General features: G+C 31.6%; 6 protein-coding genes, 1 long non-coding RNA gene and 1 pseudogene across 12 annotated transcripts; 2 read left to right on the plus strand and 6 right to left on the minus strand.

The window, feature by feature from the left end:
• Positions 1 to 2,266: 2,266 nt before the first annotated feature.
• Positions 2,267 to 7,188, minus strand: LOC107637338 (uncharacterized). Of its 6 annotated transcripts, none has more exons than XR_015902545.1 (5): positions 6,929 to 7,188; positions 6,770 to 6,852; positions 6,192 to 6,290; positions 2,946 to 4,349; positions 2,267 to 2,586 (listed from the first exon to the last, which is right to left on the minus strand). It is a non-coding gene; the product is annotated as an uncharacterized LOC107637338 (long non-coding RNA). The 6 variants fall into 6 exon arrangements; XR_015902546.1 differs by having other exon boundaries at positions 2,946 to 5,937; XR_015902547.1 differs by having other exon boundaries at positions 4,788 to 6,290.
• Positions 7,189 to 13,421: 6,233 nt separating this feature from the next.
• CYP77B1 (cytochrome P450, family 77, subfamily B, polypeptide 1) lies at positions 13,422 to 15,021 on the minus strand. Its single transcript, XM_016340761.3, has one exon. The coding sequence runs from the start codon at positions 14,982 to 14,984 to the stop codon at positions 13,452 to 13,454; it is 1,533 nt and encodes a 510-aa protein (XP_016196247.1). The 5' UTR covers positions 14,985 to 15,021; the 3' UTR covers positions 13,422 to 13,451.
• A 9,391-nt stretch (positions 15,022 to 24,412) lies between these two features.
• LOC107637347 (beta-glucosidase 46) lies at positions 24,413 to 29,699 on the minus strand. The gene is made up of 12 exons (XM_016340775.3): positions 29,367 to 29,699; positions 28,979 to 29,045; positions 28,844 to 28,908; positions 27,991 to 28,066; positions 27,831 to 27,905; positions 26,718 to 26,805; positions 26,363 to 26,621; positions 26,110 to 26,225; positions 25,760 to 26,015; positions 25,318 to 25,420; positions 25,116 to 25,224; positions 24,413 to 24,914 (listed from the first exon to the last, which is right to left on the minus strand). The coding sequence occupies exons 1-12, from the start codon at positions 29,502 to 29,504 to the stop codon at positions 24,698 to 24,700; spliced, it is 1,569 nt and encodes a 522-aa protein (XP_016196261.1). The 5' UTR covers positions 29,505 to 29,699; the 3' UTR covers positions 24,413 to 24,697.
• Positions 29,700 to 34,876: 5,177 nt separating this feature from the next.
• LOC107613548 (uncharacterized) lies at positions 34,877 to 36,074 on the minus strand. The gene is made up of 2 exons (XM_016315601.2): positions 35,475 to 36,074; positions 34,877 to 35,380 (listed from the first exon to the last, which is right to left on the minus strand). The coding sequence occupies exons 1-2, from the start codon at positions 36,072 to 36,074 to the stop codon at positions 34,877 to 34,879; spliced, it is 1,104 nt and encodes a 367-aa protein (XP_016171087.2).
• Positions 36,075 to 37,210: 1,136 nt separating this feature from the next.
• LOC107637358 (beta-glucosidase 46) lies at positions 37,211 to 41,518 on the minus strand. Its single transcript, XM_016340785.3, has 12 exons — positions 41,041 to 41,518; positions 40,885 to 40,951; positions 40,741 to 40,799; positions 39,305 to 39,380; positions 39,110 to 39,184; positions 38,904 to 38,991; positions 38,560 to 38,812; positions 38,358 to 38,473; positions 38,031 to 38,286; positions 37,828 to 37,930; positions 37,630 to 37,738; positions 37,211 to 37,538 (listed from the first exon to the last, which is right to left on the minus strand). Exons 1-12 carry the CDS (start codon positions 41,221 to 41,223, stop codon positions 37,262 to 37,264), a joined length of 1,662 nt encoding a protein of 553 aa, XP_016196271.1. The 5' UTR covers positions 41,224 to 41,518; the 3' UTR covers positions 37,211 to 37,261.
• A 720-nt stretch (positions 41,519 to 42,238) lies between these two features.
• LOC107637366 (glucose-6-phosphate/phosphate translocator 1, chloroplastic-like) lies at positions 42,239 to 44,547 on the minus strand. The gene is made up of 5 exons (XM_016340791.3): positions 43,879 to 44,547; positions 43,575 to 43,800; positions 43,249 to 43,471; positions 42,931 to 43,144; positions 42,239 to 42,656 (listed from the first exon to the last, which is right to left on the minus strand). The coding sequence occupies exons 1-5, from the start codon at positions 44,371 to 44,373 to the stop codon at positions 42,645 to 42,647; spliced, it is 1,170 nt and encodes a 389-aa protein (XP_016196277.2). The 5' UTR covers positions 44,374 to 44,547; the 3' UTR covers positions 42,239 to 42,644.
• Positions 44,548 to 44,912: 365 nt separating this feature from the next.
• Positions 44,913 to 48,439, plus strand: LOC107613554 (uncharacterized). The gene is made up of 3 exons (XM_016315614.3): positions 44,913 to 45,828; positions 45,916 to 47,904; positions 48,020 to 48,439. The coding sequence occupies exons 1-3, from the start codon at positions 44,913 to 44,915 to the stop codon at positions 48,355 to 48,357; spliced, it is 3,243 nt and encodes a 1,080-aa protein (XP_016171100.2). The 3' UTR covers positions 48,358 to 48,439.
• A 489-nt stretch (positions 48,440 to 48,928) lies between these two features.
• LOC107613560 (protein-tyrosine-phosphatase MKP1 pseudogene) lies at positions 48,929 to 50,537 on the plus strand (annotated as a pseudogene).
• Positions 50,538 to 59,461: the final 8,924 nt, after the last annotated feature.

Here is a 59,461-nt window from a genome sequence, read left to right on the forward strand (position 1 = left end):
CCGCATATCCGCAGATCCGCACTATAATAATTAATAAATAAATAAATATATATGTTTGGTATTATATTTACTTGTTTGTATGTTTTAGTTAGTAATTATTATTCATATATTGTATTATTTTATTTTTGTTATTTAGAGAGAGTTTGATTAAAAATATTTTAGGAATAAATAAATTTAAAAGTATGAAAAAATATTTTTATCGAATCCTTTTACATAGAAATATGATTAAAAAGAGAAGGTTTAATTATGCGGATATATCCGATATCCGATCTGATCCGATCCGCAAATGTGCGGATCGGATCGGATCCGGCACTAAAAAGTGCGGATATCATATCCAATCCGATCCGATGAAAATTGTGCGGATCGGATCGAATTTCCGGCCATATCCGATCCAATCCGATCCGCGGACACCCCTAATTAGCTAGGATAATTTTATACATGTAATATTTATAATTATATATTTATTATATTTAATATTATTTGATTATTATAATAATAATTAAAAAGTTTAATTATTCTGTTTTTTATAATTTTATTAAATTTACAATTAGGTTTTTATTTTTTTTCTTTTCAATTGGATTTCTATATTGTTTTTAATTTTGTAATTAGGTTCTTTCATCTTAAAAACATTAAAATTAACGGAATATTACTTCTAAAAAATATATGATCAAATATCTAATTAGATTTTTAATTGTGGGTACTTTTAATTTATAGAAAAATATTCTGTTAACTCTAATATTTTTTACATTGACAATAACCTAATTACAAAACTAAAAGCAGTTTAAGGACTTAGTTAATAAAAAAAATAAAAACCTAATTACAAATTTAATAAAATTATAAGAATTAACAGAATAATTAAACCATTAAAAAATATCAAATAAAATAACTTTAAAATTATTTTGTATTGTATTTCAGACAAATTGTTTTTTATGTTTTATCTTGTGACGTTTTATGAAAAATCACATGCAATCATGCCTTTGCAACTCCTTTCCAAGTTTGATTTAATTTCTTTTTTCCTTTATTAGTTATTGCAGCATACAAATACTACTACTCTAGTCTTTACAATTATTTGGTCTCCAAGGTAACAAGTTGGAGAATGATTAACAGTCTCCTGTCTCCTAGCTATGCTCGTGTCCTTTATTTTTCGTGACATAAGCTTGAGACCATTTTGAATAACATTTGCTTATATGATATAATATATTATTGCTTCATAATATTATACGTGACCAAGTGGATAAAAAATAATAATAAAAAAACTAATACGAAAATTAATTAGTTAATATTTTAATCTAATTATTAATTATATTAATAACTTAAATTGTTTAAATTTAACTAGAATTAATATTTTAACTTTAATAGAATTAGTGTAATTAACTTATTATAATGGATCATATAACTTTTAAAAGTATTAATAAACAAATCTCTCTCTTCTAAATCTTTTTTTCATTGAACACATGAAAAAGAGTAGCCATGATGATAGATATTCAATTAATTACAATGGCTAATATAAAAAGATTGAATCCAAAATTAGGGTTGAAACATAAATCTCAGTAATAAAAAAGAAATAAAAAATAATTAATTTTTTCATGACTTACATTATAATATTTTGTGTAGACCTTGCTCTTTTAAGAATGAAATAGATTGTCTGTGAAAATAAATAAACAAAAAATGCAAAGAAATAAAAAACTGACGATGGAATACCTTTTAATTTTTATATTAAGAAAGTATCGAACATATAGAAACATTAGAAGGTTTAGCGTGTAAAAGTCAGATGTATATTAGGGTGAGCAATAATAGTCCATAACAATAATAAAAATGAAAAATTCAATCTAAGCAAAATGATAATCATTCACTACAAAAAATTATTGGAATAGCGACTGGTTTTGGTAATCGCTAAAACTTTGATCGCTAATTAAAAAATAGCGACCAACTTTAGTTGTTAACCATTAGCGACCGATTTTTGAATCTTCACCAAAGAGTATCGGTCCCTAAATGGTGACCAAATTTTCTGTCGCTAAATCGGTCGCTGAGTAAGTTGGTCGCTAAATGGCGACTAACTTTTCGGTCGCTAAAACGGTCGCCATGAAATCGGTCGCCAATGCCTCATTTGAAAATCTAAAATCGGTCGCTAATTCCTAAACTAAACATCTAAATCAGTCACTAAATCGGTCGTTGTTCCTAATTTTATAATTATAGATTTTTACTAATTTCACATTTACCACTATTAAAACTTAATTTTCATAAACAATTATATTTCCACAAAATATAAAAAGAATCGACCATAGATTAATTTTTCAAATAAATACTAAAGCATTCACAATGTCTACATAGAAATATAGAATTTAAAATATTAAATTTTTCAAAATACATCAGATTTATGATCCACAATCTAGACTAAAATATGGTAAAAATAATTCATGAACAACATAATCATGCTCTATTCAATATCTACTTAGACCAAGCAATTGTCTCTATCTCAACTTGTACACTCTGGTATAACTAACTCGAGCCTCTTTCAAGAGCACCACGACAAAAATTGGTATATTTTTTTACTTTCCTCCCTCATTCTGTCTAATGAATCAACAGCTGCAAGAATGAATGAAATATTCAGAATAAAGTTGATATAGTTCGGCTGTAAATTAACAACAAATTCAGCACACATGAAAAATTTTAGCTAGCATGAAAATCTCTCAGCAAAGGAAATAATTTCTTCTACCCCTTTTATAAATTCACTAGTTAAACCCAGGAGAAGAAGAATAAATACTTTTCAGTTCTATGGATACCAATCTACGCTCTCTGTATATCATCTTTCTATATCATCTTTCTAAAACTCACTTAACCAAGCATAAGACAATATTCAAATGCAAATGGATTCATAAGTATACAAAGAACTATTATTAATAAACAATAAGAAAAAAAATGCAATAGGGAAAATAAGATTTTACCTCTTGAGTCCAAGTTATAATGTGACCCTTCTTAGATAATTTTCTTGCAAATCTTTTATCTTACCATGGCCACTGCAATACTTTGCCAATTATTGCACTCTTTATCTTCTTCTTTATGTCATGTATCTTCTGTATGTGGTAGAGTTTTATGCAGAGCACCTCAGTCTCGGTTCATCTTTCAGTTTCAGCATCTTCACTTGACAAAAAAATATTCTAGATTGAGAATTCTGGTGTCATAGCTTGCCTCAGAGTTAATAGGTTTTTCTTTTTCTGCTGCTCTTCTTTTTTATTTGATTTTTCTTAACAGGACACTTTGCCAAGACTACTTTATTTTTTAAAATAATATATTTGTGGCTTTTCATATTTCATTCATGCTTCTTGTTTGCTTCCATTGGTGGTTGATGTTAATTCTCTCTTGTTTTTTATAATATTGATAAGCATATTGAATGCGAGAGTTTTACAATTTAGTGAATTCATACTTTCCATACTAATATATAGTGATTGGACTTAAATCAAAAGTGTGCTAAGAAACACTAATCCTATGACTAAATGTATTCAATTATATTTACCTTTGACCTTAATTTTTCTTTTTTAATTTCATACAATACATAAGTGGCCTATGAGGTTGCCAATGCTGCACCTCAATTGGGCTGAAGCCTGGGTGAAGCCCATTTCACTAGGAACTGCTCCAATAAAAAATAGGTAAAATAATAAAAGACAAAAGGAGAAAATAAAATTAAGTGCAAGCCACTCTCTTGATGAACATTTACCTATTAGGTTAAACAATATAACAATATATATTAACATAATAGTAAAACTAATATTCTAAAATATTATTAAAATAATGAAAAGTATATTAAATATTTGAAAACAATATAAAAATAAATTGAAAGTCAATAGACAGCCAATGGTTTAACCAATAAATAGATAATAAAAGGTTAAAAAATTTTCCCAAAAAGTGGTACAGCTTGGTAATATTTTTAAGTGACTAAGTTTCATAGAGATGCTAGACAAAAAAAATTAGGCTATTAATTCCAGTGAAATGACTAACAAACATTAGCATGTTACATACTTTCTGTGGAGAAAATTTGTTCATCTTGTCATGCATCAACAAGAAATTACACAAGGTGATATATTGACATAGAAAAATTTGTCATATACGACAGGGTGAGTTTTGGATAACGACCATAGCGTAGTTCATGTTCTCTAACTATAATTACATAAATGCAAACCTGAAAAATGAAGGCGGATCCTATGATGCGCATTCCCCATTTCAATATTACAAACTTAGCGACCCGAGCATGCTTAGTACCATCTTGTTTCGGAAAAATAAAATTTTCTAACAATTCTATCACCTAAAGTAGCTCCAACCAAGATGATGCTCAGTATTACAACAATAGGAACCTGTAAAACCATTATGAGAAATATGTTATGACAAAGAATGTAACATATCACAGATTGACTGTTATTACTGGAATCAAAATGCATTGTTTTATTGATTAGTTAGAATTATAGTAAGGATATTCAAGAGACTTCTCAACTCTCCCAACATTCCCAATTACTCAAATGACTAGATACTCTTCCCTCTACCCTATCTTATCTATTTATACTAATCAAGTAATGAGTAACACTTACTAATGAAAACTAATTCGTATGCTAATGGATCCCTAAAATAGACAAGTCATGCCAAGTCATATAGGATGAGGGAAGAATTCATAATAGTTGTGATAACCAGTAAAGATGGTCCAACATTCAGCAGGCATTATGCAGCATGGAGGATCGACCTTTATTAACCCACATTGCTGCTGATCCATAATGTGAATGCAGTGCCATTAGGCTTACCTTGTGATTCAACTGAGGAAAGAAGGCGGCAATAGTAGAATGAAAAAGTTGGTTGAAGAGTATAGCTAAGATCAAGGAGGAGGAAAGAGTTGGAGATCTGGGAAAAAGGAAGAGGAGGTCAAAGAAGGAAAGTGATGTTGTGGCTTCCATGTAGTATGTACAAGAAAAATACCATTGGTGACTCAATAATTTGACATAGTTTTACTAACTGTAGGAATCAAAATGGTGACATTTAAATAATAAGAGATTAGCAGCTAAACAAAATAGAGAGGAACCAAAATTATACCATAGTTGATACTTCTAGAAGGGCACTAGACCCCTGACGAAGCAAAGAAACATCTAAGATTCTGAAATTAAAGCTTTCCAAAAGGACAGAATTAAAAATCAGAAGAGTTCTGATAAAAAGTTGCACTAGAACCATAAAATTATAAGCATGCCTTCAAGGTTTCTCCTAGCAAAACCACAAACAAGAGAGAGCAGAGCAAAGAAGCAACAGGCCCAAGGAGCAAGAGAGTAGAATAATATTACAACTATTACAACTAGGATTTATCTCTAATTGTTCAATTTGTTCCCAAGGAGTTTAAATTCAAGTCACAATGCTTCAACTCATCTATTACAGGTAGCAATCTCTGTTATTAAAAAATGGGATGCAAGACACAAAATCACTAAATACCAAATACATAAATTACTAAATTAAAACAGAGCTGATGTGTGAGGAGAGAATAGAAAACAGAGAAAAACCTTTAAGATTCTGCTATGTGCAGAGAGATCTCAATCTTCTATTCTTGCCACTAACTAAACTAACTTCTAGATAAATATAGAGCTAACTAACAAAGAGATATATTACAAATGTAAGCTTCATAATAACTCGGTTTTGCAGAAGAAAAAAGAACTAGAAAAACTATCGTAAGCCATTTTTGCAGGCTCGTGTGTTCTTCTAGTGAGAAAATCTAATTAGCAGATTTCTGTGGTTGGAGAAGATTTTAAAATAGATATGGTGAAAAAGCCCTAATAGAATGGATCAGAATTTCGATTAGGGAATAGAGTCGACAAGCCAAATCTTCTTGCAGGTTTCTTCCATTGAAGCTTTTGTCTATCCAATAAGATAGTGTTCAGAAATATATCCATATGTTTAAATAACAGTTCCAGCCTTCATCAACAAAAAGATTAAAGTAAGAAATGATCATTGATATAATTTCATTTTATTTCATAGACATTGTATATTCATGCATTCTCATAAAATTATATATTTCTAAGGTAAAATGAATAGAGCCTCAAGGGAAGGTATAAAAGATTTTGTCACTGTTAATAATACATACTAAATCTTTTTTTTTTCCTTTTGAAATAGTAACATGACTTTGTGAAAGATAGAAATAATGAAACAAATTTTTCCAAGACACTAACCTCTCCAGCACCCAAAAGTAAGAAGGTATGGTCAGCTAAGGTTCCCTTAACTAATTTTGAGGAAGCAAGCAATCTTGCTAATACTACAAATGCTGTACCCTGAAAATAAATCAAAGAAGATTAGTCATTAGTAACCTCAACTTAGAATAAGCAATTGCATTAACATTTACTACTTGAATATCATCATTGAAAACAAGACGAGATAAACTGTATTTTGCAAGCAGATCGAATGCATTATGATTTGCAAAGTCTTCAAACTGAAGAAGAACGAGGAAAATTAGGAAAACATTTGAAAAGAATAAAGAGATTGGAGTGTTGAATCTGATATACTAACGGTCATTGAACTTTTCGACCGAAGATTCACGAATTGGAATGCAAACCATACAATGCTTGATTTAATTCTAAGATCTAAAACGTTTTTCAGAGCCCAATGTCTTAAATAATAGATTTAAACCCTAAATTACGAATTCAGTGAGAAAAAATTTATCCAATCGTAAAAACATAGGGTTGATGTTTAGACATTAGAGTAGCGAAATTGAAACCCCAAAACACTGATGACAAGAATAAAAATCAAATACCTTGTTAGAAGCACTTTTTGTCCATCTTTGCCTTTTCCTTCTCAGCTTGCTACTTCTGTTTCTCCGACCTCTCTCTCTCGTTTCTGCACACACAAAAAATCATTGGAATCGGACTTCGAAGAAGGAGAAGGAGAAAATGAAAGGGAAGGGGATAGATACCTTGACATAGACGTTCTCTTTGGCCTGATCCTCTTCGCTGAGAACCCTATCTTTGTCGCTGTAGAAGCGAGAGAAAGCACCGTGAGATGTTGAGTCCAGAAGACAACGACGACGGCGCTGAAGCTGAAGAAGACGACGATGACGGCTGCGAGTCTACAAGACAATGGCGACGGCATCGAGATTGGAAAAGACGACGACTGTTTGAGGGGGAGAAGTGTAGCTCAGTAACTGTTTGAGAAGGTGATAATGGTGATTGTGAGGGTGAGATAGGGTTAGTGAGGGTAGAGTAATTCAGTAAATATTTTAAATTAGCGACCGATTTAGCAACTGATTAGTTATAACGTTATTATACCGCGGTCACTAAATCGGTCACTATCTTAATTATTAGCAACCAATTTAGCGATCACCAACTTAGCGACCGAGTTAGCGACTAATCTTTTTCAGCTTATTTTTTATTAGTTGCAAAATCGGTTGCTAAATTAAAAAATAGCGACCGATTTTGTGACCAACAATCCTAATCGTTACTTCCTCATTTCAAACTTTCAGTTGCTAATTCGGTCGCTAAGTTAAAAAATAGCGACCGCTTTTAGCGACTAACTTTATGTTACTTCTATAAAAATCTTATCGGTCATTAAATTGGTCACTATTAGTGACCAATTTCTTTGGTCACTAAAATTGGTTATTGATTGTAATTTAGCGACTAATTTGGTGACTAACATTTTTCTGGTTCTTCAAATTCTATATCAATCGCTATTAACAACCAATTTTTCGGTCACTAAAATTGGTCGCTACTCTAAAACAATCTTCTTGTGATTATATTAAAAGAGAGAAAAAAACACTATGAATTTTCTTCTTTTTTTTTTTGGTTGAACTAAAAAAAAATTGGAGAAAAAGATCGTTTGTTAAATATTAATAAAAAATTAATAAATCATAAAAAATAAATCACATATTATTTTAGAGAAAATTTTAGTAAAATTCATTATATATATATATTTAAAAATAGTTAAAATTTATCTTATTTAATATTTATTAATTATTATAATAATTAATAAATATTAAATAAAATAAATTTTTTCTGTTTTATTTTTTTGTTTTTCTATATATATATATAGGTGGCTAAGTATGGCCAAAAGATTGATTAACCTTTCAATAGATGACACATGACAAAGAATTTACTCACCATACATTTAAAGAAAATGTTGAGTGTAGTAAGTGCCATAAATTACTGATGGCAAAAAGAAAAATGCAATGCGAAAAATTATTTTTGTCTCTTGAGCCTTATAATAATTAAACCAAAAAAACTCTTGCTACTTTTAATTTAAAAAAGAAATAATGATAATAAAAGAGAGAGATAGTTAAAAAAAAAAAACATATAAGATGATGAATTACTTTTTTTAAAATATATTATATTTGTGAAATATACTAATTTAATTACACATTTTCATTCATTTGAAAATAGTTTTATCTATCCATAATAAATTTAAATGTTACTAAGATTTATTTTTTATATTATTATATTATAATTATTTGAAAATAAAAAATTAGAATATATTAAAAAATTATACCTTCGTAGCTTTTTGTTATCAATTATTTTAATTTTTTTCTTTTTGTTTTGTTTTATAATTTCGTCCACTTTCAATTTTTTTTTCCATTGCTCTTGAAAAATTATTTTAAAAACAAAAACATTAATATCTTAAATGTATAATATATATTCGATTTGTTACTTTATCTAGTCAGTTTAATATTTTTTTTAAAGTATTACCTAAAACTAAAAAAGTAAATACTTACATGTAGTTATTTTCTTATAAAATTAATAGTTGAAAGCCATTACATAATAATTTATTCAAAATTTTAAATATATCAAATTTGGAAAAATTAATACTTACATGTAATTAATAGTTATTTTAGATGATTTGATATATTTAAAATTTTGAATAAATTATTATGTAATGACTTTCAACTATTAATTTTATAGGAAAATAACTACATGTAAGTATTTATTTTTTTAGTTTTAGGTAATACTTTAAAAAAAAATTAAACTGATTAGATAAAAGAAACAAATCGAATATATATTACATATTTAAGATATTAATGTTTTTGTTTTTAAAATAATTTTTCAAGAGCAATAACTACATTGGAAAAAAAATTGAAAATGGACGAAATTATAAAACAAAACAAAAAGAAAAAAATTAAAATAATTGATAACAAAAAGCTACGAAGGTATAATTTTTTAATATATTCTAATCTTTTTATTTTCAAATAATTATAATATAATAATATAAAAAAATCTTAGTGACATTTAAATTTATTATGGATAGATAAAACTATTTTTAAATGAATGAAAATGTGTAATTAAATTAGTATATTTTACAAATATAATATATTTAAAAAAAAGTAATTCATCATCTTATATGTTTTTTTTTTTTTGTGAACTATCTCTCTCTTTTATTATCATCATTTCTTTTTTAAATTAAAAGTAGCAAGAGTTTTTTTTTTTTTGGTTTAATTATTATAAGGCCCAAAAGACAAAAACAGTTTTTTGTATTGTATTTCCTTTTTTACCATCAATAATTTATGGCATTTATTACATTCAACATTCCCTTTAAATGTATGATGAGTAAACTCTTTGCTATATGTCATTTATTGAAAGGCTAGTCAACCTTTTGACCATGCTTAGCCACCTATTGTTAGGCCACCAGAGACTTCACCATATATATATATATATATATATATTGGTTGTGGCATTGTCCCTTTTATATGTTCTATACTTAAAAGTTTGTGGACTTTACACCACCACCGTACACGGGATAGCTAGGGCAGTGGCCAGTGAGGCATACAGCACGTTGAATAGTCTTGTTTTCTTCTTTTGTTTTATCTCTTCTTTTTTATATATTTAATAGTGAAAACTGGTAAGGACTAAACACTAAGGGCGTAGTAACAATAAATTCACAACTTAATTCACACAACTACTTCCTGTCACTTGCTTTATCATCTTTAACCCCACAGCAGGGTATCTATATGTGATTATATGTATACGTATACCATTATTGGATCTATGGTCGCTTTCTTTATTATTTAATTTTTACTAGCTAGGGGGATAATATACATGAGAGGATAATCACTCGGTTAGTTAGTGTTAATTAATTAGGTACAAGTAAGTCTAAATTCTTTGTTTAGAGTTTAGACTTATTTTGTGAGTTTTTTCATATAATGGTATTTTGTGTAAAAATAAGTATATAACTATAACGCCGTTCATTTATGATGTACCTAGATAATTATTACTAGAGGCATCGATTGATGGGAAAATGTATAACATATAGCTCAGAAAGATATCCATATCTTTGCACATAAGTGCAGTGTACATGAACGAGATCAAGTTGCAGTTCATGAGGTGAATGTGATAATATAAAAAAAAATGGCCAAAATTATTGTTTATCTATATACTATATATACAGATTTTTGTGTGACAGATATATGCTAGCTATTAAAGTATAATATTTTTAAACATTGTTTTCTAAGGAAATTGAACACATCCCCTAGATATTGATTGATAATTTTAAAGCTAGCTAGCAGTAGTCGTTAAAGCTAGCTAGCAGCAGGCAAGTCTTCATAATTTCTCACATGCAACTATCCAACTACCTTTCTGACTATTTTAAATAACTAATACGTATTTTGATAATGTACTGTCTGCTATCTAAAACTCATTATATTTTGCAAGTTCTTAGTATTTTTTCTCATCTTTAATTTCCTTACCTACATACACTGGATTTGTTCGAGTACTCTAACGTACATGTGTACTAATATTTTGTAATATGTATACTCGTCACTTTAAAAGTAAATGGTTTCAAACTATTTATAATTATATTGGCCAAATATAATATTGGTTATGCATTTAATTAATTTAATTGTAAACACCTATTTACGTATGCTTATTTTAATTTAGACGAGATGTTAAAACATCTTTTTTATTTAGATACAATTTTGCCATAAAGCACATTATGTATAAACATCATGCGTTACATATACACAGCTTGAAGAAGGGTCACTTCAAGAGGTGCCTGTAAATAATTATATCATAATGCTTGTTATATTTTTCATTCCAAATACGAACAAGTTTTTATTCGCAATCAATTTTATTCAAATATATATTTATATGTACACCTAAAAATGTCAAATATGTGAAACCCTAAACAACTTGAAAAAAATGCCCTAGCCCCTTAGCTTGTGTACCAAATTCCGCGTAAGGACGATGCTATACAAATTTAATATTTTCTAGAAGGGAACACCAAATTGGGGTTTATATGTCTAGTTAAGAGAGTCTAATAATGCTAATTCTAAAACTTTTTGTGAGTATTAATTTTGAAATTCTCAGTAAAAATTCAGCATCTTTCCATAGATGGTAAAGTTATATTATAACAAAATTCATAGCAAATTCTTGCAAAAAAATCGCAGATAATAAGTTGTTTTTAGTAGTATAAGATAGTGTTTCAAGAGCTTAATATATTTTCAAACAAAAGACATGAGAGACCAATGTTATTCTGCTCAAGCTCATCTAAAAATCGAATTATTTGTAAACTAAAGACTTGCCTACAAACAAGTTCTCTCATAAAGAATGACCCACCCCTATATAATATAAGGTGGAATTAAAATTAAGGGTTTTTATTTTTAACGTATTATTATTATTATTAATGCATTCGATTTATTAAAGATGTTATTTTTAAAAAAATTTATGTTTTTGATGAGTATTTTGATGTCTTATTTATAGTATTATTACAAAGTGTAACAAGATCTTAAAATAATTAACCTATATATGCATGTAGATTCTAATGAATGTTGTCCAACAATAAAATTGATTCGATTACCCATTATATATGGTTATGTGTCATTATTTCAATATTAAGTAATCATATATTATTATGTGTTATCTAGTAGGTCCACAAATGCATTTGGAAATTTTATGGTCCTTGTATGGTTTGATTAAATGCCCACAACAATAGAATGGCATGACATGCTCAAGTATGGAGGTTGCACCATGCACAAATAGAAATATATATATTAAAGAGTCATTAAGTTTATTTATTAATTTAATAATATATTTTTATGGATCCCGCTAGGGAAACAATGAACTATTTGTACAATGTGTACAATGGCTTATTGAGTTGCAAAATAAACATCCCCATATTATCTAGAATAACCATCCGAGTACTAGGGATAATAAACATCTTTCCAAAAGATTAAACTAATTTTGGGTTCACCAAGGATCAAACTCTTGACCTTTCGAATCTACCATTCTAACACCATATCATGATACCACTCATCCCAAAAACTTCAGCTGATGGGAAAAAGTAACATTAATGGCTATATCTCTAATACTCCATAAACCTCCATTGTACACATTGTACAAGTATTCCATTGGCTCCTCGTACTTTTTTTATTTGTATTTACACATTAAACATTAATAATTAATTAATAATAAAAAATAAATTTTAATAATTTTCTAATATTTCTCCATAAAAGAAACACACTTGTAAAGGGTAAAATGAGTCGCATCTAGCATGGCTACTGTGAGTTAAATGTCATTCTCACCTTTATCTTGTCCCAAATTAATCTGTATGTAAAGATAGATATGAAATGCATTTTAAAATCATATTGATTAGCATTACAAAAGTTCATATTGCTATATATATATATATAAAATGTCACAAGAGTTAAAAACGTGTATGGATTTGACTCTTTTTTTTTTAAGAAAATAAATAGTATTTTCTCTGATCTTCCGAGAAAGACAGAGTAATTTTGTGGTTAAACATCATTGACTCATTGCTTACAAGAATCCATTTTTTGCTTACAAGAATTCATTTTTTTCAAGAATTGAACGACTAAGAACTTAATGTACTCTATAATATTTTCATGAACGTAGCACCGAATGAATTATATATATATATTTATATATAATAATTCTACATTGTATTGTAATATAGATATCTCTATGAATAATGGAATTGATTTAAACTTTTAAAATATCACAAAAAATGAATCTATATACTATTAGATGATGCTTTCTTTTTAATTTGCTCAATTTTATTCTTAATTAGCTACATATCTAATTTTATACATGTAAAATTTCAATCAAAATCATACAGATACACAAAAAATAATAGATAATACATACAAAAATATGTATTTGACAATATTTCATAAATTTTTTATCATATTATTATAAACAAATTTAATTATTTTAATAGTTGAATATTTAGTTTAAAAAATATATAAATAAATACATATAAATATAGATAAATATATAGCAAATAGTTAATTTGGTTATTGACTTTTAACATAATATTTTTTTATCATTTTTATATATTTTTGTGAATATAAAAAATAAACTTTTATTTTATTTAACTTTGTATGAATTATTATTAATATCGAATATAAAAAACATACAAAAAAGGTAAACATAATATAGTAATATAATATTTTTCTATAGATAAATGACTTAATAAAATTATTTAAAAGTTTAATTTAGTTAAATAGCTCTAGGGAGAATCATAGGCCTCAGAGGATTTTTCATGACAATAGTAAAAGCAAAGGTCTCAGTCGGGTCGGGTGGTATATTCGGGGCGGGCACCCACTTAAAAGCATGAACCATTCGAGCAAGCAGCATGTAAATGTGAAGTACTCCAAGAGTCCAAGCGGGGCATATCCTCCTCCCAACTCCAAACGGCATCATCTTCACCCCTTTGGTTCCCGTTATGTCCACATCAACCCCATCCCCGCTCAAGAACCTCTCGGGTCGGAACTCACCCGGATCCGACCACATATTCGGATCCTCCGTCAACCACGCCGTGTAAAATTCTACGCTTGCATCCTTCGGCACCGTGTACCCTCCCAGTTTAGTCTCCTCCGTCGCAGCGTGGGACAACACGAAGTGGCTTGGAGGGTGACGCCGGAAGGTCTCCTTTACCAATGCGCAGAGGTACGGCATCTTCTCTACGTCGCTCTCCATAACGATGCCGTTTTTTCCCACGCAGTCCACAATCTCGCCGTACAGCCTCTCCTGAATCCTCTGGTCTGTCACCAAGTGGAACATGGCCCATTCCACAGCCGTGGCGCTTGTGTCTGTACCCGCGCTGATGATCTCCGAGACTAGCGTGACGAGCTCTTCATCCCCCAGCCTCCCCCGTCCTGGAACCTCCAAAGTGAACAGCGAGTCCACGTAGGCAGCACCAACAGGACTCGCCATCTCAGAACCACCATCCTTCCCACCGCTATTCACGTAATTTCTCCTACTCCTTATCAACGGAACCAACAGCTCCACCTGCTTCTCCCGAAGCTTTTTCGCCTCTCTCACTTGACGGCGGAACAAGGGAGTGAGAAGGGGTAAGAAGTCTGGAAGCTTGGGAAGGGTAATAAGCATAACGTCCTTCAAGATGCTCTCGATGCTTCTGATTCTGTCCTCTGTGATCTTGGCGCCGAAACAGAGGCATATGAGGATGCTGCAAATGGTGAGCCTGCAGTTGCTCATCATTTCAATGAAGCCCTTTTCACGTGCCTCTCGTTGGATCCTGCTCATGTGGGCCTCCATGGCCCATTTCCGGATCCAGCTGCACTGCTTTATCCTCAACGGGGTGATCATCTCCGTCACGAAATTGCGCCGGAGAGAACGCCACACAGGACCGTACTCCGCCGAGTTGATGGCGCATTTCCCCATGCTAAAGATGAGTCGAATTGGGGAGTCCTTCGGCCTGCTGGCGAATAAGGGGCCCCTCTGGACGAGTGCCTCGTGGATGAGTTCGGAGCTGGTGACAATAATCATGGTGCGCTGTCCCATCTGCATGGTGAAGATTGGACCATATTTTTCACGTAAATCGCGGACCACATAGATAAAGTGTCGCCGCTGGAGGATCACTTGAAAGAGGTTTCCCACTATTGGCCACCCTGGTGGTCCGGGAGGCAGATTCTTTACTCCGCCGCCTGTGGTGGAGCAGTAGCACCACCACCAACGGAGGAAAAACAATGTGAGGAAGAGAAGAATAACATCTATTAATGTGAGCTCCATATGTATGTGTGAAGAATGAAGAATTAAAGGAATGGATATATAACATGAGAGATTGGTGATGAGAGTGAATGAGTTAGGTCTAGCAATTAATTACACTAAGTACGGAGTGCAACTTCATCAGAGATGAGCCATTACAAATATTCAAACCATCATGAATGAATCAACTCCCTTCCTTCTTTTTACATTTGTTATTTTTTTTATTATTATTTTTTTTAAGTTAAAGAAACTCAACACAATAAAGTATAACAAAAGAAAAAAACAACTACTAACAATTTAAAGTAATGGAAAATGTCACATAGTCATCCTTGACCATTACTGATTTTTTACCGTGCAAAATTATTTACTGATCATATTTCAATGAATCTTATTAATTAATACTATCAAATCACAATTGATATAATATTCCACATGAATTTTTAACTATAGTTCAGATAAATATAAAAATATTATATCAATCATATTTTTATATTTCTATACTTAATTATAGATACAGTACTTTTCGAGTACTTTTTATATATTTATTATTAGAATATAATATTATGTATTTTAATTTAAAAAATATATTTATTTTTAATTAAAATTATAAATTATGTTTTATAGTATAAAAAAATTTAATATAATTTTATATTTTATATATATATGACAAAAAAATAAACAAGTTAAAGCAACTTATTTTCTATCATTTTAGGTTGCATTGTTATTATTATTTTGTGCATTGTATAAATAAGAGTATGTTTGAATTAAAGAAAATGACATATATGTAACTAATTAGATATAGAGGTGAATTTTTATTTTCCAGTTGTCTATTTTTTCTTTGTAAAATAGCAAATAACAGCATATCTCATCTATAATATTTTAATTTTTACAAGTGGAGAATTTTTTTAAGTGTACATCAAGACACAAGACACAAATTTCTATAAAAAAAATAATATAAAATAAATACAGCTATTCAAAACTAATAATATCTATATATATATTACAGTCAAATTTTTATTTAAATAAAATATTTATTACACATTTAAACAAGGACAAAAAAAATATTAATTTGTGCTTTTAATAGTCTCATTTTTGGCACTTGGAAAAACAAGATTTATAGAATGAATAATTGTTTGTGTCTTATCTTTTATAATCTCAAACATCTAAAAATTATATAATTTCTTTTATTTTATCCAGAAATATAATAAACTATTGTCAATAATTATGATGGTGAAAATATATACACCTAAATGTACATGCTATTAAATTTTTTAATCCTAATTTAAATCTATAAATAATACTTTTTTATTTAAATAAAATAAAGCTTATCATAGTCACACCTATCTATGTATAATGTTATACGTTAGTAAAATTAGATGAGTACCTTTTAGTATTAGTATTATAAATATAAACATAAACATACATATATACTTGGAAAGAAAGTAAAAATCATATATATCAAATTCAATCTAACATCAACACAAATAATTATTGAAAATAAGATATCGACAAAATACAACAAATAATATTTTGAATATTTTCACTCTATAAAGAGAAATATAAAGTATATTGATATGAATTACGAAGAATTCAACTTCAATTATTTATTCATGCTTTTACAGAAAGAGAACCTCCCAATTTAGGCTGAGAACTATTTTTTTTAAAACAAAAAACAAATCTTAAGTGTATATTCAATTTAGAGTAAAGTATAGTTTTTGTCTCAACGTTTGGAAATGCTATTTGTGTCTTTACTGTTTAAATTGTCTTATTTATATTCTAATGTTTATAAAAATGATTCAATGTCATTTTGTCTCAATTATACTAACGGATTAGATTGTATTTTTTAATTATTCTCACTTGAATGTATTATTAAGTCTCATTTGGATGTGTTCCATTTCAATATTGTACCCACTATTTGTATTCAGGTTCAATTATATCCCTACAAAAAAGTGAATTATGTAAATGTTGCAGGAAAGAGATTTTCAGAATTCCAATTAAAGCTCATAATATGTAATTGACGGAAGGATAACATTGAATCACTTTTACAAACGTTAGGATACAAATAAAACGATTTAAATGTTAGAGACACAAATATAACTTATCCAAACGTTGATGACAACAACTATACTTTACTCTTCAATTTATAAATAAATTTCATGTATAAAAATATACATAAAATTCATCAATAAATATTTTTACCCTATTTTAATTTACTAAACTTATTGTAAGTAATTTTTTTTCTTTGAGGAAGGGCCAAAGTTAAAAAAATAAAGGGGGCAACATAGAAAATTAAAAAGAAAAAGTTTAGGGACCAGAAATTTTATTAAATTTTAGCCAGCATATAACCACCAAAGAAAAATGAGCTATTGAATGAAATCTCACACTAATCTAACACTATTAAAATCATCATTAATAGCTATTTAATGATTATAAATCACAAAAATTGTTGTCCGCTAGCACTCCTCAGTTAAAAATACTATGAACTTATGGTGAAAAGTGCATTTTTTTGGGAGATCATCGCCCTCCTTTTCTTTATCGTATCCAAGTCCACTTGTCAGTCAATTCAGTTAATTTATCTTAATTTCTAGTGATATTAGAATTTCATCGAATTACATAATTTATATTGCATGGTTTATCCTAGCTAATAGCAATAAATAAAAAACTCTGTTCCATAACACTGATATGTCTGTCCCTGCATTTCCTTGAACCAACGGGTGTCCAAGTAAATTTATAGTAGCAACAATCATTAACAAATTAAATTCGATGATTTGTCGTTGGATTAGTGGTAGTCACACTTACGAACAATGATGTTACTGCAGCACCACATTTCTCTAGCTGTTGCTCTTGATTCTTTTGCAGTTTTTAATAATCATTATTTTTCTTAGTCATAATAATATCTCGCTTAACAAAATTTTGATAAGAATTGAACCCTGGAAACACGAAAGAAATGATAATAGCTAAGCAGCAATTATCAATAGAACAGATTAGTTGATGGAAGTTAATTGAACTTTTTTTATGTGAAAAGGAGTCACTGGGAGAGTGCGTCCTTAACGAAATCTACATTGATTTGTGGTTGGATTAATGGTTTTCAATATTTCCATTTTATTTATGATTTCTTTTCTGTTTGATCAATGGATTGATATTGCTCACACTATATTTCCATCAAAGCACAGATTAGATAAAAAGTTCTTCAATAAATGAGCACGAAACTGAAGTTACGCTACTTACTGGTACTTTTAAATATTAAAATGTAAATCAATTTGAATTTGTCAAAGGAAATAACTCATTCGTCCGCTTATCTAAATTTTAGATATTGAGTTTGGACTTATGTATCTACTATCTAGTAGTTCATTAGTCTTTGACTTACTAAATTAGAGATATCATTAAAAAAATCAGGACTGCTATACATACAAGTTTTTTTGGCTTACAAATTATAGAAGTTGCTTCAAGTCCAAGAAAAAAACATGCACACTACTCTTTTAAAATCAAGCGTCTAACGCACGCGCCTTAATCACCCTTCTACGACACGTTCACTCTTTCCCTTCTTTCTCAATCAAAATGCAAACCGTCAAGATTCAAGGGACATTCGAAACAAACTACGATTCTGCAGAAACGTTTCAACTTCTCGCGAAGAGTAGAAGAAATCAAGAAGAAAAGATACAAATTTCCATAAAAAATCACCAGAAAAAATGAAAAAACATTATTCAAGGTACTGTTTTACTGTTCTTCTAAGTTTTTCTTTTAGATTGTCTCTGCTATGTGCCTCATCTATAACCAGCAAAACATTAAAAGATTTCAAGAAGAAATATTTGGGTGTATTTCTTAAATCTTTTGGGTGTATTTCTGTAGCCGTTTGGGTATATTTCTGTAATTCTTTCTGTAACCGGGTATATTTTTGTAATCTTTTGGGTGTATTTCTGTAATCGTTTGGGTGTATTTATGTAATTGTTTGGGTGTATTTCTGAAGTTCCATTATCTTCAAAACGATTTCAAAGCTTGATTTCAGAAATCATGAAAATCGAAAAAAAAATAAAGCAAAGAGAGAACGCACGAAGGATATCCAACAAATTTGGCAAGAAACTCGAAAAAAGAAACGAAATCTTTTAAAAAATAGAAGTTATATATTTGCGCATTAATTGATTTAATTGATTTAAAAGTCTGTTAATGAGGTTTCGTTCTCTTCAAACTTGTAAAACTTGTAAACGTAAAACACTTGTATATAGAGATTTTCTCTAAAAAAATATAACACTTTAGTTTTTTATTCTTTAATATTTGATTTTGATCGATTTTCTTTTATCAAAAATGTTTGAAAGTTTAATTTAGAAATCATAAGTAGTCATAATTTGTTTCTTTTCGTTTTTGTTTATTCATTAGTTATTACTAGAATAAATATATATTAAACATAATAAATATATAATTATAGATATTACATATATAAAGTCACCAAAAAGGATATTACATATATAAAATTATAAATATTAAATTAAATAAAATAATTTTAAATTATTATTTCCTAAACGTTATTATTTTTTATCGTTAATTGATTCTTATATTGAGTTTAAACACTTGTCTCTAAAAAATAGTATATAAGAGAGAACGATAATAACGAGTTTTGGATAATCCTATATACATAATATATGTTTCTGAACATGCTATTACTAGTTAGAAACCATTTAGATAAAGATGCTTAAAACATCTTTTTTTAAAGATGTTTTTAATAATTAAAATTTAACATATATAATCAATTGAATCATGTTATTTTTGCAAAATTAGGCTAAACAAATTGATTTAACCAAAAAAAAGGTTAATCAAATTTTGAATTGGTCTAAATTAATATTATTTTTTTATAAAAAATGACTACAATACCCTTATTATAGAAAATGATTAAAATACTCTTATTTTATATATATATATATATATATATATATATATATATATATATATATATATTAATTTTAAAAATTCTAAATCCTAACCCTACGATAGAAAAATAAAGGACTAAAATTTAGGATTCTCAAAATTAATATATATAATAGAAGTATTTTAGTCATTTTCTATAATAGGGTATTATAGTCATTTTTTATAAAAATAATATTAATTTAGACCAGTTCAAAATTTGATTCACCATTTTTTTGTCAGATCAATTTGTCTAGCCTAATTTTGACAAAAATAACACGATTTAATCGATTATATATGTTAAATTTTGATTATTAAAAAACATCTTTTATAAAAAGACGTTTTCAGCGTCTTTATCTAAGTAGCTCCCTTACTAATTAGTACGTTACTAATAAACAGAGAGATTTATCAATTAGCTCAGTTGGTGTTTAATCAAGTTTAAAGTTTTTTCTAAGTTTTTTTTACCATCTATATGCATGCGAACAAGATTTAGGTTTAATTATTCTGCTACTCTCTATAATTTTATCAAATTTACAATATATATATATATATTAAATCTCTATACTAGGTCTTTTTTCATAAAAAATATTAAAATTAATAAAAATTTTTTTTTAAAAAATATATAATCAAAGATTTAATTAAAATCTTGTACCTTAGTACACTGAACACCAACCCAATCTCAATGAAGACGGAAAGCGCATGTGAACATAGAAATTGTCTGTCTTCTAATTATCACTTCGAAGCAATATCACATAAACAAAGACGATATCATCAGAAAAAGGACCTCTGAAGGAGGCGGAGGAAATGAAAGCCTCACAGCCGGCCACGACCTAGCTAACTCTGGCGATGCGAATTCAGAGATTGTGAGCTATCAAATCGTCTTCAATCTATCTGGAATCACTCACTCACTGATGCCACCTCAAAACCTATATTCTCAGAAGGGTTTTAATTATGGATATTTTTAATTTGTAAAAAAATATCCTGTTAATTCTAATATTTTTTACATTAACAAGAACTAAATTACAAAATAAAAAATAATGTAAAAACTCAACAAAATAAAAGTATAGAACTCTAATTATAAATTTGATGAAATTCCAGAAACTAACAAATAATTAAACCAAAAATTTAATACAGTTGTGCACGGCTATTACATCAAGAGCACGAAGGACTAAGAGTCAATTTACATTGACTTTTAAAAAAAAATTATTTATTTTTTAGTTATAATTTAAAAAAAATATTATGAGATTATTAGAATTTATTATTTTTGACCATCACTTAACCATCAACTCAATTTCTTTAGTTTAGTTTCTTTGATTTAGTATATAATCCAATAACTTACTTTATCTCATACTTTTAAATATTGATGGTTAACTGATGACAAAAAATAATAAATGTTGATGATCTTCTAATATTCTTCTTTTTTTAATAGACAAAAGCTATTTCAATTTTCAAATTAAAATAATTTTTTAAAAAAAATTCAAATATTAAAAACGTTTTTTATTTTTATTTTTTAAAAATAAAATATTATTAGTTTTAAAAGAAACAAATAACTCTTTTTTTAATAAAGATATTTTTTAAAATATGTATTTAAATAAATTTAAATTGAATAAAAATATTTAAATTTTAATAATAATGTCATGCAATTTTAAATTTTTTATTATATATAAATTTGGTACTGATTTTTGGAAGATAAAAACTTATAAAAAAAAAAGAAAAAATCTAATGAATTAAATTAGGCTTTACTCAGTACTAACAAATCAAGACCTTCTGAGACCTATGACTATGAGAGTATGAATAGATAGAGGATCCACTATAGTTGAAGAGGATCTTAAAAAGAGTAGATTACACTGAAAAAAAAAAAAGGGAAGCATTAAGAGTAGATGTGTACAATAAATAAAACATTGAATCATGACATGTCGATATCATTCATTGGCGTGCGATAAAACTAACCAGTATTATTGTGTTGGATGGTTGTATGGCAGGGTCGTATATCTTATACAAAATAGAGAGTACTATCTTATTGGCAGCTGTGTTTGTTTTTCTTTTACTGCATATATATAATAATAATAATAATATAACAAAAATAGTGGAAATACAAAAATAGGTTTATTTGTTATGAATTTATGATGTTCTAGAAAGAAGTAGGTTGTATCATTTAATTAAGAAAAATGCTAAGTAGTTCCATTTTTTATGATCAGAACTCTGAAGCCTAAGTGGGTTAACTGGACTCATAAATATATTTGTTAAGCTAAGTCAACCATATAACAAGTTCACATTTTGCATTTTGCTCTATTTATTTTTATGAAGTATCGTTATTTGTTTTCTTGTTATATATGTTTAATATTTAAATTTATAATAATATATATAAAAAAAAAAGTTATTACGTGTATACTAAAATTATTTATCAAAATCAGTCATCAGTATAAAATATATGTTAAAATATAAATATATATTAAAAATAAATTAAATTACACATGTATTTATTTATAAATATATTATTGGCTAATTTTAGTAGCTAATTTTAATGTATAAATAGTATTTTTGATAAAGAAATTTATAATTTATGGCAACTAACGACTGACAAAAGTGAGACCCTAGTATTTGAAATCAGGGATAGCACTCACTCCTCACTGGCTACTCATTTAAAAATGTTACTAAGTCCAACTTCCCATGGTGAATTACAGCAATAAATAGCATTAGATTATGGTCTGACCAATCTAGCAATGCCTCATCACGACTGTCAGCCAATGTCTACACGGTTTCAGACCGTGCAATAAATGATTCCCTCATTGAGCTACCCCCATCCACTGACTCTAACTTCAACATATTTTTACTCCCAAAAGGCCAAAACAGTGGAAAAGAATAAGAGTGCTTTACCAAAATATAAAAATGTTTAAGACTAAAAAGGGTAAAGAGTGCCCACAGATTGGGATTTTAAGGCTTTGTTTTGTTTTTTATTTTTAATTTTAATGTGAGAAAAGAAGTGAAAATAAAAAATATATAAATATGTTACATATACACAAAAAATAGTATTTTTATTATTTTTTATAAATCTTGAAAATAAAAAAATAAAAAATAAAAATAAAATGAAAATACCTAGCAGACTATATGAATTTCTTGGCTAAGAAGCCAAGCAAAAAACTATTAAACCCATTATATCAACTATAAATTTATGGTGGAAATTCAAATCGGTCGATTCCACATAAAGTTAATAGTTGAGAGTGTTAGATAAAAATTTAGTCAAATCAGTCAAATTATCTAATGGTTCTCAGTTATCAATTTCACGTGAAGTCAACTGCACTTGAATTTCCACCTAAATTTATACCCACGTAATTTGTGCATGACATATATATTTAAAGAAACAGAATTCATTCATACCCATTATATCAAGATTTAATTATTCTGTTGTTTCTTATAGTTTTACGAAATTTTTAATTGGATTCCTTTTATAGTTGTCAAACTTTTATTTTAGTTTCCATTTTTCTAAATTTTTTCTTGTTAAAATAAATGTTATATTATTGTTACACGGGAACTAAATTATATATTTACCCATAAATGTTAAACTTGAGTTTAGCTTTCAAAATGGTTTCTAAAACATTTCGTATGATTGTATGAATTAATCTGGTTCCTAAAAAATTCATTGTCACAATTTATTAACGTGAGTCGATCAATGGTCGTTTCGTTTTCTTCTTATTAACGACAAGCTTACCTTCACACTGCAATTTTAGAGAGACGTGAAAGCGAAAGTCTATGAAATCACTTCGGTAACTGTATAATCAGCATTGAAAACCATTTTATATTGAATGGTTTGGTATTTTGATGATTCCTATTTTATTAAAAGTAACTTCTGTACTTATTATCGCTTTTATTGTAGATATTAATAATATTTGTGAACTTATTTCTGGATCTCTACTTTATGAAACAATATTATTTCAGGTGCCTTTATTATTTCTACTTTAGTAAAAAATTAACAAAATAATTAACTTAACACAGATATCTTTTCGATAACAAATTAAGTCATAATTTTTTATAGGCTAATCCCTAAGATTTATTCTGTCAAAAAAGGGAAAAAAAATAAAAAAAGAAATATAAGAAGAGGATCACTTGGGTTGAGTGCATGTCATCATAATTCAATGAAAATATTTAATAATAAAAAAAATTAATTAAAAATAATTAAAATAAACTTATTTAATATTTATTAATTATCATTAAAATTAATAAATATTAAATAAAATAAATTTTAGCTTTTTGTTTTTCTCCTCCATAACATTACCGATAATTCATAATCAATCCAGCCATATCATAAGGACCCATGTCATAAGAAATATCATAAATAGATCATTATTATTAGATTTAGAATACACTACTAGTACTATGGACCCATTTGCCCTAGGTCCACCGAACTATCTAAGCATAGAGCGAATGAATAACATGTTTCTGAACACGTGCCGCCCATTAGTGGTAAGGGAGTTGAATATAGCATGAATATGATCATAATTCAATTTTTATTTTATTATTTTACTACACAAAAGATAATAATTAACCATATAGATAAATGTTTAAATTTGATTTGATTCAAGATTTTAAATTCATTAACCATCACCACATACATATTTTACGATTGGTTGAATTAGATATCCAAGTGATGCTTATATAATCTTTGTTCTCTATCAGATAAAATAAACTGTAACAATAATTAAATAAGTGCTGACTTATAAAATTCTAGTACGATTAAACCTTTGGCCTTATGTTGATTTACCTCAAGATCTAAGGCATGTATGTGGTGGTGTTCTCACTTGAATAAACCCTGACAAGAACAAGATGGCTGGCCTTATTACTTTTCACAACTCAAAAGCCTTGCTTGTGTTATTATTGTACTTCCATTCCAACTGATGCATTTCAATGAATTGCTTATACCAAGTTGTTGATAATCTTGGAGTCCTCCTCAAGGAATTATGATCCACATGATGAAGTCCATATCTTATTGTATATCCATATATCCACTCAAAGTTGTCTAGCAACGACCACGCAAAGTATCCCCTCACATCTGCTCCTTTCCTAAAGCACACAGTTCGTTAGAAACTTACTTGTAGTTATTTTTATTTAAAATTAATAGTTAAAAATTATTAAATATTAATTTAGTCAAACATGTCAAATTATTTATTTTTCTGTGTACTTGCTTTGAACTTATCATAACATGCAATATTGCAATGTGACTACACAAAAATGGAATCCTTGTCTTCTTATTTTTATTCTTACCTTATTGTTTCTAACATGGCCTCAAAATGATTCCTCATGCACCTTATTCTATTATAATCGTTAAGTTGTTCCTCCATGGTGGAATTTGAATCTTCTTGTACGGGATACCCTATGAAATGTTTGGATTGTATATCTATATCAGATCGAAATGTTCGGAAACTCTACTAATTAACTTTGAACGGTGTTGGTGCTTAATGCTTACCATTTTCAGTGATGAACATTGGAATATTGTTGTATCTGTTTCTGACATATGTAATGGCCTTCTCCATGCCTTCCGGGTAAATATTGAGCCAACTAAATGGTGTCTGCATGAGATTATATTAGAAGCTTTGGAATTGATAAACCCATAAGGGGCCTGTGATTTACCAAAATGCTTTTAAATTTTAAGAAATTTTCAATGCAAAATTTCTGAAAATGTGAAAACATTCCATAAATCATATTACTAGAATTTAATTTTGATGAATTGTGAGTATAAAACAGGTTTACACGTGTCTTCAATTACGTTACACATCAGCAAAAATAACTACTTTTTATATTGATTGCGTGTCCAAAAGAATAAATATAATTGAACGACTCATAGTTAGTGCATCAAAATTAAACTCAAAATTGCAACTTTGAGGGTACTTAATAACACCACTACTTACAGGTTCTCCAATTGAGACACCATTTTTGTCTCCACTTTTTTGGTATGAACCTTCTGTTCTGGAGGTGCCTACTCCCGGTTTACACTTGGAATATATACAATCTTTGATATAGTGGGCTGTGTAGTAATTGAGGCCAACGAAATCCAATCCTTTCTTGAGTTTCTCCATTTCCTTGCTCGAAAACTTGGGTAACACGCTTCCAAGAACATCCTCCATTTCTGTTGGGTACTTTCCAAATATCACTGGGTCCAGGAACCTAAATTATAATTTATGATAAAGAAGGTACAAATATGAGATTTCTATATATCCTTACTTAAAAAAAATTCTGTGATAGGAGAATTGTGTTATACCAATTGAAGGAGAATGATCTTGCTCTTTCGGTGGCCAATTTGTCTGCTGTGGAATTGCTGATTGGTTCATACCATTCATGTTGAAGGACTATGCCAATCATTCCTTTTTGCTCACTCTGAGATTTTCAATAATCAAAAGACAGTTAAAATGTGAAGAAGTTTTTGTTATCTGTTAGAGTAATGATAAGTATTTCTTGTCTTTCAAGAAATGCTACTAAGGCTGTTATTGTAAGAACTGTGTCAAATTTATTACTTGATATTTGCTTCTGTAGATACCAACAGCAGCAGCATGTGAAAGGATAATGTTATGTGCTGCTATGAATGGTTCCCTTTCTGAGTCCCCTCCTTTGCATGGTAACATTGCCAATGAGCCAGAGCAACGGGACGGCGGATATATGCCGGAACGGTAACCAAGTGGGGCTAGGTAGTTTGGCTCATTGAAGGTGACCCAATACTTGACTCTGTCACCAAAGCTTCTAAAACATAGGTCTGCATAGAATGCAAAATCTTCTCTGCATTCTCATCAGATATTAAAATATGGTTAATGTTGAAGTTAAGAAATGAAACATGTCTAGGCAAATTGGAAGATTGATTGATGTGTTGCTTACTTTGATTGAGGACTTAGCCAGCCTCCATATCTGTCCTCCAGCTCTTGAGGACTATCATAGTGAGATAGTACTACAAAGGGTTGGATCCCTGTTTTTTGAGAAAAGAAAATGCATGTCTAATTACACAAACTATATTAGATTGAAATAGAGACAGTAATGTAATTTCTTTATCAAGAGAGTATAAAGAACTAACTTTTAAATAACTAATCTTTTTTTATTATAATTTTATTTTTTAACATCCTTTTTCGAGAATTTAAGGTTTAGAATTAGAATTTAAAAATAAATTTTTTTAATATTTAAATTGTATTATAGTATTATAGAAATTATTTAACACGCCTTCCACATATTGACCAAGATGTTGCCATGTGTTCAACACGTGTCTCCCGGCACGTGTTCAACACGCTTCTCATATATTGTAACATGCACTCGCGTGTTCATGTTGATTTTCCACCTACAAAATCTATCCACCTATAATTACACCAAATAATTTCATTTTTATCAAAAATACTAATATTTTTTTCGTATAAAAAGAAAATCAGCCTATTGGTTATTATTAGGAAAAGGAATTCTTTGAGTGAAGAGTTAGGTGGAGAACTAAATTTTTAATGGAATATACACTGTACATGATATTTTTATTCTTAATTTATAAAATATAATTCATTTGTATATTAATTGTTAGTTCATATTATAACTATATTTATAATTTATAAATTTTTTTAATAAAAAAATTATAATCTTAATTAGTTTTGATTATTGCTTTTTTTGTTTAATGTAAGTAAATAGTTAAAAGTCTAATAAATTAAGAATAATTTATTTAAAAAAATATTTTGACAAACTAACCCAACGAATTTTATTGGCTTTTTTTAAGCACTTACTTTTTTTAACTAATAGATTTTTCAAAAAAGAGTCCAACCGAACCTAAAACAAACTGAACCACAAATTTCCGTCAAATAGCCCGACCCACTTTCATTCCTTAATTGTCATGATGTTTTTATTTTTTTTAAATATTTATAAAACAAACAATATTATTTTTTATTCAATTTAACTCTTCACCGTATCATTAAAATGTAACAATTTCTCAAGTAAGAGTCAAAACACTGAGAATTAAATTACCTTTCAGAAGCAGAGCATCAATTAGTGTGTTATAGAAGTTGATACCAGCTCTATTGACCTTTCCAAACCTTCCCTCTGTTCACAGGAGTCTATGTTAGTAGAGCTGTGTGGGAAAATTTGTTGAGATTCAGATTTTGGTAGTGTAGGAGAGGATAAATACTTGGTAGAATTCTTGACCAAGATAAAGAAAGCTTGTAGCTGTTCACTTTCAAAGCCTCCATTAAATCTATATCCTCCTATTAATCCACATTCAAATTATGGAAATTAATAGCCTTTTCCTCCTCACATTCATAGATATATTTAATATTTTAATATATATTTTATAGAAAAAATCATACAAATAAAATAATTTCAACTTAAAATTATCTAGATGTTTTAAATCAGGATTGGTTACACACTGTCATGAATATTTTTAAATAAATCGAATCAAATTGATTCAATCTATACTATTTATATATAAATCGATCATCTATATGTTGTACCAATAATAAATATACTAATAATAAATCAAATCAACTTAATTCAGTTTACTATATATATTTTATACATTCTATACATTACATGTAAATAAACCGAGTCAATTTAATTCGATTTATATAAAATATTCATTTGTGTAATTTTAAAATTTACTCAATTTTATTAGTGTAAATTATCCTATTCTATACATATAACTAATTTGACGATGAATTTTTAGGACGGTTAATCCTGATGGTTAAGATGATGCAATAGGGCATACCGGTTATGCTGTTGTGTGGGACCTGGAGATGAAGAGTTGCAGGAAAGAAAGAACACAAACGTGATAAAGGTTGTTTTAATTAGTGTACGTGGATGTCATGCATCAGCTAAGCAAGCTGAGAATTTAACTATTAATTAACATTCACACGCGGAGCGCATGGGTTTCGTTGTAGGATATTTTAATATTTTAAATTAGCTAAAAATATAAAAAATATTACATAAGTAGGTATCTATATTGATGTTGATATTAACATATGATATTGGTGATAGAAGCTTACCAGATAGCGATGGTAATGATCAACGGCAATATCACCATTACTTCCATCGATTATTACATATCTACCTGCAAGTAGAAACTGATCTCATTCAACAAAAGATATGCAGAGATAAACCAGTCTAATTTGATGATAAACCTGGTCCGTGAGTGAAGTTATCCCAATTACTCTGTCCTTTGCCATCGCTCATGTAAGCACCTTCGTACTGGCAAAGTTTAATAAAAAACACATGACCATTTACGTCTCTCCCCGTTAGCTTAAATTTTTTAGAAAAGTGACTTTATGATATAGTTTCAGAGCTTTAACAACTAAAAAGAAAAATAAATTTAACATAAGACATAAAAAAATTATATAAAAATTTATGAATCTTTTTTTATCAATTTGAATTTTTAGCAGTAGTTTTATTTCGTACTGAAATATTAGTTACAATTTGTATTCTAATTATTAGAAGATCCATAATTAGTTTTTGTAAGTAACAATTAATAACAAGGTATATATATGGAGCTTAAAGGAAATCAAATCAAACCTGGTAAGAAGAAGATCCTATCCCGAAGAGGAAGTTGCTGGGTAGACTGAAGCCATTTGAGAAACATGGCAGAAAAGGAAGCAAATGCAACAGGATGCCACAGTAGAGGATAGTTTTCTTCAATGTAGACAACCCCATTGCATGCTATTATATTGTGTTTGTAAAATGCCAATCATCGATAATATACACCACAGTAGGCTATATAAACTATAAAGCAAGAACGAGTTAGTTTTGTTTCTTTATTATATTTTTCGAGCCACGAGGTTCTTTTCCTAAATTTCAATTCTCTTTTTGTTTTTTAAATAAGGATTATATATCCAATAATCTCTTTACATTTAACATCTCATATTTTGAATCTTAACATAAGGCTGCTAAATCGTTCTAATTTCCTAATTTTCTTTTTCATTTTTATTTATTTTATGCACTATCTCCAAAAGAAGAAGTAAAAAAACAATAAATTTTGTTGAAAATATCTATTTTTTCACTATGATAGACTTTAATGCTACGGTGCTGAAATGATTCTTTTTTTTCAGCACCTGCTGAAATGAGTTCGACACAATATATAAGGTAGTATTTGGTGGAGAGATAGAAATAGAAAGACAGAAACGGAGAGACAGAGACTAAAAGACAGATATTAAAATAAATCTTAGTATTTTGTTTGGTGTAAAGTGAGAGACAGAAATTGAAACAAGAATGGAATTCTAATTTAATTTGTATAAAAGGGTAAAATTAGAATTAATTAATTGAAATAAATGTATTTTAGGTATAAAATGTTATTAAAATTTCAGTCTCCATTTCTAAAAATTTTAGTCCGATCTCCACTTTTTCGAAGTACTGAAATACTGAAATTTTGGGAATAGAGATAGAAATTTTAGTATCAATCTCTCAACTAACAAATATGATACTAAGTCTCAGTCTTTATCTCAGTACTTCAAAACAAACGTTACTTAAAAAACGCGTATTGGTTTTGATATGACAGGAGAAATATCAACTGAGCCGAAGCATCAGTCGGCAAAATATTTGTCGAAGTATACGAAGGTAATTATGCCAAGTAATGTATTAATTTGGGGGTTTAATCCTTTATAAGAATTGGATTAATCTTTTGGTTGCCGTTGGACTTTTTTGTTAGTAAATACATTGGATTGATAATGTAAAGAATTGATCCAATAATAATAATAATAATAATAATAATAATAATAATAATAATAATAATAATAATAGATCAAAACCAACACGCATCTCTTATATATTGTATCCAACTCATTAAAAAAATCATTTCAGCACCGTAGCATTACTCTTTAATTTTATGGTCTTTTATGTACACTTTTCATAATATAATATGAAAGTATATTGTCTTTATTGGAGAGTTCTCTCCTCCTCCGATCCTTCTCTTTTTCTCTATCATTTTAGTTCTTTCACTCATTCTATTTTTTTTATATATTATTGTTAATAATTAATTACAAATCTAATAATTAAAAGGACAATGTACTTAAATAAATAAAATGAGAGAAACCTTTACCTATATATAACATTTGAAAAGTCTTTACGTGAGTGTGTTGTTTTGATTACTATGTAAACTGTGGGAGCTAGCCACGGTTTCCCATTTCTTCATAAACCGTGGAAAGTTTCAACGGATTTCAGTTGAAAAAGGTTAAGCATAAACTGTGACTGCTCACCACAGATTATAAGAGAAAATAGCTAGCCATAAACCGTGCTTGGTCACCACGGTTTATGAAGAAAGAGCTCTGAACATAAACCCCTCCTGGCTACCATGGTTTACGTTGAGTGAACTCCGTGGATAGTCCTCACGGATATCATTTGTGCCAAACCAAAATTGTTGTAGCTTGGTGTTTGAGAGAGTTTGAGGGAGAAGTTTAAAGGTTTAGGGTTTCATTTGGGTGGTGGAGCCATGGAGGATGAAGCTCGTATGTACCGGCTAAATGGCATTGCGCACGTGACTGGATACATCGACCAAGAGGTTAGTTGTTGTTGTTATTATTATTATTATTATTATTATTATTATTGTTATTATTATTATTATTAATTTTATCTTTATTAGTATTGGGAGCTGTTAGTATTATTATTATTATTATTATTATCGTTATTGCTAGTACAATTATTCCTGTTGGTATTGTTATTATTCGTATTGTTTCATTATTGTTATTACTATCGTTAGAGAAAATAGAACAGCAATGTGGGTATCTAATAAATTTTTTAAATTATGTTTGATGTTATTAGTATTAGTCGTATATTGAGGATTTTCTTACCCACATTTTACAGCCTACTAGGGTTATTAGCAGTGTAAGGAGACAACAGAATATGCCTTTACACGACCGGATTATACCATATCTGGAGACCGCCGGGTTGTATCACCTTGCTAGGCTAAACAGTCAGTGGTTCTGGGTTGATGAGCCTCTACTTAGCGCATTTGTTGAGAGGTGGCGTCCTAAAATGCACACCTTTCACATGCCGTTTGGGGAGTGCACCATCACTTTGCAAGACGTGGCATATCAAATGGGTTTGCCCATAGATGGGGAGGCCATTAGTGGGTGCCTGACTGACTTTAAGAATCTAATGGAGAACGGAAGACCAGCATGGGTGTGGTTTCGGGAGTTGTTTGGGGAGTTACCGCCGCATAATAAAGTCAAGCAGATGACGGTGTGCTACACATGGTTCCATGAGAGGTTCCGGGTTCTCCCAGCAGACGCGAGTGAAGAGACGGTGCGTGTATACGCGCGTGCTTATATTCTGATGTTATTGTCATCTCAGCTGTTTGCGGACAAGAACGCAAACCGGGTTCACCTTCGCTGGTTGTCTTATTTGGCATCGCTGGACGATTTAGGTAGATATAGCTAGGGCTCGGCTGCACTAGCCTGGTTGTATAGATGTCTTTGTCGTGGGACAAACAGAAATGTGGTTAACTTGGCCGGGCCACTACAGCTTCTACAGTCTTAGATTTTATGGAGGTTTTTCAGTTTGAGACCTAGTGGTTTTGATGTGTTTGGGTTTTCACTTGCATCCAGGTACGGTTTATTATGTTCGGTCCATAACTTGTTCAATTTCATGTGTTCTTGTTTGTTATGAAATGCTTTCAATGAAAATTGTAAGCGGGCTACTATCTACCGAAAAACGATGCAGTGGATCAAAGAGTCGTGTCTGCACGCCTTTCTTTGGATAGATTGCGTGTCCACGATGTGAGTCGTTTAGTTATTGCTCTTACAAATACTGGTTCATGTTTAACGTTATGGTCTTACCTAACTATAACTTATTCGATCCAGTTTGCGTGGGAGCCTTATTCTTCTCCCAAGGTTGCTGCTGTTGTTCATCCGGAGATACTATTTGATGAGCACCGTAGGCTATGGACGGCGGTCACTAGCCTGATATATTTTGCTGCGATTGAGTGGCATCAGGTGGATAGGGTGGTATCGTAGTTCGGCGGTGTTCAGCATCTCCCTCAGTTTCTCCATCTAACCCATGGTTCGCCTTAGGAGGGACCCCAGCATCAGCATTCAGCGCCCTTCCGCCGCAGACATCCGCACCAGAGGCGCATCAGTGACCGAGGAGGGTGAGGCGTCCTCCTTTGTGTGGCACCAGAGGTCACCTACTTGGTCAGTTCGACGATTATGACAGTGACACCATCGAGGATTCTGATTAGTTATGTGATCTTTTTACATATGGTGGGAACTATGTTTGATTATGTTCGTAGCTTAATTTTTATGGTTTCATATTTCAGACAACGGTTGTATGTTATTTGATATGTATGTGATAATTATATAAGTATGTGATAATTATATATGTTTTAGGATCTACGGCTACGAACTAGATTGTCAGAATTGTTACGCGCATTCATATGCATACCAAAGTGTTTCAATTAAACATCTAAAATAATAAGAGATAAACAGATGAACTTAATACACAAAACAAATTCACGACATTAGCTGACTCAAACAACCTTACATTACTCAAATAAAGACTTGCTAATACAACTTAGACAACAACAATGACACCATCAACGTCATAACAACAAGACCTAACATAACTCAAGTTAAGCGATCCTAGAACAACTTAGACAACAACAAGACCATAAAGGTCATAACATCTAACCATCCCCTGCAGCAGTATGCCTTCGCTGGTCACAGTTCCTGCGCGTATGACCAAGCTGACGGCAGAGCCCATAGCGCTTCGGGTGGTTTTCAACAGACTGATCCATGCTTCCGCGGATCCTGGTTGCCTTCAGACGTCCTTCCCTGGCACGCCTCATGTTAGGATCATGAATGACTGTTGGTCCAGCATATGGGGGCATAGGCCTTCTGGGGCAGGCGGAACAAAATCTTGCTGGTACACGTTGAACACTTCAGTCATGCGATACACCTCGTGAACATATGACGCCCAATTCAGGCGCGAGTGGGCGCAACATGCAATGGCGTGACAACATGGATAATGGAGCGCCTGAAAGTGGCCACAATCGCATGTGTGATCCTTAAGGAAAACTCAATAGCTACCTAGCGAGAAGTTCCCGGTCGGTGTGGTCTCAGCCACCGTGTACTCCGATTGGTGCCTGTCGTATAATGTGACGGTGAAGCACCTGGAGTCTCTTATGTTCCGCTCAATAGCCTTCACTAACGCCTGACAAAAATCATGCCCAGATTCCAGTTGTGCCTCCGCCGTCTGTCCGCGGACCACAAATAGCTCAGCAAGCCTCCCATACGTGGACTTAACCAACGAGGTGATCGGGAGGTTGCGAGTTTCCTTTAACACGGAATTCACACATTCACTAATGTTGGTTGTCATGTGCCCAAACTGTCTACTGCTATCCTCATGTTGGGTCCACTTGTCATACTCCATCCGGTTGGCCTAGTCACACATGGCCGGGTTCTCAGTCCGCATGATGTTAAACCAGTAATAAAATTCTGCTTCAGTTTTTGCATAAGCAGCATTCACCAGCATCCTCCTTGCATCTTTACCTTTGAAGCTAAGGCTGAAATTTGCAGCCACATGACGAATACAGTACGCTCGAAAAGCACGTGGAGGCAGCCAACCATTTTCGGTGGCCTCAAGCGCAGCCTTGATGCCATTATGCCTATCAGAGACAACAAGGATACCCTTCTGCGGCGTCACATGCGATCGTAGGTTGGACAAGAAGAAGGACCATGACTCTGCATTTTCTCCCTCCACAAGGGCGAAGGCTATCGGGAGGATGTTTGAGTTCCCATCCTGCACTTCGCCAACAGTAACATGCCTCCATACTTGCCATACAAGTGGGTACCGTCAATACTCACGAGGGGCTTGCAATGCCGGAAAGCCTCGATGCAGGGTCGAAATGTCCAAAAAAGACGATGAAAGTACACCGTTGACTCATCGACATGATCCCCAAGTCGAACAGGAGACATCTTCAACACAGTGACTGTCCCGGCCATAGTCGACTGTACCCCTAGCATCCAACGTGGCAACTCGGCATACGACTCTTCCCAATCTCCATTTATTTGTGCTACTGCCTTCTGTTTTGCCATCTAAACCTTCCTGTAACTAAGCCTGAACCCGTAATCGGCTTCTGTTGCTTGTTGCAAGACCTTGATCGTAACCGCAGCATCCACCCTAACCAACAGAAAAATTCTCGCACAGATAACGTGGTAATCAAGCTGACGGTGATCACTAGAAATAGAGGTGGCCAAACAAGTGTGCGGACCGTTGTACCTCCTAACCTCCCAAGTGCCCTTTCGTGCACGAAGCGATATGCGAATCAACCAAGTACAACCCTTGCCGAACTCCTTGCATCTTCCATGATACTTCAGATGATCCGATTCCACGACTCTGTACTCAACACCTCGACGGATGCTATAGTCCTTCACACTCAGAACAACCTCATCTTTATTCTGGAATGATTGTCCAATCTGAAATTCTGTAGAAGAACCGCCAATTATAGCACCTCCGTCCGCCTGTTGATCCAGAGCCTCCAAGTTTAGAGTGGAGAAGTGTCGAGGGTACTGCTGTGTGCCAGAACTTGAAGGCCCGTGCTGTCATGTGGATTGGCACCTGTGTCATCATCACTGTCTCCAATGATATCTACAGGTTCCCCTCAGAGTCATCGTCCCGCATTGCATTCTCTACTCTATCAGGTTCCCTGAAGGCTTGAACATCATGTATCATGCTACCACCGGCATCCACCTCAAATGCCTGCTGCCAGACCCCAGGATTCTCCAACGGTACAGAACCCACTGCCTCGGTTCGATCTAAATCAGCCGTGAAGGAAGGGGATGCGACCTGCGGAATAGATGGTCCTGCCACAGGCATCAAACTAGACGCACCGCCTGCGGCAGTCGAGCTATGAACTGGAGCTGATGTCCCAGAACTCTCGACACCAACCTCCAACTTCGCATACAGCTCGTGTATTCTGATCTCTGGAAAACTCCTAACACAATGAAACAGAACCCGAATATCTTCATCAGCCGCTAGCACAAACGTATCATACTTAACATCGATCGAGACAACTGAGATAGGAATCTTGTAGAATAGCTTCTTCACCCACTTGCTACCACATACCCTAAGCTTCTGCAAGATGCTGTTCTTTACATCTGATAAAGTGTTGGATGAACTGATGAATACACTCAACGGTTCTCTGTCAGTGAACTTCACACCATATTTTTTGCTTCTTTTAATTTTTTCAGAGCAATGCACTAAAACAAGAAAGCTCTCTTCCTCACTTGCCATTGTGTGACAATGATGTCTTCAGCAACTTCAAGCTCGCTCATATATATATATATATATATATAGAAAACCTTCTCCTCATAAATCGTGGCTGCCTAGAGGAGTTTTTGCTCATATTGTTTCGTTCCCAATCTATATATAACTTATATTTTATATTATTAATTTGACAAACCAAAATATCTCATGAGATATTCTTTTATTACAATTAAAATAAATTTTTTCTAAAATTAAGAAACTTCCTCTCTTTCTTCTTCTTTATCTTTCTCTTTTCTTTTTCATTCTTTATTTCTTTCTACCTTTATATGTGCTACAGAAAAATAAAATTAATAAAATAATATAAATCAAATAAATTTATAAAGTTATAAAAAATACATTAAATTTATAATTAAATATAATTAAAAATAATCACACAATATTATTTACATAAAAATATATTATTATTAATATTAATATTAATATTATTATATTATATATTTTTTTAGTTTTTATTTAATTTTAAATTTTTATCGTTTATCTTTTTAAATGATATTTTTATTTCTCTTTTTTAAATATTTATTAAATATAATTTATAAAAAATACTAATATTATGATTAATAATTAGAATCAAGATTCAATTGTTTTAAAAAAAATTAATTTTGAGTTAATTTTATAACTATCAATATAAAATTTTTTATTCTAATATCTAATTATATTTTTATATTTATAAAGAGAAAAAATATTATTTTTAAATAACAAGTATAAAAATTAATTATTTTTATTTATGCAATAGATTTAAGACCTAATTAAATGTAAAAGTATATACATTAAATTCTTTCATAATGAATGTTAAAATTAATTATTAGTAAAAAATAAACTCTTTTACATAAAAATAATAACTAAAAGGTTTATTATTTAATTTTTTTATCTACAAAGATTCTGTTCTTCTTTAGTCGATCGAGACTTTTTGTCTCCCTGCGACCTTTTTATATTATAATAATGATAAAAATAACATCATTTTAAAATATTCATATTCCTATAACATTATTACGGACAAAAACACTATTTATCTTTTAATTCCATCCAAACTATTGATTACTAATATTTAACGGAGTTTATGCCTGAAGAGATGATAGTGCGAGAAGGCCTTGGACACAGGAGCATTTTCCATCAATGAGACAAATAAATTAATCCAAGTGTAAAGTGTTTTCATTCTAGGCACTGGCCTTACGGTTCAAGCTTGGTCTAATAAGCTTTATATTTGACTGGAATTCTTTATCTTTGTGATCATCATCATATGATCCAGGCACAATGCTCTGGGTTTTATGATTTGCAATGAAATTCTTGTACCAAGTTGCAGATGATCTTGGAGTCCTTTTCAGTGTCTCGTAATCAACATGGTATAGTCCAAATCTCACTGACTGTCCATATTTCCATTCGAAGTTGTCTAGCAAAGACCATGCAAAGTAACCTCTTACATCTGCTCCTTCCCTGCTCACATAGTCACATGATACACCAACAAATTCAACAGAGACACACATTTCAATTTGAATTTTAATACATTATGTTGTATAGTCTATACCTTATTGCTGCAGCTAGATTTTCTAAGTGACCTGACATGTAGTTTATTCTGGTAATATCGCTTTTATAATCTTCCTCCAGGGGATTTGAATCATAGGAATAGCCATAGCCTATAAAGCATTGGCTAGTTAGAAATGAGAAAATAATGCTTGGAGATTTAATGGAAGGGCTTGCCTAATGAGGTTAATTTTGATGTTACCATTTTCTGTAATGAACATTGGAGTGTTGTTGTATCTGTCTTTAAGATAGATAAGAGTGTTCTTCATGCCTTGTGGGTAAACAACCAGCCACTCAAATGGAGTCTGCATTAGCAATAGAAGCCTCATAAGTTAGAACCACCTTGTCCTTGGTCAATAATGGTCATGCAAGTTTTTAGATGAGATTGAGGTTTGAGGTGCTTACAAGCTCTCCAAGTGGGACACCATTTCTCTCTGCTGTTCGCTGAAATAAACCTTCTGTTCTGGAGGTTCCGGGGTGTTCTTGGCATGCTGGCGATGAGCAGTCTCGGACATAGTAACTTGAGTAATGATTGATGCCAATGAAATCCACTCCTCTCTTGAGTTTTTCTTTGTCAATGCTTGAAAATTTTGGTAAGATGGGTCCTAGAATCTTTTCCATCTCTCTTGGGTACTTCCCCAATATAACTGGGTCTAAAATCCTGCATTATATATTTATAATGTAGTTTAGTTTAGTCTATATATACATTCTAGCAACTTAAGGAAATTCTACCAATTTGTGGTGAATGCTTGAGCTCTTTTCGTTGCTAATTGATCTGCTGTGGAATTACTGAAAGGCTCAAACCAGTCAATATGCAAGACAATGCCAATTTCCCCCCCTTGCTTACTCTGGATTAGACATTGATAAAACAAAGAAAGTAATGTAAGAATTTATTTAAGAAACTATTCTTGTTCTGAATGTGGGATCAAATTACCTGGTATTTTGTTCTGTAAATATCAACAGCAGCAGCATGTGACAGTATGATATTATGGGCTGCAAGAAAAGGTTCCTTCTCTGAATCTCCATCAGTGCAATTCCCAAAAGGAGCAGAGCAACGACATGGTGGGTATATTCCACTACGGTAACTGAATGGGATCTCAAGATTTGGTTCATTGAAAGTTATCCAGTACTTCACTCTATCTCCAAATGATTTAAAACATATGTCCGCAAATATCTGAAAATCTTCCCTGGCATTATTGTCTCAAACATAAGCATGGCGTTTGTGTTAAGTATTAACAACTAATTAATGAGTCTTATGCAAAGGAATTAGTTGGTTACTGTGACTGGGAACTTAGCCAACTGCCATATCTGTCCTCAAGCTCTTGAGGGAAGTCAAAGTGAGACAATGTTACAAAGGGTTGGATACCTGCGAGTCAACAAATAATTTAGTCAAATATATTAAATTATCTAACAATTTGTAACTATTATTTTGGCAAACAATACTGCATGAGAATAATCACGTTATCACGGAATTGAAATAAAACCTTTGAGTAGCAATGCATCTATAAGTCTGTTGTAGTAGTTGATACCCGCCAAGTTGATTTTTCCAAATCTACCTTCTGCTCATCACAGTCATTGAAAAATCCGTTTCTCAATTATAACGCACTATAAGTAATTAAAATAATTTATTAACGCGCTATAAGTTTATTATTATTTTTTCCCTCAAGTTAAAAGCATACTTGGTAGAATTCTTGCCCATGAAATTGAAAACCGGTAACTATTGACTCCGATAGCTTCCATTAGATCTATATCTTCCTGTTTCCATCGCAAATTCCACATACTCAATACAAGTATAATCAATTGCTTGATTTTTATTTTATTTTTGGCATCCGAAAGTATGTTATTATATACACTTGATAGTACATAGTTATTAAATTTTAATCAAACGCTAATTTAATAAACTGGTCATGTAACTAAAACTTTCTTTTCAGAGACTAAGACTAAATTAGTGCTAAATTATGATAATCAAGGGAAACAGTGCACATGCTTTTGGTGGATAAAAGTAGGTGCCTACCTTTTTCAATTATGCTACGGCTACCCAATTTCAACGTTTAAGAAATATATTAAATTATTAATCATGCAATGTTTAAAACAAGAAATGATTACCTACCCCCTATATTTTTTTAATGAGTAATGCTATATGATCTGTTGTTCTCAATATTTGTTATCTACTTAATAAAATTAATTTATTTTTTATCGGCATTTAGTCGGCAATAATTTATGTATATATTTATAGAATTTTATACATAAAAAATATATATAATTTATATTTATATTTACTAAAATTTATATACATATATTAATACAGTTTGTACTTACATATTTTAAAATTTACACAAACAAATTAATAAATTTTTTAAATATAATTTAATATTTATATTAATTAAATAATAACAAAAAAAATACTAAAAATTGCTCTTTCCAAAAATTTTTGTTTTTTTTTATCCTAACACCCTATACAGAAATCGTTAAATAATCTAAAAGATAGGAATCTCCTAACTTTACAACTCAGAAAGCATATATATTGTTTATGTAGAAATATAAATACAAACTAATTAATTTTTATTTTTGTGAGCACATGGAAGATAAAAGAAAATGAAAAAGTATTTTTCTTAAAAATAACCGGAAAATATTGTTACTTCTTTAGCAAATAATGAGAACTAACAACTAATTGTGCAATACACTAATTCTTTTAATATTTTTATTAGTTTTTGTATACATCTACTTAAATACTTATACACACATAAATTAGTATAATTTATACTCACATTATATACATAAATTGAAAGAAAAAAAAATATATACTCATAAATTATTATTTTTTAAAGAATTTCTTTAAATATTGACTTTGACACACTCTCTCTCTATATAAATTTTACGGTATTTATAAATTGGTTATTGGTGTCTAATTTTTATTTAATTTATTTTTTAACAAATTTTAAATTTTTAAAAATTATTTATCTTTATACTTTATAAATAAAACATTAATTTTTAACCCTTTTTAACAATTTATATGCCGACTTTTAAGCACTATAATAATCACCATATTTGACAGTAAATAAAGATAAGATTTATTAAGAAAAACAATTATAGAAGTAAAGTTTAAAAGATTTACCAGATAGCGATGGTACTGATCAACTGCAACATCACCATTGCTTCCATCAACAATATTACCTGCAATAATCATATTCATATTGACCCCCATAATCCCCTCAACCACGATGATTAAATTAGAGAGTGTTGTTGGATTATTATTGACCGGGTTTGTGAGAGAAGACATCCCAGTTGCTGATTCCTTTGCCATCACTCAAGTAAGCACCTTCGTACTACCAACAATACTCACAATTAATAATTTAATATACACACACTGAAAAAAAAATTTCTTAAAGAGGTATAGATTCGGTAAATTAAAAACCTGGTAGGAAGAGGAAGCAGTGCCAAAGAGAAAGTTGCTTGGAAAAGATGGAGACGGATCTAAGTGTTTTGAGATTGCTTCTATGGGAGTGGAGCCACATAATAGTGATAATGTGAAGAATAAGAAGAGGGGTATCTGTATCTTCACAGACACAGCTCTCTCAATTGTAGAAAACACCACCATTATTGGATCCTCCACCTTAGTTTCTTCTGCAGCTTTTATTATTAGCTTGCAAGCTTAATGGCTTGAATGATAAACTAATTAAGTTGACGATTGTTAATTATATTTATGCAAATAATTGAGGTGCTGTTAGTTGAAAAATGCTCACCGCTCACAATCTGAAAGTGACGGAAGAGCGAACTAGTTCATATATAACGTACACGATAAAAATGCCGAATCGTTTTGTATTTACACGTTAATTTCCTACAATGGTAACTCTACTATTTCTTTTTTTAGCAAGTAATTCTCGTATTATCTTGTTTCAATGATTTTGCAAACTTTTGTTCATTTTTTCTCTTTGGTAGAGAAATTATTTTTAGATTTTAGAGTTACAGGATTAATTATATAATCAATAAACAAATAGTTGTTGTACTGAAAAAAGAGGGGGAAAAAATGCCACGTAGTATTTGGATAAGGATCAGAAAAGTTAATTATTTTTTTTGGTGACTAGAAAAGTTAATTATTTGATGGAGAGAAAGGGACCCTATAGAATTCTGCTAAATGCGAGAATGTATATATGATCCTAAAATGTTGTAGTGGTAACGATGAGTGGACACTATTTGCGTGGGAATTATAGTTATGATGTGAATTAAACTAATACTAATACTAATACTAATACTAATATTGATATCATATTTCCCTTGATGAGTTGGCACTATTCAACCCCAATGACATCATGGAAAAAAATTACTATACTAAAAAATCAATCATTAATATATTTATGTATAAATATATATAATTTAATTTATTTTTAATATATATTTATATTTTAATATATATTTTATATTAATAATTAATTTTGGTAACTGATTTTAATATACACATAATACAATTGTAATTGGAGTTAGGGTACCCTAAATCATGAGGCTGGGGACTAATCAGATAATCACAGCCTCATATTGGTTAGGGTATATACGACAAGGTGACAAGTCCCCCCATACCCTATAATTATGACAAGCAACATTTTGTGTTTGGGAGGTACTATATTCCTGCCAGCAAATTTCATGAATGATTGAATATATACACAGCAAGCAAACTTTCTATACAGGCACAACTGCAATAATTAGCTTATTAGACCTACTCACAAATAGTTAGTGAGATCTAATCCAACAAATCCTCTTCTTTTTTGGTAAGTGTAACTAATTTTGGGCTATAGAAATCCTCATTAGTGTACTCACATTCCAGAGTTCGTTCTTAGTCCTTATTGAATCAAAGTAAATTCTTCTCAACCTTAGATTACACGAAAGAAACGAAAATTTCGTCTACAATGACAAAGATCAAAACATGATTAGTAACATCAACTGTTCTCACTATCACTGACAGGCTCATAGTTCTCGCTCCATCCTTGAATAAGCATTCACTTAACTTAGCTTCTGAATTAGGCCTCACTGTTTTGCCTGTTCAAAGAAATAACATAAAAGCTCTCAGTTGTTGTGTTACATTTACAAATTAATAGTGTGACCCTAGTTGATCACTCATTAGACATTAAACCATTCCATTTTATCCATTTTACTTGGCCGGCATAGATAAAATTGACAGTGACTATATATGGTTTTCCTGTGTTGTGCAATATGAAAACTTTCTCAATCATGGGTTTGATTTCAGTGTGTCTCTGAATATTCAAGTAGTACATACAAAGACAAACTAAAAATAGAGGAAATAAGAATGCACCTGTGAATAAAAGAAGGTGCCAAGAATTGCAATGGCAGCACCAAGTGCATTGGAGGGATGAATTGGCGTGTGGAAGATAAGAATGGAAGAGACAATTACTGAAATTCTCTTCATTGTGTTCCCTATGCTAAATGTCAAGGGAGATATTTGATCAAGAGACATGTAAGAGACTTGATTATACAAGTGGTAGAACACACTCTGAGCAACTACCCACCTGAAAAAAATTACAGCCCAAATGTCCTCAAGTATTTTTGACAAAGAAAATTGAACAGTTTAATGTTTGATAGTAATAAGAAAAGAGGATTGATTAGTGATTACCAAACAAAATTTGGACCAATCTGAGAGAGGGCAGTTTGCCAGCCAACAGCCCACATCTTAGGACCCTCCACAAGAATGGCAAAAGGTGTGAGAATCAATAGAGACAATATGGAAAGGCAAGCATAATAGTTCATTCCACTAACAGACATGCCCTTCATTCCCTTCTTTGAGAATATGTTCCTAAACACAAATGCCAAGTTTGATATCATAGCCCCCATAAACCCTGCAAAACACAATCAACCAAAAAAGAGTTCTACTTCTACTTAGACTACTACTTGATCTTGATGAGAATTTAATCAACCTTGCTATACAGTAAATGGCCTTACCGATCATATTAAAATTGAGTTCGGTCACAGCAGCAAGAGCACAACCTCCAATAATTGGCACCAGTGATAAGTAAACCGGTATAGGGAACGATTCGCCGAGCAAGAACCTCGATACTAGGACGCTGAAAGCCGGTTCTCCACTCTTGATGATGTGAGTAAATGACACTGCAACTTTGGACATACTCACAGTAGCTGCAACATGCCCAATGGTGTGTGCTACTGCAACCTGCAGGCACAGACACAGAATTAGTATCAAAGCCATAGATGGTAAACAAAAAAGGGTGATACACTAATATTGGCTTACCGGGAACAAGGCCTTCCAGAAATCCATGTTAACTTTAGGGACATGAGCGAGCTTTGTGGCCCAGGAGATGAACATGATAAGAGAGCCTGCGGCGAGGGACAGAGTGGAAGTGAGCCAAGGGTAAGGAAAAGCATTGAGAACCTTCTTGTTGTATATGTTGAAGACAACGTTCAGTGCCCACCATGTAGCAAAATACAAACCAATCTTGAGCTTCTGAGCCGCCTCTGATGTCCCTGCTGCTTGTGGTTGTGACTTATCTGCCTCATAGGCATGACACTCTGCAACCTTCCTTCTAGGTTTAGTTGACAATGTGAGGTTCTGAGTGCATGGAATAATGTAAAGTGGTTTATGGGAAGAGAAAGAGGGTAGTGCAGTGCTTTGTTGAAGATTTTGAATAGAGGGTGGTAGCCTTGGAACAGGAACACGCTTTCTGCAGGAGAATGCAGCAGAGCCGGCGAGGGGTGAGGGTGCTGTGTACTTTAAGGATGATATCATGGTGGTTTCTGATGGTGTAAAACAAAGAAGATGATGAGTTTGTAGATGTTCATATAATCAACAAAGGGTATTTGTATTTGTATATTTGATGAAACCAATGTGATGTGGATTCTTGTGTCTTACGCATTGATTACTACGAGGAAGCCACATGAGCAACGGTTGACAAGTTTGTTAGCAAAGATACTTTGGAAGGTGACAAGATCGAAGAGGAAGAGATTTTAATGGAATATGGAGACGGATCTTCCTAGGAAACGGATTTAGAATAATCAAGTTTGATTTTATTCTAAATTAATCAAAACTCGTGGTGTCTTTTTAAGTGTAAGTTGGGCCAACGAATTAAAGTAGTCTTAGATCGTTAAGCACTGTTGTTAATCACGATTTTAATTCTCCTCGTAATTGACTGATGCTGCGAACCAGGTTCGGCTGCCACTTGGAGTACAAAGGAAGATGGACGAACAATTGAAAGGAATCTCTTCTCTCTCTCCACACACATATATATACAACGCAAAATGTTGCATTGAAGCAGAAGATAAGGTGCAATGAAAATGAAGTCCCTCTTATATCCGACCCTGTTGTCATTGCTGCGTTGGCACGTGGCGGTGGTATCAGCTGCAATGCTGAACATGGCTAGCGATGAATCGGCCTTGGTTGCCATGAGGGACCATTTTAACTCCTTGGATCCCAACAATGTGCTCGCAAGCAACTGGTCTAGTAGTACCTCAGTTTGCAACTGGATTGGCGTCACATGCGGCTCTTCCCACCGCAGAGTAACTGCCTTGAATCTCGCTTACATGGCTCTTGATGCCACCATCCCTCCGCATCTTGGAAACCTGTCATTCCTTTCTCTCTTGCTTCTTCCCAACAATAGCTTCCATGGTACTCTACCTGCTGATCTAGCTGGATTACGCAGACTGACGATCATCAACCTCAGATTCAACAAATTCACAGGAAGCATCCCGTCCTGGTTTGAATTTCTACCCAAACTAGAATACCTGTTACTGAGAGGGAACAGTTTCTCTGGCACAGTCCCACATTTTCTGTTCAACATGACTTCCCTGCAATCGCTTGAACTTTCTGAAAACAAGTTTTGGGGTCCCTTACCTTCCAACATTTTCTTGTCTCATTCTTTGCAATATGTGTATCTTACTCACAACCAAATTTCAGGAGCTATCCCTTCAGCTATCATCAACAGTTCGTTACTGCAGTTTATTGTCCTCGACTACAACAACCTATCCGGACAACTGCCGGAGCTCATCTTCCACCATCTTCCACACTTGAAAGGGCTTTACGTGTATAGTAATGCCTTATCCGGCGAACTTCCACGCAGTTTGTTTGATTGCAAGCAACTGCAATTTTTATCCTTATCCTACAACACCTTCGGTGGAAACATACCATCTGCCATGGGGAATTTAACAAGCCTCAAAGAGATCTATCTTGGCCATAACAATTTTAGAGGTATCGTATGTTATGCCAATATGACTCTCCGAATTGAGTTTGATTAACTTTATCATTATTTATGCAATTTAACATATGTTGTGGCAGGTGCAATACCAAATGAGATTGGTAATCTACGTAGTTTAGAGATTATGAATCTTCCTTTCGCCAATGTGAGTGGCTACATTCCGCCATCAATATTTAATATTTCTACCCTACAAGAAATTGATGTTACTAGAAATCATTTATCAGGCAGCCTCCCAGCAAGCCTAGGCTCCATGCTTCCAAAACTTGTTAGGCTGTACATGGGGATTAATTATCTCAGTGGAAGAATCCCAAGCTCCTTGTACAATGCCACTATGCTTAATACCATAGATTTGGCTTACAATTCATTTTCTGGATACATTCCAGACATTTTTGGCAGCTTAAGAAGTCTCCAGCTGCTCAATCTTGGTGCAAATAATTTCACAAGTGATTCATCCGATTCAGAGCTAAGCATTATAAATTCTTTGACAAATTGTAGATTTCTCAAAAACTTGATATTTTCTGAAAATCCATTGGATTCTATTCTTCCAATATCGGTAGGAAACCTTTCTACTTCTCTGGTTGACTTGAATCTTAAGAGTTGTTCAATGAGAGGCACCATTCCAGCAAGTATTGGCAACTTGAGCAGCTTGATAAACCTTGACCTTGGTGATAATAATTTTGTTGGAACCTTTCCTACTAGCATAGGGAAATTAATAAAGATACAAGGCCTCTTTTTAGATGACAACCAATTGGAAGGATTTGTTCCGAATCAATTGTGTCAACTAACGAGCTTGTATTCATTTACCGTTAAAAGCAACAAGTTATCTGGCCCTATACCTTCTTGCTTAAGCAATCTTTCCTCATTAAGATGGCTTCGGCTTTCTTCAAATAAATTCAACTCAATACCTTCCACCTTGTGGGGGCTGTCCGATTTATTGCTTTTAGACTTATCTTCCAATAATTTAAGTGGATATCTCCCATTAGATAGTGGAAATCTAAAAGCCATAAGTTGGATTTATTTATCAGGAAATCAATTTTCAGGTAGCATCCCAAGAAGCCTCAGCAATCTTATGAATTTGGTTCTTCTTACCTTAGCAAGAAACAAATTTGAAGGGCCCATCCCAGAATCATTTGGTCGTATGGTAAGTTTGGAACAACTTGACTTATCAGAAAATAACTTGTCTGGTGTCATTCCTAAAACATTGGAGGCACTTGTGTATCTGAAATATTTCAATGTTTCTCACAATAAGTTAAAAGGAAAAATCCCGGATGGGGGACCTTTTGCAAACTTCTCAGCTCAGTCGTTCATGGGGAATAAAGGATTATGTGGTGCTCCACGTTTCCATTTTTCGGAATGTAAAATTGAAAAATCCCGAAAATGGAATGCACATATTGTGTTGACATATATTTTATCTGCAGCAATAGTTGCCACCCTTCTTGTGGCATTCCTTTGCATCCTAAAATTCCGGAAGCACAAGGTGGTCAACAATTCAGAGGTGGATCAATCGGGAGCAAGATGGAGAAGAATATCATACTATGAAATTCAGCAAGCAACAGATAGGTTCAATGATGGCAACTTGCTTGGTGTAGGGAGTTTTGGAAGAGTGTATAAAGGAGAACTCTCAGATGGGACGAACGTTGCAGTGAAAGTGTTTAATCTGGGACTAGAAGGAGCATTCAGGAGTTTCGATGCTGAATGTGAGATATTGCGCAGTGTCCGCCATCGAAACTTAACCAAAATCATTAGCAGCTGCAGCAACATGGACTTCAAGGCATTGATCCTAAGCTACATGCCTAATGGGAGTTTAGAGAGGTGGCTACACTCGGAACACCATGGCTTAAGTATGATCCAGAGGCTAAACATAATGATAGATGTTGCAGAAGCAGTGGATTACCTGCATAATGGTGGTTCTGTACCAATTATACACTGTGATTTGAAACCCAGCAACATATTACTAGATGAAGACATGGTTGCCCACGTGACTGATTTTGGCATTGCAAAATTGCTGAGTGGGGATGACTCCATCACTCAAACCATGAATCTAGCCACAATAGGCTATATGGCCCCTGGTGAGTTTCTTATTTAATCTTATGCTTTATGTAATAAACCTTGATAGCAATCAGCTATGAATCTAATAAAATTTGTTTTGTTTTCCACTTTGTTGTTTTTCTTCTTATTCTGCAGAATATGGACTTGAGGGAAGAGTGTCTAGGCAAGGTGATGTGTATAGCTATGGAATTTTACTTATGGAGACCTTCACACAGAAAAAACCCACTGATGAAATGTTTGTGGGAGAGTTTAGCATCAAAGAGTGGGTGAAAATGTCATGCCCTGATTCACTACTTGATATCATTGATGCAAAATTATTGGTGGAAGAAGGAGAAACAGATACTAAACAGGACTGCTTGTTGTCTATAATGACTTTAGCTCTGAATTGCTCAGCTGAGTCTCCGGGTGAAAGGACAAGAATGAAAGACGCTATGAATGCTCTTAAAAAGATTAAAAGATTACTCTTGAACTAAAATATATGCTTAAGTGTTCGGCTCAATTTACATATTTAGAATCATTTTTAGAAGTTCTCGTAACCCCTTTTGGTTAAGATGTAACTTCTCATTTTAACCAAATTACTTCAATTATATGCATTGCGAATTGGGATCGTGTTTCACCCGCACATACCGTAGTTATTTTTTCAAGAAAAAAAAGGAAGGCCTAGGCTAGAGATTTATTTCATATATATATATATATATATATTTGTTTTAAGTAAAGATAAAAAATGATTTTTCTTTTTATTTTTTGAGTAAAGGACAAATAGGTCCCTGACTTTTTTTTTCGCGGACATTTTCATCTTCAAGGATTGGAAAATACATTCATGTCCCTGACTCTTCCAAAACGCGGACAAATTGACCCCTCCGTTAAACTGACTCCGTTAGACTCAACGGAAAACGTTGACATGGCTCCCGTTGCATGTAGCTTTTCAAAACAGGACATATTAGTTCTCTCACACCAAAACGTGTAGCTTTTCAAAACAGGACATATTAGTCCTCCCAACTCAAAACGACGTCATTTCACCCAAACCCCCAATCTTTCACATTTATGAGCCATAATCCTTCCACAGATCAGCCACCTCCAACTCCAACCACCTCATGTGCCCCTGACTCCCTCTTCCACCACCACCTACGCTGCCCCTCCTCTCCTTGCCCTATTTTCCTCCCTCTCTACCTCTGTCATTTTCTTCTTCCTTCGTCCTTTTTCCCTTCCATTCTTCTTCCTCGGCCCCTGCTTCCATCACCGCCGCACAGCCGCGCTTCCGTCAGCCACCATCAACGCCGGCGACCTCCTCCTTCCTCTCGCACTAGCACCGCTTCCAGCAATAACCCATCCGGTGAGGCGGATCCAAATTCTTGCGGCGGAGACACTGTCACCGGCCAGAATCGCAAGTTCTGTCCGCCGCCACTTACGCCGCGATTGCAACAGAGTTCCAAGTCCCGGTCGAGCCTGCCGCCCCTCCAGCCGCTTTTGATAGCCCGGCGGAGCCTCGATGAGTGGCCGCAAGCGAGATCAGATGACATTGGGGAGTGGTTGCCCCCACAGCCGCCGTTGACCCTCGGTGGCGGCATGAGAGGTAATCCTGGTGAAAGATTGAATCTTGATCTCTCCTCAATTCAGATGAACAATAATAGGAATTGCAATAATGGCAGTAATAGTAGTGGTAATAATAATAGTTGTAACAATAATGGTGTTAGTAGACTCTTGAAGAGGGATAGAATTGTATTTTTTGATAAGGAGTGTTCAAAGGTTGCTGAACATGTTTACCTTGGTGGTGATGCTGTTGCTAAGAATAGGGATATATTGAAACAGAATGGGATCACTCATATCTTGAACTGTGTTGGTTTTGTGTGCTCCGAATATTTTAAGGCTGATTTTGTGTATAGAACATTGTGGCTTCAGGATAGTCCTTCAGAGGATATTACTAGTATCTTATATGATGTGTTTGATTACTTTGAGGATGTTAGGAAACAAGGTGGTAGGGTGTTTGTGCACTGTTGTCAAGGTGTGTCTAGGTCTACTTCGTTGGTGATTGCATACCTCATGTGGAGGGAAGAACAGAGCTTTGATGATGCTTTTCAGTTGGTGAAGGCTGTAAGGGGTATTGTCGATCTAAATATGGGGTTTGTTTGCCAGTTGTTGCAGTGCCAGAAGAGGGTGCATGCAGTTCCTCTTAGTCCTACCTCTTTGCTTAGGATGTATAGGATGACTCCACACTCGCCTTATGATCCTTTGCATCTCATCCCCAAAATGTTAACGGATCCTTCGTCTTCCGTATTGGACTCCAGGGGAGCTTTTTTTGTACATATTCCCACTGCAATATTTGTTTGGTGATTAGAGGAAAGTGGGCTGCTATGATGTTGATTATGAAGTTTTCCAAAAAGCTATTGTTGGAGGTTTTGTGCCACCATTTCCATCATCAGAGGATGAACATGAAACCCATCTTCCTGCAAGAGAGAGTAGTTGGAGTGCCTTAAGGCGTAAAGTTTCCTCTTCTCATATGAAGGAGATTGTCACAGCCCATAAGTCATCCCTCCCAAGGGTTTATTCCGATTCCATGTTGTGTATTCATTCAACAAAAACTTCATCTCCATCCTCATCATCTATATCATCATCTTCGCCCTCGTATCATCATCTAATGGGAGTAAGGGAGTGAGAAAGGGAAGAAGACGCGAAAAGAGAGGAAGGAGGAAGTCGCCGGCATTGATGGTGGCTGACAGAGGCGCCGCTATGCGGCAGTGATGGAGGCAGGGGCCAAGGAAGAAGAATGGAAGGGAAAAAGAACGAAGGAAGAAGAAAAGGCAGAGAAATTCGAAACAGGATTGGGGGAGGTTACAAAAATGGCATCGTTTTTGTCTCCAAAAACTTATATGTCCGGTTACGAAATGCTCCAGGCCTCCGTTACGGCCACCTCAGCGCCACCTCTGCCAGCTCATCCTTTTCCGTTCAGTGCAAACGGCTGAATTCAATGGAAGGACATAAATGTCCACGTTTTTCAGGAGTCAGGAACTTGAATGTATTTTCCATTTCTTGAGGACGAAAATGTCCGCAAAAAAAAAAGGTCAGGGACGAAAATGTCCTTTATTCTTATTTTTATTTTGGAGTGCCGTACACAATTTGCTAAAATATAGTGGCTTTTGTTTAAATTTCCTTGGTATAGGAGCCATTATGCTAAAAGAGAAACTGTAGAAGATATCAAATGAATTATCAGCTCCAAGCACAATCAAATGGCAAAAAAAAATAGAAAATATATGACTAAAATTTTTTTCATTTTTATCACATTTTGTTTCGGCACATACTTTTTTTTTTAATTTTTTTTGAGTAGTTGAGACTTAATGGTTAATAAATAAATATTTTTTAGTTTAATTGATAATATTTTTATAAATAGAATAATTTTTGTATTATATAAAAATAACAACTTTAATATATATTTTTTATTTTTTTAATTCTATTTTTATTTTTTTGTTATGGTATCAAAACACTTAGAACTTTGTTAATATCCATTAATAGTGAAAACTCTTTTTTGAAGTAAAAGAGCTCAACACAATAAAATGAAGCAATAAAATAGAAAAAAATTTAACAGCAAGTATAACAATTTAACACATGGTCATTCCCGGCATTACATCAACAACCGTTAGGATCAATTCTAATCCACTCTTTGTAATTCATAAGCGACCTATTGATAATTTCCGTTATTCCTACTTCTTAACTTCTAAAAATTTTGTTATTCTTTTTCATCCATATATGCCAAAACCCAATAACAAAGCTCTCGCAATAGATGACAACACTTTAAATCCTTCTCAAAATCCAAACCGTCCTTACTATATACATCCAAGCCAGAGTCCTACATCAATTCTTATTTTTTCAGTATGGCTTTTGACAGGTTCAATTTCAGCTTCTCCTGCAAATGATCCCCTCTCTTCATCTTGGGAAAGATGCAATAACCTAATACTTTTTTGGTTCTTTCACTCAATATCTCCCTCAATCACACAAAGTGTTATCTATCTTACCTCTCCTTCATCTGTTTGGCAAGATCTCCACAATCGTTTTTCTCAAGTAATACCACAGGAGTTGGTTATCATTCCCATGAGCATTAACGGATTAAGTAAGCAATAGTCAATTAATTATTCTAGTCAGACAATCAAAATTTAGTTTTTAGAAAGCTTTAACATAAACAGTAAAATAGGCAAAAGTAAACAGTGAATACTAAAAAGATGATATGATTAAAAGAGTTAAGATTTTAGAGATGTCGAGACTTAACCAATATTTTTCACTTTCCACATTGATCATGCAAAGATACATCTATGGCAAATCATTAATAATCAAACATCAATCTCTTGATAATTTGATTTCTCTTTAACCTAATTAATCGTTAATTTCTTAGTCAATTATTTAAGAAAGCATAAAGTATCGTTTTTGTCTCCAACGTTTGGGGTAAGTCCTAAACTTGTAAATCGTCCTATTTAAATCCCAATGTTTTAAAATTGGCTCAATGTTGTCCTACCGTTAGAGATCCGTTAACAGAATTGACGGCCGGATAAAATTGAGACGATTTTGAAACGTTAGGGACTTAAATAGGACGAAAACGTTGGGGACAAAAATGATTCATAGAAATAAATTTTAATTTTATCTTTCAATAATATTAATTTTTTACGGTACATAATTATTCAATTATTTTTTAATCACGTCTAAGTAAATTACAGTTAATCACATTACTTTCATTCTAAATAAATTTATTTTTTTTAATAATTTTACTCTTCAAAATTTTTACTCATCATGAAATATTTGTAGAATGACTAGTACATAAACTTGCAAAAAAGAAAAAAAAATGATACACATACAATAAAGTATAAAGTATACCTTTTGTCTCTAATGTATCGAAATTCTTTACCGTTTAATTTAGTTAAAATTTATTTCTAATTTTATTCTTCAATAATATCAAATTTTTGCGGTAGCTAATTATTCAATTATTATTTTATTTTATTTTTAATCACAGTATTTTTTCTAAGTGAATTTATTTTTTATTAAGAGCAAAATAAAAAAATAAACAACAATGCTAGGGAACCAAGAGGGTATCAGCCAAATGCCTCTGGGTGAATCTAAAACCTCTACATGGATGGTGCTTATGCTAGGCATTAGAATGTTTCTTTTCTTTGTAAATTAGATGGTTCTGAATCTATTTTTTGAATTACAAATAAGTCAACATATATTGATGTTTCTTCTGCTAAGTATCAGAATATTTCTTTTTCATACTAAATGGATGTTCTTTTATATATTTTTTGAATGTTTTTGTATGGCAAATGTGAATATCTTTATTTTTTTTAAAATTTCATAGTTTTTTTTAAATCCTTTAAATATAAAATATAACTCAATATTTCTTTTGTTAAGCATTAGGATGTTTTTTTTTTCATATTAAATAAATATTTTTTTTATATTTCTGTAATTGTTCAAGAACAACTCGTGTTCCACCACTCCTTCCTTATCCTTGAAGCTGAACCAAGTGCAAGGTAAAGACCGATTGGATGCGATGAAATCGCGATTTGACCGATTCGAAGACTTGTGCCTATAAAAACCTTCATCTCCTTCGTTCTTTCCTTTCCAAAGTTTGATGAAAGCTTCTTCTTTGAATTCGAATCTGAACCCGAGTTTTTTGACTTGGAACGAACAATGGCCGTTCCTGATTGTGATTATGCTTCTTTCAAGGTGAAGGACCTTCCAGATCTGATTCTGTTTTGTCGATCAGGTGAAATCTACACACTATTTCTCAGTGTGTGCCAGAAAGCCTCCTTAGTTGATGGTATCATAGTGAATACCTTCAATGATTTGGAACCAGAGGCCATGAGAGCTTTACACAAGGGTTCTCATCCTTCTTGTTCTATTTTTCCGGTTGGACCCATCGTTGCTCAACCCAACCAAAATCAAGATGAGAAGATTCATGAATGTGTTGCATGGTTGAACCATCAGCCATCGAAATCTATGTTATATATATGTTTCGAGAGTGGTAGAACACTCTCTCAGGAGCAAGTGAATGAGATAGCATTTGGATTGGAATTGAGTGGACAAAAATTCTTGTGGATATTTTTAGAGGTAGGTAGGTTAATGTGGAAGAAAAGAGTAAGGTTTTTATAAGCTTTGATTAGGTTTACTTAATGAGTTTGAAATTTTTTAAATTTTGAATTTAAAATTTTAAAATTAATTATTAATAATTATAATTAATTGAGTTGTTCACTTTTTGGCTGATTAGACACTTGGTTCCTATACTTTTTCAAAAATAAATTAAATAATTATTTGATGTAAATAAATTAGAATTATTATAGAAAAAATTAAAATTTATTAAAAATTAAAATTATTGAAATTATTAAAAAAAAAGATTTTTTTAACTTTTTAATAAATTTTAAGAGTAAACTACCATTTGTACCTACAAAAGTTGAAAACGCTGACATATCTACCCATAGAAAAAAGAAATTACCATTTGTACCCATAAAACATGAGTTTCGCACAACAAAAATATCCAAACACTAAAAAATTATCTAAAAACCCCAAAATACCCTTATCATTACCACTGCTACCATCATCTCCCATCTCTCTCTTCGCATCACATGAACACTCTCCGATCTAACCTCCATTTCTCTGCCACAAACCACCTCTGCCACAAACCACCTCATTGCCACTCCTTTATCACCATAACCTTCACCTTTGGAGGAATCAAAATCAACCCAGAGAGAAATTTGAAATGGATGACGATGGGTGAGAGTCAAAATTGGATCTTGGTTTCAGCTGAATCTGAAGCTGTTTGAGGGAACAAAACATTGAAAAGGGTGTCATGGAGAAAGCTAATAGAAATAGGGCGAAAAAGAACACAGATCCAAGGTGAGAAGAGAGTGAGGAGAGAGGATCAAATCTGAACAATCAAATACAGAAGTCTCATGTATTTGGATTTCCTTTTTCTGGGAGAAAAGAAAAATGGTAAAAGAGATAGAAAGAGAGAGAGAGAGCTCACCGCGATTTTGGTTCGCAAAGGGGACCGCGGTGGCGGCGGCTGGCGCGGTGGCCCGTCAGGGGCACTGGTTCGGTGATGAGGAGAAGGTAGCCCCGGTAGGTGAGGGTGGTCGGCGGTGAAAAGAGGAGAAGGGGGCACTGTGGCTCTAGGGTTGCTAGCGGCGGCGAAGCAGGGGCGGGGTGGGTGCGAAGGTCCTCTGGTCGGCAAGACCGAGACAGGAAAGTAGAGAAGGAGGGGTGGTCACTGACAAGGGTCTCTGACGCGGTAGGCTCTGGTTTGAAGCCGATGGTGATGGTGGCAAGGAGAAGCTGGTGCGGTGCTCCTGGGATGGCGGAGGTCCGCGATGTTGCTAGCGGAGAAGGGTGAACGATGATGAGGAGGGTGAGACGGTGGTTTGTGGTTGATGCTGGGATTGGGTGGCTGTGAACATTGAGAGAGAGAGGAGGGAGGATGAGGAGGGTGAGACGGTGGTTTGTGGTTGATGCTGGGATTGGGTGGCTGTGAACATTGAGAGAGAGAGGAGGGAGATGATAGTGTGGAGAGAAGGGTAATTTAGGGATTTTAGATAATTTTTTAGGGTTTGGATAATTTTGCCTGTAAAAATAATTTTTTATGGGTACAAATGGTAATTTCTTTTTTTTATGGGTAGATATATCAGCGTTTTCAACTTTCGTGGGTACAAATGGTAGTTTACTCAAAATTTAATCTTTTCTTCAATAATTTAATCTGTATATAAACTATTTCAATTACCCGTGTATTATTATTAATTCAATCAATTATTTCAACTAATTAATTCAATCAATTATTTCTTAATTTATTTTTTTGAATTCAATAAATCAAATAAAATCGATTATACTAATTGATTTGATTAATTCTTAAAAATATTTTTATTTTATTTATTTAAATACATGAGTTATAACTAATTAGTTATTTAATTTTATTAGGATAAATATCAAGTTCTATTCCTAATATAAAATATACAAAATTTTATTCCTTCCATTTTTGTTTTACCACTATAAAAGATCATATATGCTAGAAAAAAAATATCATTTGTTTACCAATTCCTCCTTCATTGGGTAGTTTTTACAACAATTCTTTTTCTTCCTATGAGGCGTCGTCGCAAGAAGGCAACTATGTGGACACAAACCACCACACACTCTCCAACTCCCGTGCTCATCATTCAAAGCAATATATGATATGTTATCCATGAGACATTTATAAACCATGGTGTTATCATGTATGCATAAATAAAAAAATTTCGTATTTAAACTTAAATCATTTATCTGTTTGTGTGGTATATTGTGGTGTAAAATTACTTTTAATTTGTGTTGTACAATGATATTATGGTCTAATTTAAGTTTTTACTTTAGAACTGTGTTATGATTTTATTTCATCATTTTCTCTTAGATATCAAGTTGACGTATTTTTATTTATTATTATTGAAATGGATGTAATATGAAATTCATAAAAAAAAAAAAACTCACACTGAATTTATTTTATTGTAGTCTTCTATCTCTTCTATTTCATTTTGTTTTCTTCTTATTCATTTTATTTTTTTTAAATATCATATAATTTATTATAATTTATACTAATTAATTAATTATAATTCATTATATCAATTAGTTTGATTTATTAATTTATAAATATGCATGATAAAATAGATCATTTGTTACTTATAACGTTAATTCTTCTAAAATCTAAATATGAATAATTATATTTTTACTTTTTGTTATGAACAAAATATTATTAATAATTAACCACTCATACTTTTTAATCAAAGTATTTGGATAATTTTTATATTTACTAATATTAATTGTTGATTATTTTTCGTAAATAAATTGTATTATAATTTTATGTTAGTTCATAATTGATTAACGATTGATGTTCATGAAGCTATGTTACTCTAAATTTTATATTTTAGAAATATTTTATTTAAATGTAATTTTTTAAAATAAAAAATATATAATTTTTAATAATATCATATTTTTACTTTTTTTTTTAATTATTCTAAATGAATATTTTATCGAATACTAATTAAAGTCATCCTTCCATTTGCTTTTACTAATCTATTATCTAACTATTATATAAAATTAAAATCGTATTAATAAATTTAATATTAAGTTAATTTGGCTTTTTATTTAGAGCGTTTTTCGATTTTTTTAGTCTAATCAACCAAAACTATTCAATTATAAATAGTCACTTCTATCTTATTTTAAATTATTGACTAATTAAAACTACTAAAATTTAATAATAATATTTTGTTTTATATTTTTATATTTAGTCCAATCCATCTAAACTATATAATAATCACTTCAATTTTTATATTTTTATAATGTAATACTACATATAGTAATAGTAAAATAACATAGTAAATTGTCATATTTTAATATTAAATATAAAATTAATACGTAAAAAAATCTACTTAATATACTAAAATTGGATTTTTTTCTTAGAATGAAAGTGAGGTGTCAATTTCTTATGAATTTATTTTTTCTCCAAAATGAAAGTATTATTCTCTCTTCTAAATTTATTTCATAAAAATATCTTTATTATAATTATATTACAATTAATATTTAATGAATAATGTATAATTATATTAATTTAGAAAAATATCTTTATTATAATTATATAAAATCAATATTTAATACATTATCAACTAATGAAAGTGAGATATCAATACATTATTAAACTAATTATCAATCATCAATATTTTTAATTATTCTAATTGTATTAATTGATATAGTTATAATTCTCATTCATGTGCAATAATTTTATTAGTAGATAGTTGATACACACATTAATGATGACTCATTTAATTTGATATCAATTAGTAGATAATAATAATAATAATAATAATAGAAAAGGTATATATGTACATGCATTGTATTTTAAAAAAGTAAAACATATTTTAAAAAAGATTGAAGTATCAATAATAAATTGTGATTGATATCAATATTAATAATTAATTTTTATAATTATTTCTATCTACTAAAAATTACATATAGTATTTTTTATGTGGTATAAAAAAGTTGTGATTCATAACATTTTTGTGAAATTTTATTTCATGGACACAAAATCAATTATTTAACAAATTGAATTTTAATTAATATGTTTTATTTTCTACTCCTATTTTTATTCATTAATTATTTTATTTTTTATATTTACAGTAAATATTGAACGTAAAAAAAATATTGATTGTTATATATTTTATTTATTTAGAATCATAATTAAATTTGATATAATTGTACAAGTATCTACAATTAATAATAACAAGATACTATATTTTAAGTTGTATAATATAATAAAAAAGAACGTAGCAATTTATATCTGCTTTCTATATAGCAATAATATTATATATATTTATATATCTCCTCTTTTAGCTCTTTTCTAAAAATATTGGCATATAATTAATGTAGATAACATATATATTGAGTAAGTATTTCCATTGAATTAATCATAAAGGTTAATAAAATATAATGGCATAATTTTCATCTAATTGTAGCAAGTATCTCTATTAAAAATATTGACTAATTATTACCGTGTATAATTAATGTGTGTGTATATATATATATATAGTAATAGTGAATTTTTACAATTATTTATCATTTAGAGAATTCATAATTCAGACATTGTTCTTTTTTTATTTTTTATTTTTCATACCTAATGGCTGCTAGCTACGATTCTATCAATAGTATTATCTATGGTAGATTATGTGATGAAAAAGTTTGGAAAATAAAGGCAAGAATTATAAGGTTATGGAAAGTCTCATCCAAATTTGACAAGAGCAAGACGGCTTACATAGAAATGGTTCTAATGGATGTTAAAGTTAGTCGATTATTTTTCATGATTCTTTCAAGTGATGTTAGGTTCAATTTATAAATATTTTTTGTTTGTATTTTAAATTTATTTGATAAGTAAACCATTGCAATCAAAGACAGTGCCATTTAATAGTTTTATAAGTGCTAATAGTTTTTATATTTAATTTGTTTTACAGTGTGATAAAATTCATTCTTCAATCAAGAATTATTTGGCAAAGATCTTTGAGAATGAACTTATTGAGGGGAAGGTCTATGTCTTCTCAGATTTTGTAATTGAGGAATCAAGCGAAATTTATATTCCGACTGCACACGTATGTAGAATAATTTTTAAGAAGGAGTCACGTATAATAAATACGGTCGATGATCGTAGAATTCCTGACAATCATTTCAATTTTCTTGCTCATGCTGATATATTGAAGTAAACAAATGAACAATCCAACTTATTTGGTACGTAGTTAATTTGTATTAATCTACACAAAACTTTTTTTTATTTTATTTTTTGCAAAAAAAATCATATAATAGCATCATTTTATCGATAACATAAATTTTAATAGTTTATTTATGCAAATATTTAAAATTGTATTGCGACTTTTTTAAAGGTATATCCTTTTATTAATATATTGTTAGTTTTATCGTTTAATATAAAATAAATTGATAATTTTTTTTAATTTATAAGTAATTTATTATGTTATTCATTTATTTGTCCTTAATTTGATGCTTTTAATTTTTTTTAATTAGATGTTATTGGACTCTTGACTGAAA

This window comes from Arachis ipaensis, chromosome B1 (assembly GCF_059453495.1).
Source record: "Arachis ipaensis isolate K30076 ecotype BB chromosome B1, ASM5945349v1, whole genome shotgun sequence".
Lineage (NCBI taxonomy): Eukaryota > Viridiplantae > Streptophyta > Magnoliopsida > Fabales > Fabaceae > Arachis > Arachis ipaensis.

What these genes read in the sequence shown, in the direction of transcription:
- CYP77B1 (XM_016340761.3), bottom strand. Translation starts at nt 14,984, where the DNA reads ATGGAGCTCACATTAATAGATGTTATTCTTCTCTTCCTCACATTGTTT.
- LOC107637347 (XM_016340775.3), bottom strand. Translation starts at nt 29,504, where the DNA reads ATGGGGTTGTCTACATTGAAGAAAACTATCCTCTACTGTGGCATCCTG. An exon ending in AGATCATTCTCCTTCAATTG is followed by an intron (nt 26,016 to 26,109) that starts GTATAACACAAT and finishes ATTATAATTTAG; the next exon opens with GTTCCTGGACCCAGTGATAT. An exon ending in AATGTTCATCACTGAAAATG is followed by an intron (nt 25,225 to 25,317) that starts GTAAGCATTAAG and finishes AACATTTCATAG; the next exon opens with GGTATCCCGTACAAGAAGAT.
- LOC107613548 (XM_016315601.2), bottom strand. Translation starts at nt 36,074, where the DNA reads ATGGCAAGTGAGGAAGAGAGCTTTCTTGTTTTAGTGCATTGCTCTGAA. An exon ending in CCTTCAGGGAACCTGATAGA is followed by an intron (nt 35,381 to 35,474) that starts GTAGAGAATGCA and finishes TCCACATGACAG; the next exon opens with CACGGGCCTTCAAGTTCTGG.
- LOC107637358 (XM_016340785.3), bottom strand. Translation starts at nt 41,223, where the DNA reads ATGGTGGTGTTTTCTACAATTGAGAGAGCTGTGTCTGTGAAGATACAG. An exon ending in AGATGCATTGCTACTCAAAG is followed by an intron (nt 38,992 to 39,109) that starts GTTTTATTTCAA and finishes GTTGACTCGCAG; the next exon opens with GTATCCAACCCTTTGTAACA. An exon ending in TGGCTAAGTTCCCAGTCACA is followed by an intron (nt 38,813 to 38,903) that starts GTAACCAACTAA and finishes CAATAATGCCAG; the next exon opens with GGAAGATTTTCAGATATTTG.
- LOC107637366 (XM_016340791.3), bottom strand. Translation starts at nt 44,373, where the DNA reads ATGATATCATCCTTAAAGTACACAGCACCCTCACCCCTCGCCGGCTCT. An exon ending in ACTCAATTTTAATATGATCG is followed by an intron (nt 43,472 to 43,574) that starts GTAAGGCCATTT and finishes TGTGTTTTGCAG; the next exon opens with GGTTTATGGGGGCTATGATA. An exon ending in ATTGGTCCAAATTTTGTTTG is followed by an intron (nt 43,145 to 43,248) that starts GTAATCACTAAT and finishes AATTTTTTTCAG; the next exon opens with GTGGGTAGTTGCTCAGAGTG.
- LOC107613554 (XM_016315614.3), top strand. Translation starts at nt 44,913, where the DNA reads ATGAAAATGAAGTCCCTCTTATATCCGACCCTGTTGTCATTGCTGCGT. An exon ending in TGGCCATAACAATTTTAGAG is followed by an intron (nt 45,829 to 45,915) that starts GTATCGTATGTT and finishes ATGTTGTGGCAG; the next exon opens with GTGCAATACCAAATGAGATT. An exon ending in AATAGGCTATATGGCCCCTG is followed by an intron (nt 47,905 to 48,019) that starts GTGAGTTTCTTA and finishes CTTATTCTGCAG; the next exon opens with AATATGGACTTGAGGGAAGA.